Source organism: Myxine glutinosa, chromosome 1 (assembly GCF_964187855.1).
Source record: "Myxine glutinosa chromosome 1, kmMyxGlut1.1, whole genome shotgun sequence".
Lineage (NCBI taxonomy): Eukaryota > Metazoa > Chordata > Myxini > Myxiniformes > Myxinidae > Myxine > Myxine glutinosa.
The window spans coordinates 211,412,457-211,484,545 of NC_136261.1; the positions used below are offsets into that span (position 1 = coordinate 211,412,457).

Here is a 72,089-nt window from a genome sequence, read left to right on the forward strand (position 1 = left end):
AACACAAACAAACATGTGAAACACATGAAGTAAAACACGTGAAAATAAGGATCTTTTATAACAATCGATTGTTATCGTAGTAAATATCATTACTGCAGATATTATTTTGTATGATTGTTCCGTGTCCTTCTAAAGGGGTTATTGTGGCGGACACGAAAGCACTGACGTGGTGATATCACCCCGCACACCAAGTGGGGATGGGCCACGCCAGGGAGAGAGGCGTGGCCTCACGATATACACGGGGCGCACAGCCTTGAGCAGCTTAGTGCTGCAGTTTGAGTACTTTCAATAAAGACTCTTTTATGAACCGCGTTGTCCGCTTGCTCCTTGCGTAAGCATTAGCGCGCGCAGCATCGCGCTTTATATGGTGACCTCGACGTTGGATCTGCCGTAGCGATCCTTCCGAACACGACGCCATTGCAATGGCAAACGACAAGGCAATGGCGATTAAACTTCCCGAATTTTGGGAGGCCCAGGCCGAAGTCTGGTTCGTTCAAGCCGAAGCCCAATTTCAGCTTCGGCGCCTCACCAGCGACGACACGCGCTACTGCCACGTCGTCGCCTCCCTCGGGCCCGGCACGGCCGCTCGAGTTGTGTCCATCCTTCGCCACCCACCGGACGGCCACAAGTACGAGGCGCTCAAGCGGCTACTCCTAGCCACGTTCGGCCTCACGGATGACGCACGGGCCGACCGCCTCCTGGATCTCCCCGAGCTCGGCGACACGCGCCCGTCGGTCCGAATGGACCATATGCTGTCACTGTTGGGCGACGAAGCCCCCGGTTCTCTATTCCGGGCGCTTTTCCGTCGCCAACTTCCAGCGCAGGTTCGCCTTGCGTTGGCCGGGACCGGGCTAACGGAACCCCGAGCATTGGCAGCCGAGGCGGACAGGTACTTCGCGGCTTCGGATACGCGGGCGAGAGTCGGTGCGGCCGTCACGGACCTCGAGGCTGATGCTGCTGATGCTGCTGATGATGCTGATCCACAGCATCAGCTTACACAGCATACGCAGCATGCTGATACGCCCCTCGTGACCGCCGCCACGCCCCGCCCACCGCCGCGGCGAAAACCGCCACCGCGGGGAAAACCGCCAACTCCACCGGCCTGGCGGAGCCAGCCACACTCCTCCAGCTCCACCACCTGGTGCTGGTTCCACGCCAAGCTTGGCCACGAGGCTCGGCAATGCCATCCGCCATGCTCCTTCAACAGGTCGGGAAACGCCCGGGCCGGCGCTCAATAGTGGCGATGAGCGCCGGCCGTTCGAGCAGCCTGCTGTTCATAACGGACACCTTATCCGGGCGCCGTTACCTGTGCGACACGGGAGCGCAGGTGAGTGTCGTTCCCGCCGGTACGTCAGACAAGCACGCCGCGGGCGGGGGCCCCGCGCTGCTTGCCGCGAACGGGACGCCCATCCATACGTACGGAAAATGCTGCCTCTCTCTGCGGTTCGGAGGCAGGTTTTCCGATGGACGTTCGTCACCGCCGACGTGCCCATGGCACTGCTTGGCGCGGACTTCCTGTGCGCTATTGGGCTCCTGGTCGACGTAAAGCGCAGACGTCTTGTCCAGGCCGAGACGTTCAGCTCGCTCGCTTGTGCGCTGCCCAGCTCGTCGAGCGGCTTGCCAAGCGGCTTGCCGAACGGTTCGGTTCCGGCCACGTTGATCTGTACGCTTCCGGCAGCGGACGCATTCACCCGCCTCCTCGCCGGCTTCCCGGCCCTCACGCGGCCCACCTTCTCTGCGGGGGCCGTCAAGCACGGGGTGGCCCATCACATCCCCACCGTCGGGCCACCGGTCTACGCCCGGGCACGCCGCCTCGAGCCGACGAAGCTGGCGGTGGCAAAAGTGGCGTTCGCTACCCTGGAGCGACTCGGCATCGTTCGGCGCTCAGAGAGCGCATGGGCGTCGCCGCTGCACATCGTGCCGAAGCCCGGCGGGGGATGGCGACCGTGCGGGGACTATCGCCGTCTCAATGACGCCACCACTCCCGACCGCTACCTCGTCCCCCACATTCAGGACTTTTCCGCCCATTTGGCGGGCATGTCCTTCTTCTCGAAGGTGGACCTCATACGCGGCTGCCATCAGGTCCCCGTCAGGCCGGAGGACGTCCCGAAGACGGCGGTCATCACGCCATTCGGACTCTTCGAGTTCCTGCGGATGCCCTTCGGTCTGAAGAATGCGGCTCAGGCGTTCCAGTGACTGATGGACAGCATCCTGCGCGACTTGGATTTTGTCTACGTCTACCTGGACGATATCCTCGTCGCCAGCGCATCCCGCGAAGAGCACCTACGCCACCTCCGCACGCTCTTCGAACGCCTGGGCCAGCATGGCCTGATTGTGAACCCCGCAAAGTGCCGGTTCAGTGCCGCCGTAATCGATTTTCTGGGGCACCGTGTCACCAGGCACGGAGCCGTCCCCCTGCCGGCCAAGGTGAGGCGGTGAAGTGGTTTCCGCGCCCCCGCACGATCAGAGGGCTGCAGGAGTTCCTGGGCATGGTGAACTTTTACCATCGGTTCCTGCCCCGTATCGCCCAGCTCCTGCGTCCCCTGCACGAAGCTCTCCGAGGTAAGCCGGGCAAAGGCGACGTTACCTGGACCGAGCAGATGGACACGGCGTTCACGGGCGCGAAGCTCGCCTTGGCTAACGCCACCATGCTCGCGCACCCGGCGCCCGATGCACCGATCGCCCTCACCACCGACGCCTTGGACTATGGGGTGGGCGCGGTGCACGAGCAATGGGTGCTTCGCCAGGCCGAACGCCGTTACAGTACCTTCAACCGCGAGTTGCTCGGGCTTCACTTGGCGGTCAGGCACTTCCGCCATCTGCTCGAGGGCCGTGCGTTCACGGCCTTCGTCGACCACAAGCCGCTGATCTTCGCGATGGGCAAGGTCACCGAGCCGTGGTCGGCCCGGCAGCAGCGTCACCTCTCGGCCGTGTCCGAGTACACGACGGACATCCGGCACATCGCGGGGAAGGACAACCCGGTGGCGGATTGCCTTTCCCGGGCCGTCGCCCACACAGTCCACCTCGGCATCGACTATGCCCGGATGGCAGCGGACCAGGCCGCTGACCCCGACGTCCAGGCCTTGCGGACCGCCGTCACGGGCCTCCGCGTCACCGAGGTGCCGTTCGACGGCGCGGGCGCGGCCCTCTTGTGCGACGTCTCCCTCGGGCGTCCTCGCCCCATCGTGCCCGCGGGCTGGCAGCGCCAGGTGTTTGACGCCATCCACGGCCTGTCCCACCCGGGCGCGAGGGTCTCCCAAAGGTTGATCGCCGACAAGTTCGTCTGGCATGGCCTCCGGAAGGCCGTCCGCGGCTGGGCTAGGACGTGCCTCTCGTGCCAGCCCGCCAAGGTGCACCGGCACACCCAGGCCCCGTTGGCCCCGTTCACGGTGCCGGAACGCCGGTTTGACCACGTCCACGTGGACCTGGTGGGACCTCTGCCCCCCTCGCGGGGTTTCACCCACGTCCTCACCATGGTGGACCGCACCACCCGGTGGCCGGAGGCCGTGCCCTTGGCGTCGACGATGGCGGCGGATGTCGTGCAGGCTTTCATCGCCACCTGGGTCGCCCGGTTCGGCGCCCCCTCAGACATCTCGTCTGACCGCGGCCCCCAGTTCACCTCGGAGCTCTGGGGGCCAGTCGCGCACGGGCTCGGGGTCCGGCTGCACCGAACCACGGCCTACCACCCCCAGGCTAACGGCCTGTGTGAGCGATTTCACCGCTCATTGAAGGCCGCGCTCCGGGCCACCCTCCTCGACGGCGGCTGGGTCGACAGGCTCCCCTGGGTCCTGCTGGGCCTCCGGACGGCGCCCAAGGAGGACCTGCGCGCCGCCGCGGGCATCTGGGCATCCTCCGTCGTGTGAAGTCCTTCCTTGGCACACCTGAGCTCCTCACCACATACAAGGCTTTCATCCGCAGCTCTATGGAATACTGCTCTCCCCTCTGGTCTGGTGCTCCTGCCTGACACCTTTTATTTTATTTTTTTATTTTTTTTTGTATACAAGATCGAGGCTCGTGAAAGAGCGAACATTAATCACACAGAAAGACAAACCGACACATAAAACATATAACATCGGCTGCGGTAGACAAGATGGGGAGAGAGGGGGAAGGACACAAACACAACATTTGAGAGCAGGGACTGAGAGACATGGAGACATCGAGAGAACTGTGGGAGGGAGAGGGCTTTGGGGGGAAGGCATGGGAAGGGGGGGGGGGGGTGGGAGAGGTATAAAACATATGGACCCTGCCAAGACTTCCAGGAAAGAAGTTGGAATTTCAAACAAGGTGGATCTGGGGTGAATTAGTGGGGGTAGAAAAGATCAAGGTTTTGGATGGGGGAAGATAAGAGATGGTGGTGAACAGCTGTTTTAAAGACCTGGAGGGAGGAGTGGGATTGAAGGGAGTGAGGGAGTTTTTTTTTTTTTTTTTTTTTTTTTTTTGTATAAAAGATCGAGGCTCGTGAAAGAGCGAACATTAATCACACAGAAAGACAAACAGACACACAAAACAAATAACATCGGGAGCGTTAGACAAGATGGGGAGAGAGGGGGAAGGACACAAACACAACATTTGAGAGCAGGGACCGAGAGACATGGAGACAGGAGTGGGATTGAAGGGAGTGAGGGAGTTTGTTCCAGAGGCGGGAGAAAAGAGGAATGAAAGAGTGAAGGTGAGCAGCGAGCCGAGATTTCGGCAGTTTAACCATCAGAGGGTTGCTGGCAGATCTTGTGCGACCTGTAGGAATATTTGGGGGACAGAGCACAGAGAGAGCTGGGGGTGCAAGGCCGGAGAGGAGTCGGCAGAAGACAGAAAGACCACCTACCTGCCTGCGGTGAGTGAGTGAAAGGCCCTCAGAGATAGCTTCATCGCGGGAGATTCCAATAATTCTGAAAGCTTTGGTTTCAACAGCGTGAAGCCGAGCTAGGTGTGAGGCAGGAGCACCGGCCCATAGGGGAGAACAGTATTCCATTGAGCTGCGGATGAAAGCCTTGTATGTGGTGAGGAGCTCAGGTGTGCCGAGGAAGGACTTCGCACGACGGAGGATGCCCAGTCGGCGACTGGCTTTGGAGGCCAGCTTGGAAATGTGGTTTTCCCAAGAAAGATCATGGCAGATAGTGAGACCCAAAATCTTGAGCGACAGAACTTCTTGGAGAGGATTGTTGAGAAAGTAGATGGGAGGGTTGTCCAGTCGATCTTTTCGGAGAGACATAGTAAGAGTGTGAGATTTGTCAGGATTGAAAGACGTGTTCCACTTGTTTGACCAGTCTGTGATTTTGTCCAGGTCTTCAGAGAGTGAGGAGGCAGCAGACTGCCGATCTGAGGGAAGAGGAATGGAGCGGCAGAGAGTGGAGTCATCAGCAAAGAGATAGAGAGGATTTTCGAGAGAGTCAGAGAGATCATTGATGAAGACCAGAAAAAGCACGGGGCCCAGAACACTGCCTTGGGGAACTCCAGCCTAAACAGGAAGAGGAGATGAGAGAAACCCATTCAGGGCCACACGTTGACGACGACTAGAGAGGAAGTCCGCCAGCCATGCGTGGAGATTTCCATGGATACCAAAGGAGGAGAGTTTGGTGAGCAGAGCGGGGTGCCAGACCGTGTCGAAGGCACGTGATATGTCGAGGGAGACAGCTCTAATTTCCTGTTTGGCATTGAGGACCTCCATCCATTGTTGAGACAGCAGAAGCAGCATGTCCAGAGTCGAGTGACCTGGTCTGAAACCAAATTGATGATCAGAGATCAAGCCATTGGAGAAGAGGAAAGATTTCATATCCGAAGCAATGATGGATTCCATGACTTTGCTGATAATTGGGAGAAGGCTGATTGGTCTGTAGTTGCTAGGATCTGTTTTTGCACCTTTTTGTGCAAAGCGGTGATGTTGGCTGATTTCCAAGCACATGGCAGTTGACCTTGAGCAAAAGAGAGGGTGAAGAGAACAGAGAGAGGGTGAGATAGAGCAGCAGAGCAGGATTTTAGGACCAGTGGGCTGATGCCGTCGGGTCCAGTTGCAGAATCAGAGTCGAGGGTTGACAGAAACTTTTCCACCTTGTCAGGAGGAAAGGACACGGAGTCCAGGAGCAGCAGGGTACGACTGGGTATGGTGGGTACAGAGAGGGATGGGTTTGGGACACAAGATTTAGAGGCAAACACAGAGTTGAGGCATTCAGCTTTTTCACGTGCGGAGTCAGCTGTGTAGCCGTTTGAGGTAAGGGAGGGGATGGAGGGGGAACAAACACCAGAAACGGATTTGACCAGACGCCACCAGGATTTGGAAGAGGGAGACAGATAAGAGAGTTCGGTCTTGAGAACGGAGAGATATTGTTTCCTGGCTCTCCTGAGGGTGGACACACACTTGTTTCGGGCTTTGTGAAAGGAAATGAGATTTCCTTCCGTTGGATTTGCTTTCCAGGAGACGAAGGCAAGTTGTTTCTGGGCAACAGCCTCACCACAAGATTCCGTGTACCATGGACGGGAGGAAGGGTATGACAACTGAAGACGAGATGGGATAAATCTGTGCATGAGAGAGAGCAATTTACTTTGGAAGAATTCCCAGGATGAGTTGATGTCAGAGGTGGTAGAGATGGGAGACCAGTCCAGATGATTGATGGCTGCTTGAAGACCGTGCCAGTTGGCCTGAGTGAAATGCCAGACTCGTCGACGCTGAGCAGGCTCCCTGAGGATGGTCAGAGAGATGTCCACTTTAACAAGGACATGATCAGATGATCCGATCGGAGCAGAAGAAGAGCAGCAGACATTTTCAGGGAAGTTAGTCATAACCAAGTCCAGAAGAGAAGATGTTCCGTTGACTGAGATCCGGGTCGGGAAATTGACAGATTGTGTCAGTCCCAGTGAGTCGCAGAAGTCCTTTGCTGAAGAGCCATGGCTGGTGAGAGAGGTACCCACACCCAGCCAACTGGCATGGTGACAATTGAAATCACCACATATGAGGAAGAGAGAGTTGGGATGAGTAGATAGAAGTTGGTCCATATCATCAGACAGCGAGATGTAGATGGAGTCATCACTGTTTGGTGGACGGTACAACACACATATGAACAAGAGGTGGGAGCGAAGGGGAAGCCGTAGCCAGAGGTATTCCTGGGGGTGAGGTGGAGAGAGTGCAGTGCAGGGCGAGTGAGGAAGAGAGTTTTTGATAAAGATAGCAACCCCGCCTCCAGGACGAGGCTCAGGTCTATCATACCGGAGGAGGGAGTAGCCCGGGAGAGATACTATGGAATCAGAGACATCATAAAGGAGGAAAGTTTCTGTTAAGCAGATCACGTCTGGTTTGACAGAAGCAACCTGTATGGAGAGATCAGTTAAGTTTGAACGAAGGCCCCGGATGTTTGAGGTCCATACCGTTAATGAAGAGGAAGGGGGAGCATCAGATACAGAACAGGGGGGAGGAGGGGTAGGGTAAGATGTGGAAGAGGTGGAAGAGATAGGGAGAGCTGTTGAAGGTGTGTCAGAGATTTCAGAATAGCTCGGAGAAAGGGAAGGATGGGGCGGACAAAAGGTTTGATGGTGATTGGGTAAGCCACAATGAGGTGTTATTTGAGGAGGGGGAAGAGCGAGGCAGAAGGTTGGGGGAGATGGAGGTGAGAGTTTGAAGGGGGAAGAAGCGGGGAGGACGCTTTGAGGAGGGGGAGTGAGAGGGGGGAAATTGAGAAGCAATGAGGGTGGGGAGATTTGAAGGGGAGGGGTGAGGGGGGAGTTTGGGAGGGAAGGGACAAGGGGAGGGATTTGAAAGGGATGGGATATGGGGGAGATTTGGAGGGGAGGGGTGAGGCAGGAGTCTAGGAGGGGAGGGGCGAGGGGGCGTCTTGGCGGGGAGGGGTGAGGGGGTAGTTTAGGAGGGAGGGGGCAAGGGGGGGAGATTTGAAAGGGATGGGTGATGGGGAAGATTTGGAGGGGAGGGGTGATGGGGAAGATTTGGAGGGGAGGGGTTATGGGGAAGATTTGGAGGGGAGGGGTGAGATTGGATTTTTGAAAGTGTACGATTTATGGGAAACGAACATTTATTGCAAAATGAGTTTCTTGTGACCTTCGAGTTAAAAATACGTTTAAGGACGCTGGATGGAGGATGGAGTGCAGGAGAGTTTAGGGAATGTAGAAAAAAGGCACTATAGGAGATGGATATTTTTTTTGGGATGAATTGATTTGGTGAGCAAGTCGAAAGCAGCCTTTTAAAGAAGAAGAAGAAAAAGGTGTTATAAAATATGACGGAATACATAACTTGAGGGGAAAGTGTAAACATTGAAGGTTAATGAGTGAAAACTATCTGGGGAAATGGGGGAGAAACACGTGGTCGAAGAACGAACGAACGAATAAGAATGAATAAACGAATGAGAACAGAGAAGGAAATGTTTTTTTTTTTTTTTTTTTTTTTTTTTTTTGAGTTGAGATTTACACAAGGAAGTAGGCTATGGGTGAAAAGCCTGGGAATACAGAGAACGAAAGTTATTGGATCACAAATGACGGACCGCTGAGAGAAAAACAAAGCCTCAAGGTTGTACAGTGCACACTGTACAAGGCCTCAAGACACGACACGGCAAACAGACGATCAATTTATGAAAGATAAACACCGAGAAACAACCAAAGTTGCACACAATAACTTCACACACCGAAAGATAAATACAGTTTCGACAAAATACAATTGTGAACAGACTTAACTTCGAAAAACGTGGAGACCGTGTGGAGCTTCGAAAATCCCTCCCACCGTCCACCTAGCTCGTCTTCACGCTGTTGAAACCAAAGCGTTCAGAATCATTTGAATCTCCCGCGATGAAGCTAACTCCAAGGGCCTTTCACTCACTCACCGCAGGCAGGTTGGTGGTCTTTCCGTCTTCGACCGACTCCTCTCGGGCCTTGCCCCCCCCAGCGCTCTCTGGGCTCTGTCCCCCAAATATTCCTACAGGTTGCACAAGATCTGCCTGCAACCCTCTTATGGTTAAACTGCCAAAATCAAGACTTTCTGCTCACCTTCACTCCTTCATGCCTCTTTTCTCCCGCCTCTGGAACAAACTCCCTCACTCTCTTCAATCCCACTCATCCCTCCAGGTCTTTAAAACAGCTGTTCACCACCATCTCTTATCCTCCCCCATCCAAAACCTTGATCTTTTCTACCCCCGCTAATTTCGGTCCCCTTGTGTTTTATACCTCTCTCCCTCCCCCCCCCCCTTCCCACGCCTCCTGCCCCCAAGCCCTCTCCCTCCCACACTTCTCCCTGCTCTCAAATGTTGTGGTTGTGTGCTTCCCCTTCTCTCCCCATCTTGTCTTCCGCTCCCTCTTTTTGTGTGTTTTGTTTGTCTGGTTGATTTGTTTGTGAAATAAATGTTAGCTCTTTCACGAGCCTCGATTCAGTATACAAAAAAAAACAAAAAAGCAAAACCAAAAAAAACCAGAATATGCCATTTAGAGTTCGTCATCGCTGTCCTTTGTGTCGTATCCGACAATATAGTCCGCATCGTTTTCACAGTCCGTTCCACACAAGCAAAGGTCGGTCAAATTGATTGGCAAATCGAATCGGTCGAATGGTCGATCGAATCGAATTCGATGAATCAAATCGAATCGAATCGATCGAATTGGTCGAATGGTCGATCGAAGCGATTGGTCGAATGGTCGAATGGTCGAATTGGTCGAATGGAATTGGTCGATTGGTCGAATTGGTCGAATCGAATTGGTCGAATGGTCGATCGAATCGAATTCGATGAATCGAATCGATCGAATTGGTCGAATGGTCGATCGAAGCGATTGGTCGAATGGTCGCATGGTCGAATTGGTCGAATGGAATTGGTCGATTGGTCGAATTGGTCGAATTGGTCGAATCGAATTGGTCGGAATTGGCAAATGTAAACATTGATTTTCAGATTTTCCATGTAATCACGTTTCCAAAAATGTATAGGTTTGCTAATCTACCATGATTTTGAACGAAAAAACATAGTGAACCTGACTATTCCCTCCGCCACCAAAGGTGGATGGAGGTTATGTTTTCAACCCTGTCTGTTGGCCTGTCCGTTTGTCTGTGAACAAAATATCTCAAAAGGTTGTGGATGGATTCGGACGAAATTTGGTAGAGATGTAGCGTATGTGATGAGGACGAAATGATTCGATTTTGGTGAAGATCCGGATCCGGCTACTAGAAATTTTAAAGTCATTCTTCACCATTAGTACATGAGCTCGGACGCTAACTGCTACCATCCGGAGGGACAAAGCGCCGTAGTGTTTTTTTTGTTCCTTAATATTTCTAGATAGTAAAAAATTATGATGGCCATGCCAGATTGGTAGCTTAGTGGCAGAATGTAGGTCAATCCAAGATGGCGGATCATGATAACATTATTTTCATATAATTACTGATTATAGCTGTCATACTCGTCAATTTCACTGACACTTTATTTTAGAACACAAATTTGAATATTAAATTTGATAGAACGTTTATGTTATTGTTTTTTTGTATCCAGGTCACATGTTGCCAACAAAGATGGCCATGGCAAGGCATCTGGAGAAAGACGTATCTTCAGCTGAGGGAATTCGTCGGCCGTCCACCTGTATCATAGACGGCCTGAGCTTGGTACCGAAAGCACGTGGCGAGAACGTCACTTTTGGACAGCTGTCGAGCACATGACCCCCAATATATATACATATATATATTACTATATGTACATGTATATAGATTACTATATGTAGATTTATATAGATTACCATATGAAGATGTCATATCGATTATATAGATTACTATATGTAGATGTATGTAGATTGCTATATGTAGATGTATGTAGATTACTGTATGTAGCTGTATGTAGATTACTGTATGTAGATGTATGTAGATTACTGTATGTAGTTGTATGTAGATTACTGTATGTACTTATATACAGATTACTATATGTAAATGTATGTAGATGACGATATGTAGATATATGTAGATTGCTATATGTAGATGTATGTAGATTACTATATGTAGATGTATGTAGATTACTATATGTAGCTGTATGTAGATTACTGTATGTAGTTGTATCTAGATTACTGTATGTACTTATATACAGATTACTATATGTAAATGTATGTAGATGACGATATGTAGATATATGTAGATTGCTATATGTAGATGTTTGAAGATTACTCTATGTAGATGTTTGTAGATTACTATATGTAGATGTAGGTAGATTACTGTATTTGATGTATGTTGATTGAAGAACAAAATGTTTTGATGTATTGGTGTATTGATGTATTGAACAAATGTATTGATTGATGTATGTTGATTGAAGCTGAAGGGAAAGGTGTATGCTGCATGTGTGAGAAGTGTTATGATTTATGGGAGCGAGACTTGGGTAATGAACGTAGAGCAGCAACGAAGGCTGGAAAGGGTGGAAATGCGAATGGTTCGATGGATGTGAGGAGTATCGTTGAGAGAGAGGAAGACAAATGATGAATTGCGAAAGATGATGGGAATAGAGCCTGTGACTGATGCTGTGAAGAGGAACAGGTTGAGATGGTTTGGTCATGTGTTGAGGAAGGATGAAAGTGACTGGTTGAGAAGAGTGATGGAAATGAATGTGGAAGGAAGTAGAGGACGGGGAAGACCGAGAAAGACTTGGCTAAAGATGGTGGAAGAAGAAATGCGGGCAAGGGGGTTAACAAGGAGAGATGCAGAAAATAGGGCAAAATTGAGAACATTGTCATGGGGACCGCAAGGCTAACCCCCGCTCTAGCAGGGAAAATGGCCTTAAAATGCATGTTGTTGTTGTTGTTGTTGTTGATGTATGTTGATTACTATATGTAGATATATACAGATTACGATGTCGAGATGTACAAACATTGGAAAGCGATAGCAAGCCGCTTGGTAATGGAACACGCTCCTGTTTATTTGTTTTTGTTCTGGGGTTATTTACAGATTTAATGGTTGAAAAACATTCAGGAATGCAATTCGAATCAATGCACATCTGTTGCCATGGGGATGAACGGACGACGGAATGAATAATTAGCTCCATTCGTTCAATTGAAGGATATACTTTGAAAATTAAAATATTTAAATGACCGTTTATTATTAAAAGTGTTCATCTAGTAAATGTTAATTGTTTTAATTTTGAATTATCTTCTCTTAATGTTTAGTTATTTATCATTAAACTGTTCCGATTTCGTCATCCAATGACGTCATTGTCGCCGTCACAATGGTTCTCGGTGTTGTATAATTGACCCACAAACGCTGTTCCACTCATTGTTCGTGAGAAGAGAAGCATGAAGTGTGTATCTCTGATCATCGTGCTATTTTTGTTTGTACTGTCGACCATTACCATCTCTCACCCCATTTTCCACCATGGACGCGGTGACGTCATCAAAGAGGTAAGTTTTCAACTGAGTTTCTTTATGGAATTCTCCCGACATTTATCGACCGAGTTCTCTGTCCAATGTTGTAGATTAGATTAATATAGTGTTGATGTAACGTCGGCTTGCTGGGCCGAATGACTTCCTCCTCCTCCTGCGTCAAAGTTCCTGTCGTGTCCTTCATGTGTTCAAGTACCGAGAAGGTTCGCTCGTTCGACACGTTCGTGCCCCTTTTCCACAATAATGTCGACCCCGTGCGGTGGGCGTGGGCGTTGTGCGTTTCCGGGATGTTTTCTCTGTCCGCGTTTGCGACGTGTCGACGTCATGCCGTACTTGGCGCCCTTCTGCGGAGGTTTGAACGGACGGTTCGTCTCCTGCTGTGGAACCTTCGAGCAGCTCGCAGTCGGACATCCCGCGTTTTCGTGTTGTGGGGACGTCGTGAGGTGAAGAACAGGTTTATTTATTTCAGTGGATCAGTTGTTCACTGACGGAGTAAACTTATAATAAAATGTTCTTTGAAAGGTTAAATTTAGTGATCCGATCTGACGTAAATTTAAATCCCTTGGTGATTATGTTTTTAATGTTTCCGCCGACAAAGTCTCCGGAGGCATTACGTGTTCGGGTTGTCCGTCCATTCGGGATAAACCGCGTTTTTCTCAGCAACCATATGTCCGATTGAGACAACTTTCAGGGTGGGAGTGACACCCATGCACAATGTCTTCATCATAATTGTGACGTCATAGGTTACGTTGTATGGCAACCATCTTGGATTAAAAGCAAATAATTTAAAAATTATTTATCGGAAACTGCTGAATGGAAAAATTTGAAACGGCACATTGTTACGTACTCCCAATGGAGAACAAAAGCATGACAATGATGACATCATCGGTGAAGTGGTATACCAGCCAAAAATGTTTCAATCGAATTCCTTGTCCTAAAAATCTGAAATTGCATGCACATGATCTATGACCCATTTGTATTGAAATATTAAATTTATGACATCATAGGTCACATGGTTTGACAGCCATATTGGATTGAAGGAAAATATTAAATAATTATATCTCCGAAACCGCTCACCCTATCAATGCGGGATTTTACAAATATCACATAACAGCACTGTTGCATATAGTTTGAAAATGATGATGTTGTAGGTCACGTGCTTGGGCAGCCATCTTGGATAGAAAAACGAACCTTATCCGATCAACACGAATCCTCACAAACGTGATGGTGTGGCAGCCATATTAGCTTTAAAGCCGATATTTAAACAAAATCCCTTCTCTGAAACTGCTTCACCGATCAATGTGAAACCTGTCATGTGATACTTGAGAACAGCTGAAGGGATTGAAATCAAACCTCTATTTTTTGGACAGTGAACCAGGGCATCTACCCCTTGTGGGACTATTGGCGACAGTCGCATTCTTCGAGTTTTTTTTATGGGATATGGCCCACCACAAAGCCTATAGGGCCACTCGAGGTGGGGGCTACACAAAGAAAACAAAAGCAGAACAACCAGCCCCTTGGATTGAAACAAGACAAATGAAGAAAGTTGTCTATGCACAGAACAAAAAGGGCTGGGACGGGTAAACTAGTCTTCTTTGAGACAACAGTGCCTCTACCCCCATTTTTGGAAGACTGCCAACCAAGGCTAACGAGTTCCACCTTCCCGGAGCAACCTTGGTTTTAAGATGCCAAACACCCGCCTTTCACACCTCCACATTTAGTTAAAACAGGGGTCGGCACGAGAAGCCATGCGGTCGGAGTTTGATCAGGAGAGGCTATTTGAGACGCAGACAATATGGGATATTTTATGGATGAGGAGTTGCTCAGTTCTCCACCACCATATTCAGTGAAATATCTTTCATTAATAATCAATTATTGTTTACTTAATAACTGAAATATCGTTCCGACCTGCTGTCTGAAGGTATGATCGCACACACATCACTCCACAAACACACACACTTTGATCCTAGAGGATATAAATGATACCAGGACAGACATGCACACCCACCTGAACATATACATACTTCATAACAAGCCAGATCAACCACCTACACAACAACATAGCAATCCACAAAACCACATATGTAACCACACTCCCACCAGAACAAATCTATGACTGTTGAGGAAACGCTGATCATTTGTGGCCACTTTGGTGAAATATCTTTCGTTAATTCTCAATTTTTGTTTTCCTGTGTCCATCACACAGAAGGTTGTGTCTGTGGAGCCACAAGACATTCCCTGGTCTTTGTGTAAAACCATCCGTAACATCCTTCTACCCTCTTTTCTGAAGGTATGATCGCACACACACATCACTCCAGAAACACACACATGATAATCCTGGAGGACGTAAATGATACCAAGGCAGACATGCACGAGCAACAAAGTGTGTCCACACTTTCAACAGACAAGAGCAACCACATATGTGACCACACTTCCACCTGCATAAATCTATGACTGTTGAGGAAATGAAACGCTTTCAGGCTCTCCAATTCAAAGGAATCGGAGGGGTCCGTTTGAACCATTACTTCTTGACTGCACCACCAATGGCCACTTCGGTTCATTGCACGCTTCCTAAAAGTTTTCAGTGTGCGCATTTGTGACCTGTGGACGTCACGGCGTTATGATGTAACGCACTCAAACTTGGCATTCTATAAATCTCATGGTGGTTCAACAGTCAATTCATCTCCTGCGCTTTGCGTGTTGTGAGGACTCAATCTCCATCCCGAGTTTGGGTGTTGTGAGGACGTTATTTAGGCTAAGAACATATTTATATATCTCACAGGATGAGTTGTTCATTGATGAAGTAAATTTACATCCTGCCAGTCCTCACATGTGGATTATTCCAAAAGAATACCACTCGTCCAATCCTACCCAGAACACCAGGAATCTCATACCAAACGATTATCGACAAAATGCTCCTCTGAGTGCCCCATTACCCTCAACATTTATCACCATTTCAGTGAAATATCTTTGAGTAATTATCAATTCTTCTTCTCTTGTGTCCATCACACAGGAAACTGTTCCATCTGTACCTCAACAGAATAAAGGAGTTTTCAGCTATTTGTACAATGGCATTTATAATATCATTCCGACCTCCTTTCTGAAGGTATGATCACACACACATCACTCCAGAAACGCACACACACTTTAATCCCAGAAGATATAAATGATACCAGGGCAGACACGCACAGCCACCTGAACATGTACACACTTCATAGCAGGCCAGGACAACCACATACACAACAACATAGCAATCCACAAAACCTCATATGCAACCACACTCCCACCAGAACAAATCTTTGACTGTTGAGGAAACAAAACACTTTCCAGGGTCTCCAGTTTAAAGGAATCGGAGGGGTCCGTTTGATCTGTTTCTTCTTGACTGCACCAACAACGGCCACATTTGGCCTGTACAGTGGTCGTTGCACGCTTTCTGGAAGTTTTCATTGTGTGCTTTTGTGACCTGTGGATGTCATTGTGATATGACGTAATACACTCAAACTTGGCACCCTATGTCATGGTGGTTCAACAGTCAATTCATCTCCTGCGGTAGAACCTTCGAGCAGCTCAAGATCTGACATCCCGCGTTTGGTAGTTGTGAGGACGTTTTTAGGCTAAGAACAGGATTATTACCCTGCGCTCGTGAAGCAAAATGCGGGGTTAAGCATTCAAACGCGTACGTGTGTCGTGTGCCGTGTGCTGTACGTGTGTGTGTGCCGTTTTCCATACGTGTGTGTGCCGTGTGCCGTATGTGTGTGCCGTACGTGTGCCGTATGTGTGTGTGCCGTACGTGTCTGCATTAAAAAAAATTCATTTTCTCGGCAACTGTTCCGATTGACACGAAATTTTATCACAGAAGCTCCCCCGCCTGTATAATTTTTTTATTCATGATTATGACGTCATAGGTCACGTGGTACGGACGCCATCTTCGAAAAAGGTTACACTTCGAAATCTCCCAAACCGCTCAATGGAAAAAATTTAAACATGGCTCATTGTCAAGTACTCACCATGGGGAATAAGATATGTTGATGGTGATGTCATCGGTGCCTTAATTATGACGTCGTAATTCGACAAGTACAACGCTTGATCTGATCAAGATGAATAAAACAAAAATTCCTCTGCAACTGTTAGTCCGATGGACACGAAATTTTCAGAATATGTGCGGCGGCTCCTGTAGAATTTTTAAAATGATAATTGTAACGTCATAGGTCACGTGGTACAGACGCCATCTTGGAAAAAATCGAAAAAAGTTACACCTCTATCTCCGAAACCACTCCATGGGAAAAATTGAAACATGGCTCATTGTCAAGCACTGCCCTTGGGGAATAAGATGTGTTAATGATGATGTCATCAGTGCCTTCGATATGATGTCATAATTCGACAAGTACAACACTTATCCAATCATTGTGAATTTTTTTTCGCAGCAACTGTTGGTCTGATGGGCACCAAATTTTCACCACAGCAGCACCTCCTCCTGTAGAATATTATAATGATAATCATGACATCATAGGTCATGTGGTACAGGCGCCATCTTGGAAAAACCGAAAAATGTTGCACCTCTATATCTCCAAAACCACTGCATGGAAAAAATGGAAACATGGCTCATTGTAAAGAACTCCATATGGGAAATAGGTGTTAACGATGACGTCATTGGTACCATAATTATGACATCATAATTCGACAGGGACAACGCTTAGTCTGATCAGTTTGAAATGTATTGAGCGTGATCTATGCAACAATTATATTGGAGAATATAAACTTATGATTTAATCGCTCACATGGTCTGGCAGCCCTATTGGATCAAACAAAAAAAAAATGTTCAAAAACAGAAGAGTTGGCTCGCAACAAGTTGACTGCGCAGGGTAAGTATTCTATGAATACCATCTAGTTTATTTCAGAGGATGAGTTGTTAATTTGTGAAGTAAATTTATAATAAAGTGTCCCACAAAAGGATAAATTTCGCGAACTGTTGTGCCAGAAAGTAAGAGTTCATCAATGGAGATCTTGGTGAAATTCTTTTGATCCAAGACCCTACTCCTCCCTGAACCGAATTGTGATCAGCACTTGTACTCTTTTGGGTCGGACCTGCATTCTCAACCTGACAAATGCATCACAGAAGGGATGATGAGTTTACCTTTCCTGGTGTTGTTGATACATCCTGCAGTGCTCGCGTGTGGGTTATTCCAAAAGAATACCACTCGTCCAATCCTACCCAGAACACCGGGAATCTCAAACCAAACGATTATTGACAAAATGCTCCTCTGAGTGCCTCCTTACCCTAAACATTTATCACCATTTCAGTGAAATATCTTTCATGAATCAATTCTTGTTCTCTTGTGTCCATCACACAGGAAACTGTTCCATCTGTTCCTCAGAAGAATAAAGGAGTTTTCAGCTATTTGTACAATGGCATTTATAACATCGTTCCGACCTCCTTTCTGAAGGTATGATCGCACACACATCACTCCAGAAACACACACACTTTAATCCCAGAGGATAAAAATGATACCAGGGCAGACACCCACAGCCACCTGAACATGTACACACTTCATACCAGGCTAGGACAACCACATACGCATCAACATAGCAATCCAGAAAACCTCATATGCAACCACACTCCCACCAGAACAAATCTATGACTGTTGAGGAAACAAACACTTTCCAGGGTCTCCAGTTTAAAGGAATCGGAGGGGTCCGTTTGATCTGTTTCTTCTTGACTGCACCAACAACGGCCACATTTGGCCTGTACAGTGGTCGTTGCACGCTTTCTGGAAGTTTTCATTGTGCGCTTTTGTGACCTGTGGATGTCACGGTGATATGACGTAACACAATCAAACTTGGTGTGCTATGTCACGGTGTTTCAACAGACAATTCAACTCCTGTAGTAGAACCTTCGAGCAGCTCAAGATCTGACATCCCGCGTTTGGTAGTTGTGAGGACGTTTTTAGGCTAAGAACAGGATTATTACCCTGCGCTCGTGAAGCAAAATGCGGGGTTAAGCATTCAAACGCGTACGTGTGTCGTGTGCCGTGTGCTGTACGTGTGTGTGTGCCGTTTGCCATACGTGTGTGTGCCACACAAATGTTGCACCTCTATATGTTGCACCTCAAATGTTGCACCTCTATATCTCCAAAACCACTGCATGGAAAAAATGGAAACATGGCTCATTGTAAAGCACTCCATATGGGAAATAGGTGTTAACGATGACGTCATTGGTACCATAATTATGACATCATAATTCGACAGGGACAACGCTTAGTCTGATCAGTTTGAAATGTATTGAGCGTGATCTATGCAACAATTATATTGGAGAATATAAACTTATGATTTAATCGCTCACATGGTCTGGCAGCCCTATTGGATCAAACAAAAAAAAATGTTCAAAAACAGAAGAGTTGGCTCGCAACAAGTTGACTGCGCAGGGTAAGTATTCTATGAATACCATCTAGTTTATTTCAGAGGATGAGTTGTTAATTTGTGAAGTAAATTTATAATAAAGTGTCCCACAAAAGGATAAATTTCGTGAACTGTTGTGCCAGAAAGTAAGAGTTCATCAATGGAGATCTTGGTGAAATTCTTTTGATCCAAGACCCTACTCCTCCCTGAACCGAATTGTGATCAGCACTTGTACTCTTTTGGGTCGGACCTGCATTCTCAACCTGACAAATGCATCACAGAAGGGATGATGAGTTTACCTTTCCTGGTGTTGTTGATGCATCCTGCAGTGCTCTCGTGTGGGTTATTCCAAAAGAATACCACTCGTCCAATCCTACCCAGAACACCGGGAATCTCAAACCAAACGATTATTGACAAAATGCTCCTCTGAGTGCCTCCTTACCCTAAACATTTATCACCATTTCAGTGAAATATCTTTCATGAATCAATTCTTGTGCTCTTGTGTCCATCACACAGGAAACTGTTCCATCTGTTCCTCAGAAGAATAAAGGAGTTTTCAGCTATTTGTACAATGGCATTTATAACATCGTTCCGACCTCCTTTCTGAAGGTATGATCGCACACACATCACTCCAGAAACACACACACTTTAATCCCAGAGGATAAAAATGATACCAGGGCAGACACCCACAGCCACCTGAACATGTACACACTTCATACCAGGCTAGGACAACCACATACGCATCAACATAGCAATCCAGAAAACCTCATATGCAACCACACTCCCACCAGAACAAATCTTTGACTGTTGAGGAAACAAAACACTTTCCAGGGTCTCCAGTTTAAAGGAATCGGAGGGGTCCGTTTGATCTGTCACTTCTTGACTGCACCAACAACGGCCACATTTGGCCTGTACAGTGGTCGTTGCACGCTTTCTGGAAGTTTTCATTGTGCGCTTTTGTGACCTGTGGATGTCATTGTGATATGACGTAATACACTCAAACTTGGCACCCTATGTCATGGTGGTTCAACAGTCAATTCATCTCCTGCGGTAGAACCTTCGAGCAGCTCAAGATCTGACATCCCGCGTTTGGTAGTTGTGAGGACGTTTTTAGGCTAAGAACAGGATTATTACCCTGCGCTCGTGAAGCAAAATGCGGGGTTAAGCATTCATACGCGTACGTGTGTCGTGTGCCGTGTGCTGTACGTGTGTGTGTGCCGTTTTCCATACGTGTGTGTGCCGTGTGCCGTATGTGTGTGCCGTACGTGTGCCGTATGTGTGTGTGCCGTACGTGTCTGCATTAAAAAAAATTCATTTTCTCGGCAACTGTTCCGATTGACACGAAATTTTATCACAGAAGCTCCCCCGCCTGTATAATTTTTTTATTCATGATTATGACGTCATAGGTCACGTGGTACGGACGCCATCTTCGAAAAAGGTTACACTTCGAAATCTCCCAAACCGCTCAATGGAAAAAATTTAAACATGGCTCATTGTCAAGTACTCACCATGGGGAATAAGATATGTTGATGGTGATGTCATCGGTGCCTTAATTATGACGTCGTAATTCGACAAGTACAACGCTTGATCTGATCAAGATGAATAAAACAAAAATTCCTCTGCAACTGTTAGTCCGATGGACACGAAATTTTCAGAATATGTGCGGCGGCTCCTGTAGAATTTTTAAAATGATAATTGTAACGTCATAGGTCACGTGGTACAGACGCCATCTTGGAAAAAATCGAAAAAAGTTACACCTCTATCTCCGAAACCACTCCATGGGAAAAATTGAAACATGGCTCATTGTCAAGCACTGCCCTTGGGGAATAAGATGTGTTAATGATGATGTCATCAGTGCCTTCGATATGATGTCATAATTCGACAAGTACAACACTTATCCAATCATTGTGAATTTTTTTTCGCAGCAACTGTTGGTCTGATGGGCACCAAATTTTCACCACAGCAGCACCTCCTCCTGTAGAATATTATAATGATAATCATGACATCATAGGTCATGTGGTACAGGCGCCATCTTGGAAAAACCGAAAAATGTTGCACCTCTATATCTCCAAAACCACTGCATGGAAAAAATGGAAACATGGCTCATTGTAAAGAACTCCATATGGGAAATAGGTGTTAACGATGACGTCATTGGTACCATAATTATGACATCATAATTCGACAGGGACAACGCTTAGTCTGATCAGTTTGAAATGTATTGAGCGTGATCTATGCAACAATTATATTGGAGAATATAAACTTATGATTTAATCGCTCACATGGTCTGGCAGCCCTATTGGATCAAACAAAAAAAAAATGTTCAAAAACAGAAGAGTTGGCTCGCAACAAGTTGACTGCGCAGGGTAAGTATTCTATGAATACCATCTAGTTTATTTCAGAGGATGAGTTGTTAATTTGTGAAGTAAATTTATAATAAAGTGTCCCACAAAAGGATAAATTTCGCGAACTGTTGTGCCAGAAAGTAAGAGTTCATCAATGGAGATCTTGGTGAAATTCTTTTGATCCAAGACCCTACTCCTCCCTGAACCGAATTGTGATCAGCACTTGTACTCTTTTGGGTCGGACCTGCATTCTCAACCTGACAAATGCATCACAGAAGGGATGATGAGTTTACCTTTCCTGGTGTTGTTGATACATCCTGCAGTGCTCGCGTGTGGGTTATTCCAAAAGAATACCACTCGTCCAATCCTACCCAGAACACCGGGAATCTCAAACCAAACGATTATTGACAAAATGCTCCTCTGAGTGCCTCCTTACCCTAAACATTTATCACCATTTCAGTGAAATATCTTTCATGAATCAATTCTTGTTCTCTTGTGTCCATCACACAGGAAACTGTTCCATCTGTTCCTCAGAAGAATAAAGGAGTTTTCAGCTATTTGTACAATGGCATTTATAACATCGTTCCGACCTCCTTTCTGAAGGTATGATCGCACACACATCACTCCAGAAACACACACACTTTAATCCCAGAGGATAAAAATGATACCAGGGCAGACACCCACAGCCACCTGAACATGTACACACTTCATACCAGGCTAGGACAACCACATACGCATCAACATAGCAATCCAGAAAACCTCATATGCAACCACACTCCCACCAGAACAAATCTATGACTGTTGAGGAAACAAACACTTTCCAGGGTCTCCAGTTTAAAGGAATCGGAGGGGTCCGTTTGATCTGTTTCTTCTTGACTGCACCAACAACGGCCACATTTGGCCTGTACAGTGGTCGTTGCACGCTTTCTGGAAGTTTTCATTGTGCGCTTTTGTGACCTGTGGATGTCACGGTGATATGACGTAACACAATCAAACTTGGTGTGCTATGTCACGGTGTTTCAACAGACAATTCAACTCCTGTAGTAGAACCTTCGAGCAGCTCAAGATCTGACATCCCGCGTTTGGTAGTTGTGAGGACGTTTTTAGGCTAAGAACAGGATTATTACCCTGCGCTCGTGAAGCAAAATGCGGGGTTAAGCATTCAAACGCGTACGTGTGTCGTGTGCCGTGTGCTGTACGTGTGTGTGTGCCGTTTGCCATACGTGTGTGTGCCACACAAATGTTGCACCTCTATATGTTGCACCTCAAATGTTGCACCTCTATATCTCCAAAACCACTGCATGGAAAAAATGGAAACATGGCTCATTGTAAAGCACTCCATATGGGAAATAGGTGTTAACGATGACGTCATTGGTACCATAATTATGACATCATAATTCGACAGGGACAACGCTTAGTCTGATCAGTTTGAAATGTATTGAGCGTGATCTATGCAACAATTATATTGGAGAATATAAACTTATGATTTAATCGCTCACATGGTCTGGCAGCCCTATTGGATCAAACAAAAAAAAATGTTCAAAAACAGAAGAGTTGGCTCGCAACAAGTTGACTGCGCAGGGTAAGTATTCTATGAATACCATCTAGTTTATTTCAGAGGATGAGTTGTTAATTTGTGAAGTAAATTTATAATAAAGTGTCCCACAAAAGGATAAATTTCGTGAACTGTTGTGCCAGAAAGTAAGAGTTCATCAATGGAGATCTTGGTGAAATTCTTTTGATCCAAGACCCTACTCCTCCCTGAACCGAATTGTGATCAGCACTTGTACTCTTTTGGGTCGGACCTGCATTCTCAACCTGACAAATGCATCACAGAAGGGATGATGAGTTTACCTTTCCTGGTGTTGTTGATGCATCCTGCAGTGCTCTCGTGTGGGTTATTCCAAAAGAATACCACTCGTCCAATCCTACCCAGAACACCGGGAATCTCAAACCAAACGATTATTGACAAAATGCTCCTCTGAGTGCCTCCTTACCCTAAACATTTATCACCATTTCAGTGAAATATCTTTCATGAATCAATTCTTGTGCTCTTGTGTCCATCACACAGGAAACTGTTCCATCTGTTCCTCAGAAGAATAAAGGAGTTTTCAGCTATTTGTACAATGGCATTTATAACATCGTTCCGACCTCCTTTCTGAAGGTATGATCGCACACACATCACTCCAGAAACACACACACTTTAATCCCAGAGGATAAAAATGATACCAGGGCAGACACCCACAGCCACCTGAACATGTACACACTTCATACCAGGCTAGGACAACCACATACGCATCAACATAGCAATCCAGAAAACCTCATATGCAACCACACTCCCACCAGAACAAATCTTTGACTGTTGAGGAAACAAAACACTTTCCAGGGTCTCCAGTTTAAAGGAATCGGAGGGGTCCGTTTGATCTGTCACTTCTTGACTGCACCAACAACGGCCACATTTGGCCTGTACAGTGGTCGTTGCACGCTTTCTGGAAGTTTTCATTGTGCGCTTTTGTGACCTGTGGATGTCATTGTGATATGACGTAATACACTCAAACTTGGCACCCTATGTCATGGTGGTTCAACAGTCAATTCATCTCCTGCGGTAGAACCTTCGAGCAGCTCAAGATCTGACATCCCGCGTTTGGTAGTTGTGAGGACGTTTTTAGGCTAAGAACAGGATTATTACCCTGCGCTCGTGAAGCAAAATGCGGGGTTAAGCATTCATACGCGTACGTGTGTCGTGTGCCGTGTGCTGTACGTGTGTGTGTGCCGTTTTCCATACGTGTGTGTGCCGTGTGCCGTATGTGTGTGCCGTACGTGTGCCGTATGTGTGTGTGCCGTACGTGTCTGCATTAAAAAAAATTCATTTTCTCGGCAACTGTTCCGATTGACACGAAATTTTATCACAGAAGCTCCCCCGCCTGTATAATTTTTTTATTCATGATTATGACGTCATAGGTCACGTGGTACGGACGCCATCTTCGAAAAAGGTTACACTTCGAAATCTCCCAAACCGCTCAATGGAAAAAATTTAAACATGGCTCATTGTCAAGTACTCACCATGGGGAATAAGATATGTTGATGGTGATGTCATCGGTGCCTTAATTATGACGTCGTAATTCGACAAGTACAACGCTTGATCTGATCAAGATGAATAAAACAAAAATTCCTCTGCAACTGTTAGTCCGATGGACACGAAATTTTCAGAATATGTGCGGCGGCTCCTGTAGAATTTTTAAAATGATAATTGTAACGTCATAGGTCACGTGGTACAGACGCCATCTTGGAAAAAATCGAAAAAAGTTACACCTCTATCTCCGAAACCACTCCATGGGAAAAATTGAAACATGGCTCATTGTCAAGCACTGCCCTTGGGGAATAAGATGTGTTAATGATGATGTCATCAGTGCCTTCGATATGATGTCATAATTCGACAAGTACAACACTTATCCAATCATTGTGAATTTTTTTTCGCAGCAACTGTTGGTCTGATGGGCACCAAATTTTCACCACAGCAGCACCTCCTCCTGTAGAATATTATAATGATAATCATGACATCATAGGTCATGTGGTACAGGCGCCATCTTGGAAAAACCGAAAAATGTTGCACCTCTATATCTCCAAAACCACTGCATGGAAAAAATGGAAACATGGCTCATTGTAAAGAACTCCATATGGGAAATAGGTGTTAACGATGACGTCATTGGTACCATAATTATGACATCATAATTCGACAGGGACAACGCTTAGTCTGATCAGTTTGAAATGTATTGAGCGTGATCTATGCAACAATTATATTGGAGAATATAAACTTATGATTTAATCGCTCACATGGTCTGGCAGCCCTATTGGATCAAACAAAAAAAAATGTTCAAAAACAGAAGAGTTGGCTCGCAACAAGTTGACTGCGCAGGGTAAGTATTCTATGAATACCATCTAGTTTATTTCAGAGGATGAGTTGTTAATTTGTGAAGTAAATTTATAATAAAGTGTCCCACAAAAGGATAAATTTCGCGAACTGTTGTGCCAGAAAGTAAGAGTTCATCAATGGAGATCTTGGTGAAATTCTTTTGATCCAAGACCCTACTCCTCCCTGAACCGAATTGTGATCAGCACTTGTACTCTTTTGGGTCGGACCTGCATTCTCAACCTGACAAATGCATCACAGAAGGGATGATGAGTTTACCTTTCCTGGTGTTGTTGATACATCCTGCAGTGCTCGCGTGTGGGTTATTCCAAAAGAATACCACTCGTCCAATCCTACCCAGAACACCGGGAATCTCAAACCAAACGATTATTGACAAAATGCTCCTCTGAGTGCCTCCTTACCCTAAACATTTATCACCATTTCAGTGAAATATCTTTCATTAATCAATTCTTGTTCTCTTGTGTCCATCACACAGGAAACTGTTCCATCTGTTCCTCAGAAGAATAAAGGAGTTTTCAGCTATTTGTACAATGGCATTTATAACATCGTTCCGACCTCCTTTCTGAAGGTATGATCGCACACACATCACTCCAGAAACACACACACTTTAATCCCAGAGGATAAAAATGATACCAGGGCAGACACCCACAGCCACCTGAACATGTACACACTTCATACCAGGCTAGGACAACCACATACGCATCAACATAGCAATCCAGAAAACCTCATATGCAACCACACTCCCACCAGAACAAATCTATGACTGTTGAGGAAACAAACACTTTCCAGGGTCTCCAGTTTAAAGGAATCGGAGGGGTCCGTTTGATCTGTTTCTTCTTGACTGCACCAACAACGGCCACATTTGGCCTGTACAGTGGTCGTTGCACGCTTTCTGGAAGTTTTCATTGTGCGCTTTTGTGACCTGTGGATGTCACGGTGATATGACGTAACACACTCAAACTTGGTGTGCTATGTCACGGTGTTTCAACAGACAATTCAACTCCTGTAGTAGAACCTTCGAGCAGCTCAAGGTCTGACTCAAGGTCCCCTTGACATTTGTACACAGTCTGACATCCCGCGTTTGGATGTTTTGAGGATGTTTTTCGGCAGAACAGATAGATTGTCATTTTCCCCAGATAGATTGTCAAATTTCAACTCGTTATTTTATCGTCCATGCGTTATTGTTTTGATTATAGTTACTTTTGGTTTGAATTTCCTGTAACTTGTAATTATTTAATCGTGTTCTGCTCCTCGTGTGTGGCCTTGTAGTTGTACCCCCGTCGGTGTTTGTTATCTTAATCGTGTTTTGCTTGGCTCTTAGTTTTTTTCCCTTCTACCCCGAACATAATACTCTGTCTAACGTTCTAAATCCCCACCTCCCCCCCCCCCCCCCACCCCCAAAAACCAAACAAACAAAAAAAAAACCAAAAACATTTATTTTCCTTTCTCCACGTGTACTGTTGACTCATCCTGTATTTTCTGTCCAGGTGTGCTGTTCGCCCCGCCCCCATTAACTCCTTGCCATCCACCGTTTGCCCTTCACGTGACTCGTGGTGGTCCCTCTCGGCTCTCCCCCCGTTGGTATTTTTGTGCACATAAGATTGTTCACGGTTCTGTTTAAATATTATTTAAATATGTATAACCTTTCCCCTTCAGTGTTTTACTCAGTGGTATTTTACAACACGCTGTTTTTCTTCCTATTTAAAAGGCTTTTCTCAATTTCCTCTCCAACTCATTCCACCTCAAAAAAAAGAAATTCAATATCTTATACGTCTCCCTCACTACATGGTCTAAATTCACATTCATTCCATCCCTCCTCCATCATTCTGAACCGGATTGCTAACTTGAAAATCACAACAAACCCAATTTGTTTTCAATGTTCGTCTTTCATTAATCATCCACTTTCTAAACTCCCCTCTTGCCCCTCCCATCCAAATCCCTCCCCTTGCACCTACACTCCTAAACTCCCCCCTTGCCCCGCCACTCTTAAACTCCCCCCCCTACCCCTCCACTCCTGAACTCCCCCCTTGCCCTTCCACTCCTGAACTCCCCCCTTGCCCTTCCCCTCCTAAACTCCCCCCTCACTCCTCCCCTTCAAAACTCCCCCCCAACCCCTCCCATTCAAATCTCCCCCCATACCATTCCTCTCCAATTCTCCCTCCTCCTCAAAGCTGCCTCCTCCCCACTTCGTCTCCCTTCTATCTCATACCTCCACCCCCCCCCCCAACCTTCTTCTTTCCTCTGCCCCCCCTCAAACAACACCTCACTGTGCCTCATCCCTTCACCTTCAAACCTTTCATCCTCCTCATCCTTCCCTTTCTTGGAACTCTTCTGCAATCGCTGACACACTAACAACTGCTCTCCCTACCTCCCCCTCTCATCCTTCATCTTACCCTACTCCTCCCCTCCCCTGTCCTGTACCCGATGCTCCCCCTCTCTCTTCATTAACGGTATGGACCTCAAACATCCGGGGCCTTCGCTCAAACCTGACTGATCTCTCCATACAGGTTGCTTCTGACAATCCAGACTTGATCTGCTTAACAGAGACTTTCCTCCTTCAAGATGTCTCTGATTCCTTAATATCTCTTCCTGGTTACTCCCTCCTCCGGTATGATAGACCTGAGCCTCGGCCTGGTGGTGGGGTGGCTATCTTTATCAAAAACTCTCTTCCTCACTCTCCTTGCACTGCCCTCTCTCCTCCTCACCCCCAGGAGTACCTCTGGCTACGGCTTCCTCTCCGCTCCCACCTTTTGTTCATATGTGTTCTGTACCGTCCCCCAAACAGTGATGACTCCATCTACATTTCACTGTCTGACAACATGGACCAACTTCTATCCACTCATCCCAACTCTCTCTTCCTCATATGTGGTGACTTCAATTGTCATCATGCCACCTGGTTGGGTGTGGGTTCCTCTCTCACCAGTCTAGGCCCCTCAGCAAAGGACTTCTGTGACTCACTGGGATTGACACAATCTGTCAATTTCCCGACCCGGATCTCAGCCAATGGAGTATCTTCTCTTCTAGACTTGGTTATGACTAACTTCCCTGCTAATGTCTGCTGCTCTTCTTCTGCTCCAATCGGTTCTTCTGATCATGTGCTTGTCAAAGTGGACATCTCTCTGGCCATTCTCAGAGAGCCTCCTCAGCGTCGACGAGTCTGGCATTTCACTCAGGCCGACTGGGACGGTCTTCAAGCAGCCATCAATTGTCTGGATTGGTCTCCCATCTCCACTGCCTCTGACATCAATTCTTCCTGGGAATTCTTCCAGGGCAAACTGATCTCTCTCATGCACAGATTTATCCCATCTCGCCTTCAGTTGTCTTACCCTTCCTCCCGTCCATGGTACACTGAATCTTGTGGTGAGGCAGTTGCCCTGAAACAACTTGCCTTTGCCTCTTGGAAGGCTAATCCAACTGAAGGAAATCTCAGTTCCTTCCACCAAGCTCGGAACAAGTGTGTGTCTACCCTCAGGAGTGCCAGGAAGCACTATCTCTCCTCACTCAAGAATGAACTCTCAAACCTGTCTCCTTCCTCCAAATCCTGGTGGCGTCTGGTCAAATCCGTTTCTGGTGTTTGTTCCCCCTCCATCCCCTCCCTTACCTCAAATGGCCACACAGTTGACATCGCACGTGACAAAGCCGAATGCCTCAACTCTGTGTTTGCCTCAAAATCCTTAGTCCCAAACCCAACTCTCTCTGTTCCCACCTTTCCCAGTCGAACCAAACTGCTCCTGGACTCTGTGACCTTCTCTCCTGACAAGGTGGAGGAGTTTTTGTCAAACCTCGACTCTGATTCTGCAACTGGACCAGATGGCATCAGCCCACGGGTCCTAAAATCCTGCTCTGCCGCTCTATCTCACCCTCTCTCTGTTCTTTTCACCCTATCTTTTGCTCAAGGTCATCTGCCAGCATCCTGGAAATCAGCAAACATTACTTGCTTTACACAAAAAAGGTGCAAAAACAGATCCTTGCAACTACAGACCAATCAGCCTGCTCCCAATTATCAGCAAAGTCATGGAATCCATCATTGCTTCGGATATGAAATCTTTCCTCTTCTCCAATGGCTTGATCTCTGATCATCAATTTGGTTTCAGACCAGGTCACTCTACTCTGGACATGCTGCTTCTGCTGTCTCAACAATGGATGGAGGTCCTCAATGCCAAACAGGAAATCAGAGCTGTCTCCCTTGACATATCACGTGCCTTCGATACGGTCTGGCACCCAGCTCTGCTCACCAAACTCTCCTCCTATGGTATCCATGGAAATCTCCATGCATGGCTTGCGGACTTCCTCTCTGGTCGTAGTCAACGTGTGGCCCTGAATGGATTTCTCTCATCTCCCCTTCCCGTTCAGGCTGGAGTTCCCCAAGGCAGTGTGCTGGGCCCTGTGCTTTTTCTGGTCTTTGTCAATGATCTCTCCGACTCTCTGGAAAATCCTCTGTATCTCTTTGCTGATGACTCCACTCTCTGCCGCTCCATTCCTCTTCCCTCAGATCGGCAGTCTGCAGCCTCCTCACTCTCTGAAGACCTGGACAAAATCACAGACTGGTCAAACATGTGGAACATGTCTTTCAATCCTGACAAATCTCACACTCTTACTATGTCTCTCCGAAAAGATCGACTGGACAACCCTCCCATCTACTTTCTCAACAATCCTCTCCAAGAAGTTCTGTCGCTCAAGCTTTTGGGTCTCACCATCTGCCATGATCTTTCTTGGGAAAACCACATTTCCAAGCTGGCCTCCAAAGCCAGTCGCCGACTGGGCATCCTCCGTCGTGCGAAGTCCTTCCTAGGCACACCTGAGCTCCTCACCACACACAAGGCTTTCATCCGCAGCTCAATGGAATACTGTTCTCCCCTATGGGCCGGTGCTCCTGCCTCACACCTGGCTCGGCTTCACGCTGTTGAATCCAAAGCTTTCAGAATCATTGGAATCTCCCGCGATGAAGCTATCTCTGAGGGCCTTTCACTCACTCACCGCAGGCAGGTAGGTGGTCTTTCTGTCTTCTACCGACTCCTCTCCGGCCTTGCTCCCCCAGCTCTCTCTGTGCTCTGTCCCCCAAATATTCCTACAGGTCGCACAAGATCTGCCAGCCACCCTCTGATGGTTAAACTGCCGAAATCTCGGCTCTCTGCTCACCTTCACTCTTTCATTCCTCTTTTCTCCCGCCTCTGGAACAAACTCCCACACTCACTTCAATCACACTCCTCCCTCCAGGTCTTCAAAACAGCTGTTCACCACCATCTCTTATCTTCCCCCATCCAAAACCTTGATCTTTTCTACCCCCACTAATTCACCCCAGATCCACCTTGTTTGAAATTCCAACTTCTTTCCTGGAAGTCTTGGCAGGGTCCATATGTTTTATACCTCTCCCACCCCCCCCCCCCTTCCCATGCCTTCCCCCCAAAGCCCTCTCCCTCCCACAGTTCTCTCGATGTCTCCATGTCTCTCAGTCCCTGCTCTCAAATGTTGTGTTTGTGTCCTTCCCCCTCTCTCCCCATCTTGTCTACCGCTCCCGATGTTACTTGTTTTGTGTGTCTGTTTGTCTTTCTGTGTGATTAATGTTCGCTCTTTCACGAGCCTCGATCTTGTATACAAAAAAATAAATAAATAAATAAATAAATAAATAAAAATAATAATAATAATAACAGAATTATTTATTTCAAAGGATGAGTTGTTCATTTGTGAAGTAAATGTATCATGAAGTATTCCACGAAAGGATAAATTTCACGAACTGTTCTGCCAGAAAGTTGAAGTTCATCACTGGAGATCTTGGTGATAATCTTTCGATCCGAGACCCTACTCCTCCCTGAACCGGACTGTGATCAGCACTTGTACTCTTTTGGGTCGGACCTGCATTCTCAACCTGACAAATACATCACAGAAGGGATTATGAGTTTACCTTTCCTGGTGTTGTTGATACATCCTGCCAGTGCTCACGTGTGGACGATTCCAAAAGAATCCAACCACTCGTCCAATCCTACCAACAACACCAGGAATCTCATACCAAACGATTATCGATAAAATGTTCCTCTGAGTGACCCTTACCCTCAAATTTATCACCATTTCAGTGAAATATCTTTCACGAATCGTCAGTTCTTCTTCTCTTGCATCCATCACACAGGAAGCTGTTCCATCTGTTCCTCAGAAGAATGAAGGAGTTTTCAGCTATTTGTACAAAGGAATTCAGAACATCGTTTCAACCTCCTTTCTGAAGGTATGATCGCACACGCACATCACTCCACAAACACACACACGATAATCCTGGAGGACATAAATGATACCACGACCAGTTGGTCATGCATGTCTGTCCATGATACCAGGGCAGACATGCACGACCAACAAAGGGGTCCACACTTTCCAACAGACGAGGGCAACCACATATGTAACCATGCTTCCACCCGCACAAATCTATGACTGTTGAGGAAACGAAACACTTTTCAGGCTCTCCAGTTTAAAGGAACCGGTGGGGTGCATTTGATCCGTTACTTCCTTGTTGCACCACCAATGGCCACTTAGATCCTGTGCGGTGGTCGTTGCATACTTGCTGAAAGTTTTCATTTTGCGCATTTGCGACCTGTGGATGTCACTGCGTTATGACGTAACACACCCAAACTTGGCGCCCGATCTCATGGTGGTGCAACAAACAATTAATCTCCTGCAGTAGAACCTTTGAGCAGCTCAATGTCTGACATTCCACGTATGGGTGTTATGAGGACGTTTTTAGGCTAAGAACAGGATTATTTATTTCAGAGGATGAGTTGTTCATTTGTGAAGTAAATTTAAAATAAAGTGTTCCAGGAAAGGATAAATTTAGCGAACTGATCTGCCAGAAAGTTAAAGTTCATCAATGGACATCTTGGTGATATTCTTTCGATCCAACACCCTACTCCTCCCTGAATCAGACTGTGATCAGCACTTGCACCCTTTTGCGTCACACCTGCATTCTCAACCTGACAAATGCATCACAGAAGGGATTATGAGTTCACCTTTCCTGGTGTAGTTGATACATCCTGCCAGTCCTCATGTGTGGATGATTCCACTTGAATACCACTCGTCCGATCCTACCCAGAACACCAGGAATCTCATACCAAACGGTTATTGATAAAATGCTCCTCTGAGTGCCCCCTCACCCTCAACAACATTTATCACCATTTCAGTAAAATATCTTTCATTAATTCTCAATTCTTGTTCTCTTGTGTCCATCACACAGGAAACTGTTCCAGCTGTTCCTCAGAAGATTATATGGGATTTCAGGTATTTGTACAATGGAATTCATCACATCGTTCCAACCTCCTTTCTGAAGGTATGATCACACACACACATCATTCCAGAAACATGCACACTTTAATGCCACAGGATATAATTTATACCAGGACAGACACGCACACCCACCTGAGCATGTAGACACTTCATAACAGGCCAGGACAACCACATATGCAACAACATAGCAACTCGCAGAATCACATATGTACTGTTGTGGCCAAAAATATTGGCACCCGTGCACTTCTTTCAAACAATGCACCATTTCTTTCAGAAAATTGTTGAAATTCAAAAAAAATTGGTTTCTACAAATGTACGTCTTTGGTTTGCAATGGAACAAAACAAAAAAAAGCTGAAGATATTCCGAAATCTTAGCTTATTCCACACAAAAATCCTAAAATGGCCTGGACAATATTATTGGCACGTTTTAGAAGTTGTGAGAAATATTTGGATTTCGAGCAGGTGATTCTCCTTTACTTTGGAATTGAACTCACCTTTGGTGAGTTGCAGGTGCCTGCAATGTAAGAATCATGCATTCAACCAGTTTGAATGGAGAAAAGAAAGAAAACCAGAGAATTGTCTGAGGAGGTCAGACACAATATTGTAGCCAAGCATGGACAATCTCAAGGCTACAAGTCCATCTCCAGAGACCTTGATGTTCCTGTGTCCACCGTACGCAATGTTATCAGGAAGTTTGAGGCCATGGCACTGCAGTCAACCTCTCTGGACGTGGCCACAAGAGAAAACTTGATCGAAGATTACAGCGAACGATTGATCGAATTATGGAGAAAGCATCTCAATCAACTGCCAAACAGATTCAAGCTGACCTTCAGACACAGAGGATATAAATTTCAACACAGTGAGTCAATTAAATCACAACACAGTATGACAATTTCAACTCGCACCATCCGTCGCCAACTTAATGAAATGGGGTTCTATGGTCGGAGACCCTTGAGGACTTCACTGCTGAGAGAGAGACAGAAGAAAGCATGACTGGAGTTTGGCAAAACACACCTGAACAAGCCAAAATCCTTCTGGGTGAATGTCCTATGGACAGATGAGACCAAATAAGAGCTTTTTGGTAAAGCACGTCATCTCTATGTTTACAGAAAACAAAATGAAGCATTCAAATAAAGGAACACCTTCCCTACAGTCAAACATGGAGGAGGTTCAGTGATGTTTTGGGGTTGCTGTGCTGCCTCTGGCACTGGGTGACTTGAATGTGTGCATGGCATCATGAAATCAAGAGATTACCAAGGCATTTTGGAGCGCAATGTTCAACCCAGTGTCAGAAATCTGGGTCTCCGTCGAAGGTCATTGGTCTTCCAGCAGGACAATGACCCCAAACACACTTCAAAAAGCACCCTGGAATGGTTCAAGACAAAATGCTGGACAGTTCTGAAGTGGCCAGCAATGAGTCCAGATCTAAATCCCATTGAACACCTGTGGGGAGATCTGAAAACAGCAGTTGGGAGAAGGCATCTTTCAAATCTGGCAAAACCGGAGCAGTTTGCACAAGAAGAGTGGGTCAAACTGCCAGTAGCGAGGTGTAGAAACTCATTAATGGCTATAGGAAGCGCTTGACTGCAGTTATTTTGTCCAAAGGCTGTGCTACCAAATATTAAGGATAGGGTGTCAATAATTTTATCAACAGCATTTCTTTTTATTTTATGACTTCAAAGGATATATTAAGTTCTGAATGAAAAACAATGGTTCTGTAAAATTAACAGTGAAATAGAGAATTGTGGAGGCCAAATACTTTTGTCCATTTGAACTTGGTTTTTGAGAAAATTGTGAGTTATTTGAAAAAGGTGTGAGGGTGCCAAAATTTTTGGCTTCGGCTGTAACCTCACACCATCCAGAACATATCCCTGATTGTTGAGGGATCACTGATCATTTGTGGCCACTTTGGTGAAATATCTTTCGTTAATTCTCATTTCTTCTTCTCTTGTGTCCATCACACAGGAAACTGTTCCATCTGTTCCTCAGAAGATTATAGGGGTTTTCAGGTATTTGTACAATGGAATTCATAACATCGTTCCAACCTCCTTTCTGAAGGTATGATCACACACACATCATTCCAGAAACATGCACACTTTAATGCCACAGGATATAATTTATACCAGGACAGACATGCACATCCACCTGAGCATGTAGACACTTCATAAAAGGCCAGGACAACCACATACGCAACAACATAGCAACTCGCAGAATCACATATGTACTGTTGTGGCCAAAAATATTGGCACCCTTGCACTGCTTTCAAACAATGCACCATTTCTTTCAGAAAATTGTTGAAATTAAAAAAAATTTGGTTTCCACAAATGTATGTCTTTGGTTTGCAGTGGAACAAAACAAAAAAAAGCTGAAGATATTCCGAAATCTTAGCTTATTCCACACAAAAATCCTAAAATGGCCTGGACAATATTTTTGGCATGTTTTAGAAGTTGTTAGAAATAATTGGATTTCAAGCAGGTGATTCTCCTTTACTTTGGAATTGAACTCACCTTTGGTGAGTTGCAGGTGCCTGCAATGTAAGAATCACGCATTCAACCAGTTTGACTGGAGAAAAGAAAGAAAACCAGAGAATTGTCTGAGGAGGTCAGACACAATATTGTAGCCAAGCATGGACAATCTCAAGGCTACAAGTCCATCTCCAGAGACCTTGATGTTCCTGTGTCCACCGTACGCAATGTTATCAGGAAGTTTGAGGCCCATGGCACTGCAGCCAACCTCTCTGGACGTGGCCACAAGAGAAAACTTGATCGAAGATTACAGCGAACGATTGATCGAATTATGGAGAAAGCATCTCAATCAACTGCCAAACAGATTCAAGCTGACCTTCAGACACAGAGGATATAAATTTCAACACAGTGAGTCAATTAAATCACAACACAGTATGACAATTTCAACTCGCACCATCCGTCGCCAACTTAATGAAATGGGGTTCTATGGTCGGAGACCCTTGAGGACTTCACTGCTGAGAGAGAGACAGAAGAAAGCATGACTGGAGTTTGGCAAAACACACCTGAACAAGCCAAAATCCTTCTGGGTGAATGTCCTATGGACAGATGAGACCAAATAAGAGCTTTTTGGTAAAGCACGTCATCTCTATGTTTACAGAAAACAAAATGAAGCATTCAAATAAAGGAACACCTTCCCTACAGTCAAACATGGAGGAGGTTCAGTGATGTTTTGGGGTTGCTGTGCTGCCTCTGGCACTGGGTGACTTGAATGTGTGCATGGCATCATGAAATCAAGAGATTACCAAGGCATTTTGGAGCGCAATGTTCAACCCAGTGTCAGAAATCTGGGTCTCCGTCGAAGGTCATTGGTCTTCCAGCAGGACAATGACCCCAAACACACTTCAAAAAGCACCCTGGAATGGTTCAAGACAAAATGCTGGACTGTTCTGAAGTGGCCAGCAATGAGTCCAGATCTAAATCCCATTGAACACTTGTGGGGAGATCTGAAAACAGCAGTTGGGAGAAGGCACCTTTCAAATCTGGCAAAACAGGAGCAGTTTGCACAAGAAGAGTGGGCCAAACTACCAGTAGAGAGGTGTAGGAAGCTCATTCATGGATATAGGAAGTGCTTGACTGCAGTTATTTTGTCCAAAGGCTGTGCTACCAAATATTAAGTAGAGGGTGTCAATAATTTTATCAACAGCATTTCTTTTTATTTTATGATTTCAAAGGATATATTAAGTTCTGAATGAAAAACAATGGTTTTGTAAAATTAACAGTGAAATAGAGAATTGTGGAGGCCAAATACTTTTGTCCATTTGAACTTAGTTTTCGAGAAAATTGTGAGTTCTTTGAAAAAAAAGTGCAAGGGTGCCAATATTTTTGGCTTCGGCTGTAACCTCACACCATCCAGAACCTATCACTGATCATTTGTGGCCACTTTGGTGAAATATCTTTCGTTAATTCTCAATTATTGTTTTCTTCTGTCCATCACACAGAAGGTTGTGTCTGTGGAGCCCCAAGACATTTCCAGGTCTTTGTGTGAAACAATCTGTAACATCGTTCCGTCCTCCTTTCTGAAGGTATGTTCGCATATATGTCACTCCAGAAACACACGTTTTAATGCCGGGGAATATAACTTATACCAGGGCAGACATGCTCGTCCAACAAAGTGTTTCCACGCTTTCCAAAAGACGAGGGCAGCCACATATGTAACCACGCTTCCACCCGCACAAATCTATGACTGTTGAGGAAATGAAACACTTTCAGGCTTTTCAGTTTAAAGGAATCGGAGGGGCCGTTTGATCCGTTACTTCTTGACTGCGCCACCAATGGCCACTTCGATCTTGTGCGGTGTTCATTGCACACTTCCTAAAAGTTTTCACTGTGCGCATTTGTTACCTGTGGACATCACGGCGTTTTGATGTCACACACTTAAATTTGGCATTCTATTTATCTCAAGGTGGTTCAATAGTCAATAATTAATCTCCTGCGATTTGGGTGTTGCGAGGACTCCATCTCCATCCCGAGTTTGGGTGTTGTGAAGACGTTATTCGGCTAAGAACATATTTATATATCTCAGAGGATGAGTTGTTCATTTATGAAGTAAATTTACAATAAAATGTTCAAATAAAGGTTACATTTAGTGATCCGATCTGCCAGGAACTTAATTTTCACGAATTGAGATTTTGGTGATGATTTTTCGATCCAAAACCCCACTCCCTGAACCAGACTTATCAGCACTTGTAGCCTTTTGGGTCGGACCTGCATTCTCAACCTGACAAATGCATCACAGAAGGGATTATGAATTTACCTTTCCTGGTGTTGTTGATACATCCTGTCAGTGCTCACGTGTGGATGATTCCAATAAGCATATCACTCGTCCAATCCGACCCAGAACACCACTAATCTCATACCAAACGAATATCGACAAAATGCTCCTCTGAGTGCCCCCTCACCCTCAACACTGATCACGATTTCAGTGAAATATCTTTGATTAATTCTCAATTCTTCTTCTCTTGTGTCCATCACACAGGAAACTGTTCCATCTGTTCCTCGGAAGATTATAGGGGTTTTCAAGTATTTGTACAATGGAATTCATAACATCGTTCCGACCTCCTTTCTGAAGGTATGGTCACACACTTTAATCCCAGAGGATATAAATACCACCATGACATACATGCAGAGCCAACTGAACATGTACACACTTCATAACAGGCCAGGACAACCACATACGCAGTGACATAGCCACTCGCAAAACCACATCTGTAACCACACACACCATGCAGAATATATCCCTGACTGTTGAGAGATAACTGATCATCTGTGGCCACTTTGTTGAAATATTTCATTAATTCTCAATTATTGTTTTCTTCTGTCCATCACACATTTTTTCATGTCCCTTTTCATGTCTCTCAGAAGTCCGAAGTTAACATCCTTCCGACCTCCTTTCTGAAGGTATGATCGCAAACACATCACTCAAACACACGCTTTAATCCCAGAGGGGTCCTGACTTAACACACTCAAACATGGCGTCCTAGCTCAAGAGGGTTGAACGCACGGTTAGTTTCCTGCAGTAGAACCACCAAGCAACTCATGGGCCGAAATTACATGTGTGGGTTTTGCGAGATTGTGTGATGTCTAGAACAGGTTTACTTATTTCAGTGGATGAGTTGTTCATTTATTAAGTAAATTAAAATTAAAATGTTCCTCCAGAGGTTAAATTTAGCGATCTGATCTGCCCGAAATTTATGGAGATCTTGGTGATGATTATTAGATCCAAGACCAGACTCGTCACCGGGGTGGTCCCTCATCATCACTTGTACCATTTAGAGTCAAACCTGCATTCTCAACCTCTTATAACGAAACAGAAGTAAAGCAGCAGAGGTTGTGAGTGCAGAGGACAATGTAAAAGATACAGGTGATGTGATGAAGATGGCTAATGGACATCAAAAGGCAAATTCGGAAAAGTATCACCGCTCAAAAAGAGCTTGAGCGAATGTAGAAAAATAAATGTTTTCCCGGTGTTACCAGTGTTGCTTCGTTTGGGTTGAAGTCGTGTGAACGGAAATGGACAGTTTGTGTCAATCACTTTGACGAGTATGGGTTAGTTTGGGTTGAAATGACGATTACGAGTATTGGTTAGTTTGGGTTAAAATCACTTTGACAGGTGTTATTAATTATAATAACTAGAACTGCCACTTTGTAACTGTTGGCAGTGATGGTCCGGTGCAAAGACGTCCCACTTTGATCAGACACGTGACCAATGAAATCCTCTTAAAAAAAAAAAAAAACTCGATTCAGAATTTGATTTAAAAAATGAAATTTAAAGGAATTCAAACAATACTCAGATTCAAAATAATTTTTAATAATGGCTGCCAGAAATGCAACCGCCGATGTTTAAATTACCAAACTGTATTCCAAAATACTCGTTAATAATGTGTGTGAAGTTTCACATCATTCTTTTAAGCCGTACTGGAGTGTGAAAATAATTATTCTTCTTCATCATAAAGGTTTCTTCTTCTTCACATATATATAATATTCTGGCTGCCAGACCATGTGATCTATCACATTTAAATTTTGTAAAGTTTGACTTCAACAGCATAAGCCGTTTCATGGAAAGTTATTTATTTATTTTACTTTGATCCAATATGGCTGCCCAACCACATGGCCTTTGAGATAAAAAAAAATGTCCGCCGCCTAGCATTGGGAAGGAGTTCATGTGTGTGATGTTTTGTGTTGATCGGATAAGGTTCGTTTTTTTTATCCAATATGGCTGACAAACAATGTGACCTATGACTTGATCGTTTTCAACATATATTTCCCAAGGCTGTTAGATCATATGTGTGGCGTTTCACATCGATCTAGTGAGCCGTTTTGGAGAAAGTTTGTATTTTCAAGCCAATATGGCTGCCGAATCATGCGACCAATGACATCATCAATACGAGAACGGCACTCAGTGGAGAGCATACCTCCGCCTGGTTGGCCATATCAATCAATGGTGAAGAATCCCTTAAAAAATTCTGCAAGCTGGATCGGATCTGGATCTTCACCAAAATTGAATCGATTCTTCTTTGTCTCACACAAACAACCTGTTCAACAAGTTTCGTCCAAATCCATCCATAAACTTTTGAGATATCCTGCTATGCATCGTTTTTGGCCCTATCTCCCAATGGTGAAGAATCACTTGAAAAAAATAAATAATTATATCCGAATCCATATTCAGATCTTCACCAAAATCCAATTGAATCGATCTTGTCAGACACCCAACCAATCCACAAAGTTTCGTCCAAATCCGTCCATAACTTTTTGAGATATCCAACTAAGGAATTGTTTAGGGCCCTATCTCCCAAAGGTGAAGAATCACTTAAAAATTCTAATAGCCGGATCCAAATCCGGATCTTCACCAAAATCTAATCATTTCGTCCTTGTCACATACGCTACATCTCTGACATATTTCGTCCGAATCCGTCCACAACTTTTCGAGATATTTTGTTCACAGACAAAAGGACAGACAAACAGACAGGGGTGAAAACATAACCTCCATCCACCTTTGGTGGCGGGGGTAATAATTCTCCCATACAATTTTTGCCTAGATTACGCTCAATACATTTCAAACTGATTGGATTAAGCATTGTACTTATGACCGGATTAAGTGTTGTATATGAAGGCACCGATGTCATGATCAACATATATTTTACTCCTCATGGGGAGTTCTTGACGATGTGTCAATTTTCAATTTTTTTCATGGAGCGTTTTCAGAGATACAGAGGTGCAAAGTTATTTTTTTATTTTTTTTTTCCAAAATGGCACCCGCACCTCGTGACCTATTATATCATTCTTATCATTTAAAAAAAATCTACTGCATTAGGTGCTCCTTTGGTGAAAATTCCGTGGCAATCGCTCAAGCGGGTTGCAGAGAAAATGAATTTAAAAGAAAATAAACGTGCAAAAACGGGAGAATAAAAAATATTAATAAACTTGACGAAAACAATTAGGTTCCAGTGTTCTGTCATTGTGTTAATTGAAACTGTCATTCTGGTGTTTCACAGGCAGGTTGTTTCATCAATGTATGTGTCGTCCTTCGGATGTCGGTAAACCTGGTCATCCCGTTTGTCGGCATTATATATACAGATATATATATAGATATATACAGATATATATAGATATATAGATATATAGATGTGTGTAAATGTGCATGTATTTGTATCATGTATAAGGGTAAGTGGGATCCATAGCTATAATGTATGAAGGATTTAATAATGCTTTGTCTAAATGCGTTGTGGGACTAAAACATTTTTCCTAAACTCAGTTTTCTGACTTCTTTTTTTTGTAGATCGAACCTGACACCTGCCCATGGGAGCCCTCCATATGGAGCTCCCCAAAGTGCGCTCCAACACATTGGTTGACCCCAGCAACTGAGATCCCTGGAAATGAAACCACATGTCTGGATGATATGGATGTTCACCGTAAGTTGATTTTGATGCTGAATGTAAAATATGTTGAGAGAACAAGAAAATAGTAGTGATTCGTAAGTTGGGTGGACTGTTTCATTGCATTACCTTTTGTAATAATTTCTTCATTGCAGATATAACAACAGGTTGAGAATTACTTGTATAACTGTGATTTTTGTGATTTTAAATGATATTTGGCCTCGTTTTATTTTCACACTGAAATGTTGGAATCATAATTGATTATGATTTATTGATTAGGAACGGCTGATCTGCGTTTGTTTTGCTTAATTTGATTTCAAAGTCATCCAAGTAAAATTTTCTCTTTCTTTTGCTCATTGCAAACCCAAACCCTTCAGAATGTCTGGACTTCATTTCAAGGGAAGATCAGGAAGAAGAGATGGTGGAGATGAACATCTACGAAATCATCTTTCAAGTTGTGTACAATTCTTTGGCAATTCGCTGGATTCTTTTCTGTTTTACAAAGTGGATAAAGAGGCTGAAAAAGATGTACACCAATAAAATGCACCACAAAAAGAGGAAGAGGTGATGCACTTGCAAGCTTGAAAGCAAAGGACCAACCCTATGGCCAAGTTCCTGGGGTAAGGTGCTGCAGGATATGTGGGCAAGAAGCTGACCCAATCATGGAGCGTTACCATGATGCTCCCCTACAACGAGCAATCCTACAACGACAACGACACCCACACCCTACAACAATGACATGATGCTCCCCTACAACGAGCTGACCCAGTCATGGTGCTTTACCTCAATCTTGAGAGGGGTTGGATGACGTGATGCTTCCCTACAACGAGCTGCACAGAAACTTGCGGCAATGTTCCAGGCAGCCATGGTAGCCAATCCGCAAATGTAATAATACAAATGTAACTAATACATACAAATGTAACTAATACATACAAATGTAACTAATACACACAAATGTAACAGTAATACATACAAATGTAACTGTAATACATACAAATGTCACAGTCATTAAATTTGGCCCACATACCAAGTATGACCCGGGGATTGTCCGAAGGGTATTTTAAGTGCTCCAATGGAACGGTTGATAAGGAACAGCTGGCTTCGCAAGTGACAAGTAATTCGGACTTGTGAAGATCAGGCATTCGAAGATGAGCACTTGGAGTTCACTCGTCCTGTCGTTGCTTTAATCATTGTAATCCTCCACAATCGTAATCCACAATCATTGAAATTGTAATCTATTGTAAATAACCCTGTATGTTTAAGGACTTTTAATAAACTGTAATCACTGTCCTTCAATAAACATTGTAAACAGTACCTGGTGTCATCGTTTTTTAATATTATTTAAGCATATTTTATGAAACTGTAACCATGTGCATTCATGGTCGCAGACATTTTTTTTTAACTTTAAAAATTTTCCCCTATGCATCAGGAAATGCCGGGAACAAATCCCTCTCTTCCTCATTGAAACAATGCCCTGACATTTGCGGTGTCGACATTCGTGGGATTTTCCCCTATGAATCAGGAAATGCCAGGAACAAATCCCTCTCTTCCTCATTGAAACAATGCCCTGACATTTGCGGTGTCGACATTCGTGGGATTTTCCCCTATGAATCAGGAAATGCCAGGAACAAATCCCTGTCTTCCTCATTGAAACAATGCCCTGACATTTGCGGTGTCGACATTCGTGGGATTTTCCCCTATGAATCAGGAAATGCCAGGAACAAATCCCTCTCTTCCTCATTGAAACAATGCCCTGACATTTGCGGTGTCGACATTCGTGGGATTTTCCCCTATGAATCAGGAAATGCCAGGAACAAATCCCTGTCTTCCTCATTGAAACAATGCCCTGACATTTGCGGTGTCGACATTCGTGGGATTTTCCCCTATGCATCAGGAAATGCCGGGAACAAATCCCTCTCTTCCTCATTGAAACAATGCCCTGACATTTGCGGTGTCGACATTCGTGGGATTTTCCCCTATGAATCGGGAAATGCCAGGAACAAATCCCTCTCTTCCTCATTGAAACAATGCCCTGACATTTGCGGTGTCGACATTCGTGGGATTTTCCCCTATGAATCGGGAACCGCAGTTACCTATCCCTCGTTCCCCCCATTAAAAGAATGCCCCGACATTTGCGGTGTCGACATTCATGGGATTTTCTGCGAATCAGGATCTGCAGAGAACCTGTGACCCACCCCCCTTTTCCCACTGAAACAATGCCCCCACATTTGTGAATTCGACATTTGCAGCATTTTCCAGGAACGTATCCACCACTAATGTCGGGGCCTGACTTTATATAAACTACAACGGCACTTGGAAGAGCACATACCTCTACCAGGCGGAACAGTTTATACTTTGTATGCCATTGACAGGCCGCATCTGGATCCCGATCTGAACCAAAATCCAATCACCTTTTTCTTGTCACCTAACCAACTCATCCAATAAGTTATCATAATCTGTCCATATATTTTTGAAAAATCCTGCTGTATATCGTTTTTGGCCCCATCTCTCAATGGTGAATAATCAAATAAAAATGAAAAAGCTCTTGTGGCCGGATTCGGATCTTTATGGGAGATAGGGCCAAAAACGATACATAGCAGGATATCTCAAAAAGTTATGGACGGATTTGGACGAAACGTGGTTAACAGGTTGGGTGTGTGACAAAGACCGAAGGAGAAATCAAAAGGATCTGAATCAAATTCAAATTCAAAGGATCTGAATTTAGATTCGGATACGAGAATTATTTAAAACTAGCCGAAACCCGTGGAACATCCACGGAAGGGAGGATGTGGTGTATGGATAGAGTGTACCACTATGGATGGCATAGGGGATTTGCTTGTCCGAGTAAGAGTTAGGAAGAAAGATGAGAATGAAGAGTGCGTATATGAACAACGTATTTATTGCAATCTACTTAAATGACAACGCTACGATATACTTTTGAAAAATGAATGGATTCGTAATAGGAATCCGCATAGCACTGGCGCAGTGGTATGTGTCAATGGAAAGGAACAGCAGTAGAACCATAGACTTTTAAAAAATGAACGGATTAGTAAATCGACTGGAACAGATTTTTCGAGTATGGCTGTACGTGATAAACAAAGAGCGCGGTTGGAAGAAATTATGGTAAACCCACCTGATGAGGTTAGCGTACACCACGATCGATGACACCGGCACAAATGCATGCTCAGGATTGTCCACTCAGTGGACGGCTTGCTGTCGCCTTCGACTGTGCAATCAGCGGACGGCTTGCTTCGCCTTTACCCAGCAGACGCCAATAAGATGGCGTCGTATCGGCAGTTAATCGGATGCTTTTGGGCCCCAACGTCGGCTAATTCAGATTTTTCGAGTATGGCTGTACGTGATAAACAAAGAGCGCGGTTCGTAGATCGTAAATCCATTAGTGCCGTGGGCATCGGGTCACTGGGTGCGGCGTAAAAGGGATTACAAAGTCGAGTCCTTACGCTATTATTATATAGATTGTAAGTGATTCTTCACCATTGAGAGATCGGGTGAAAAGCGACAAACAACGTGATATTTGAAAAAGTTATGGACGAGTTATGACTAAACTTGGGATGAGTTGATTCGGTGACAAAAAAGCCGATTCGATTTTGGTTCAGGTCCGAATCCAAATCCGGCCTTTCAGTGGGATACAAAACGTACCTGGCGGAGGAATGCTCTCTACTGAGTGCCGTTCTAGTTATTACTTTTCTTGATGGTGCATCACAAACTTGGAAATGTCTTCTGAATTATCTTTGTGTCATGATCGTAGAATATCTAAGGAGAAATACTGCTCAACCACAAATGTCCAATTTGCCATTCCTGTGGTTTCATTGGTTGTTTGTTTTTAATCTGCAGTTCATCTGATACAACCTGAAAGAAAACAATAATTACCTTGCATTATCATGGAATTATTCCACCCTGAAATCTGTCCCATATTTTTTTTACCACACCCTGTATAAGGAAAAGGTCATCAACTGCATCATGCACGTATTACTTGATTGGACCAATACCCTTGATGACCACAAGTACTAAAACGAAGAATAGACAAAAGAGTAGGGACACAAATCTAAAAAGACTACTACATGTCATGCCGCAAAGAGGTTTTAAAAAGGGAAACGTATGACCAGGTGTATATATGGATGAGGTGGCATTGGGATAAAAAGGACACATTTGTATCACCAGCAGCAGCTTCATAGACTGGATTATCTACACAGGATATATGGACCACTGTACAAAATGGGGGTTCAATACAATGATCACGTGATGCAAATGGCGTTCAGTGCTTGATGTGATCTTTAACACAACTGAATCCTTCCATCATTTGCTAACAGTCAGCATTTAAAAAAGGGCAGAGCCTGGACAAGCATAAAAAAACCATTGCGCAGCCTTGATGAAGGAATATTTTTTTATATACAAAGTCAAGGCTCATAGAAAAGATAATGCACTGAACAGACCAGGACGTAACCGGACGAAAGTACAGTAGAGAGAGGGGGAAAGCGGGGGACGACACCAACTGCGGAGTTGAAGGACAAGATAGAGGGAGACTTGGACAAACAATCGGTGTGGGAAGGAATGGGGGACAGGAAAGGATGCATGGGGTGGACAAGATGAACACAGAAGGAAACTCTCAGGAAGGAATGGATCCATGGGTGGACAAGATGAATACAGAAACTGTAAGTTTGTAAGAAAGAAGGCTTGGGGGTGAGGGGAGAGGATAGAGGAGTTAATGAGGATAGAAAAGATCATGGTTTTGGATTGGGGATGATCAGACATTGGTGAACAGCTGTTTTGAAGACCTGGAGGGAGGAGTGGGATAGAAAAAAGTTTGGGAGTTTGTTCCAGAGACGGGAGAAAAGAGGAATGAAAGAGTGAAGGTGAGCAGAGAGCCTAGATTTTGGTCGTTTCAACAGAAGAGGGTTGCTGGCAGATCTTGTGTGTCCTGCAGGAATATTTGGGGGACAGAGCACAGAGAGAGCTGGGGGAGCAAGGCCAGAGAGGAGCAAGGTCGGTAGAAGACAGTGAGAACGCCAATTTAGGTGAGAAATGATCCTGGATTTAGGGAGTTTCACCAGAAAGGGGTTGATGGTGGACCGTGTGTGCCCTGCAGAAACCTGAGGGGGAAGGACAAAGCACAGAAAGAGCAGAGGGTGCAAGACCAGAAAGAAGATGGTAGAAGACAGAGAGACCACAGATCTGTCTGTGAAGGTGAAACGCTCATCTCTTCGACTCAGCTTCATCGTGTGAGATTCCATTGATCTTGAAGGTATTAGTTTCCACTGTGTCAAGCTGAACAAAGTGTGAGGCAAGGGACCAGCCCATAGCGAAGAGCAGTACTCCATCAAGCTGTGGATGAAGGCCTTGTTGGTGGATAGGAATTCAGGTGTACCAAAGAAGGACTTTGTACGACGGAGGATGCCCAGTCCGGCGACGAGCTTTAGAGGCCAACTTTTAAATGTGGTTTGCCTAAGAAAAATTGTGGCTGATAGTGAGAACAAAGGAGGTTGAATGACTGAACTTCCTCAAGAGGATTGTTAAGAAAGTAGATAGGAGGGTTTCACTCACGGTCCTTTTAGAGCGAGAGAATGAGAGTGGCATTTGTCTGGATTGAAAGACATATTCCATGTGTGATCAGCTTGTGAATTTGTCATGGCTGCTGCCTGCCTATTTGAAGGATGTGGAGTGGCAGATGGTGGAGTTATCGACAAATAGATAAAAGGGATTTTCCAGAAAGTGAGAGAGATCATTAATGAAGATTTGTAATAAGACTGTGCCCAGAACACTCCCCTGGGGCACTCCAGCCTTGACAGGGAGAGAAGATGAAAGGATTCTGTTGAGAGCTACATATTGGTTATGAGTAGAGGAAGTCAGTAAGCCCTGATTGTGTGGAGTTGGCCTTGGATGCCATTGTTTGAGAGTTTGGAGAGGAAGGCAGGATGCCAGACTGTATCAAGAGATATGTCTTGACAGAAAGCCCAGATCTCATGTTTCACATTGAGGGCCTCCATCCATTATTGGGTGAGGGTGAATAGCCACAGAATGTCCAAGGTAGACCTGGTCTGAATACAAATTGGTGATCTGAGATGAAGCCGTCAGAGAAAAGGAAGGATTTCATATCAACTGCCATGATGGATTTCATGACTTTGCTGATGATTGGAAGTACGCTGATAGGGCTGCCATAAAGGGGGTCCGTTTTGCACCCTGTTATCCAGTGCATGTGAATCGAAAAGGGGGGTTAAGCAATTGTTTCACTTCTGTCTGTCTGTCTACAAACATCAGTTTATGATTGAGGAACTTGATTTCAAATGAATGTTATATTTTGTCATAGAATGTTCAGGTGATGAGGTGGAGGAGCCGGGGTGAAGAAAATGGGCGATTGAAAGGTGTTTCGCTGAGTGCTGCAGGTTTCTATGCAGCAAAACATCATCCAACCCCCTCTTGAACGGGAGGTACTGCTCCATCACTGGGTCGGCATCTTGCAACTTGTCAGCGACTGACTTCATATCCTGCAACACCTCAGCTAGGAACTTGATGGTCAAGTTGGGCCTTGCAACCTCTTCTCTCTCTTCACTGCCCTCCTCCTCATCGTCCACCTCCTCGGAAGCCTTGGTGATGGCCTCCAACTCCTCCTTATTCAGCTCCTCACCATGCGAGGCTATGCACTCCTCCAATTCCTCAGGCTCCATGTTGTCGAAACCTTCCTCTCCCACTTGTCGTGCCAACCCGGCAATTTGCCACCTGTCTTCCATGCTGTCTGGAAAGCCACTAAAGTATTTCACTGCCTGTGGCCATAGATTTTGCCAGCAAGCATTGATGGTGGAGGCATTGACTTCGTCGATAGAGTCCTTGATGGCACTGATACAGTGCGCTATGTCGAAGTTCTTCCAACATTTCCCGACGGTAAGTTCAGGGGCAAACACAACAGCATCCAATATGTGATGGAAGGTGTGGCAGGTGTAATGTTTTAAACATTGAAATCACCCCTTGGTCTCGTGATTAGATCAGGGAGGTGGTGTTGGGTGGCAGGACGATGGCCTTGACATTGGCATGGGCCACCCTCGGTGACTCAGGAGAATCTTGAAGGAGAGGTTCTTGTCTGCCATGTGCCTATCCACTTGAAAGACAAAACAGTTGTGGAACCAATCCACAAAAATGGTAGCTATTACCCACACCTTTCTGTTGGCCATCCAAAATATGGGCAGAGTTTGCTTGTTTTTTTCCCTTGAAAACACGTGGGTTGGGTTCAAGGTACGGTACACCATCAATGGCTTAATCATGCAGTCCCCTTTGACATTGGGGCATAGGAGAAGAGATACCCAATCATTAGCATCCTTGAAGCCTGATGCTGTCCTCTGTCACTTCGAGATGAAAGTCGTCGTGGGCATTTTCTAGCAGAACAGGCTCTTCTCATCTGCAATGAAGACCTGCTCCAGTACATACCCCTTCTCCTCGATTAGCTGTGCAAGTTGAGCAGGGAAAGTTGCAGCTACGTCGTGGTCATATTTTGCACATACCTGCAGGCTCAATCTGTCAGTATGTTCTTCCAACCAAATTGTTGATAGCTCACGGCTTACCGAGCGTCCACTTCCCAAGCGTGCCATAAAGATTGTTGTACCATCTTCAGAGAGTGTAAGTGAGGTCTAGAAGGCCTCAATGATCCACTATAGATCTTAGTTTTGCATTGATTTATTTTACATCAGTCTGTTGATATTGTTGCGGATATGGAATTTGGCCTCCATCCATATCCGCTTGTAAATATTCCCCTATTTCCCCAATACTCCCCAACTATCCCCAATCCCCCATTCCCTAGTCCCATTGTCTGTAAACAACACTCTGTAGAACCGACCTTCCCCTTTTTTCCCCCATTAAATGTCGTGCCCAGGTTCACCGCATCTCACGTAGACAACTATAGGACATCTTGCTAGTTATTCTTAGTCTATGTCAGTTAAGGACTCGTTTCCATTAATTCTGACTCTTCGTTGCACCAGAATGTGATTGTATGGCACCAGTAGTGAGTTTAGGACCTCCCCATACCTCCTCCCATCTTCCTCATGAAACTACAACAACAACAACAACAACTACAACAACAGCGCGCGGGGAGTGTGCGTCCTCACTCCGGCTTGGTCAGCCGCCATTGCCCATGTGCTCCGACGGGGTTACCACGAAGGGGCTGACTGTCAGCTCCTCGTCAAGGGCGGAGCCCGGTAACCCCCCCGCACCCAATAAGAAGCGGCGGGCCGATTCCATCTGGGGCGGAGCTAACGAGCCGAGGGCGTGTCACTCCCCGCTGGATATACGCAGCGACTTACCGGAGGTGACGTCAGATGCGCCCCCAGCTTGAGGAGAAACAGACGCCACCTCCAGCGCGCCGATACCTCCCTGCATCTTTTGGACCGCGCTATCCTGTCCCTGAGCCAAGGTGCACCTTGTGCTGTCCATCGACTACCTGCCCTTCCTTGCCATCAATCCCTGTGTGAGTCAGTCTTGTCCCGTTTATCTGTGGTCTGTCGGGAATAAGATAAGTGTGTCTAAGTGCCTACCTTCCTATGCTGTACCTCTTGTCCTTGTAATCTAAACGTTCCGCATACAAATATTATAACCTCCTCCGGAGGTCTTGAGAACTGTACCCCTGGTGTCGTGTCATCTAACCCAGCCGTTGTGTCCTTTCCTTAATTGATTTAGCATAGCGCGATTTGGCCAACGTTCGAGTGGAATCGGGTAAACTGTGCAGACGCGGTCATACCAAACCACTCGGTAAACTAACATCCAAAACCGCGTCTGTAACAATTGGTGTCGGGAAGTGGGATTCGATCCGGAGCGCGTTTCACGCGCTCGAAATTGTAACAACGAAATTTAATTGTGTTTTACAAAAAAAATAAAAACCCGAATTTTCAAAGTCGCGCTATGGCAGACCAAGACGGCTGGGTTCCGGTAGAAGAGAGTGAGGCAGGGTCGATCCAGGTCCAAATTGAGGGACAAGAGGAGAGCGAAGCAGTGAGGGTAGCAGATTCGCAAAATAGCGTCGTCGCGCACGAGGTTACGGGCGCGCGAAATGGCGCCTCGCACATGGCCACGGCGCCCACGCCCGCGACCGTAGTAGCGCCGCTGGTAGATTTGGACCTTTTTTTTCATACAAATGAAGGCCCTTATGGCCCAGAATAGCGAGAAAATGAGGGAGGAAATGAGGGCTCAGAGTGAGCAATTAGGGGTAATGGGAAACCAAATGGGGGTAATGGGAAGCCAAATGGGGGTAATGGGGAACCGGATGGATGCTCAGGGTGAGCGATTGGAGGGCCAAATGGGGGTAATGGGGAACCGGATGGATGCTCAGGGTGAGCGATTGGAGGGCCAAATGGGGTCCAATAGCGAGAAATTGAGGGATGACATGGGGGCCCAGATCGGGGGGTTAGGGAGTAGAATAGAGGGATTAGACAATAGATTAGGGGAAATACAGGAGGGGTTAATGGGGGTAGAAAACAGAATGGCCGTTCAGGAGAATCAAATGGAAGGGATGAAAAAGGGGTTAGAGGGGTTAGAAAACAGTATGGAAGGCAAATTGAGGGACATGAGGGACCAAGCGGAAAGGGAAGTTAAACAAATGGGGCAGCAGATAGAGGAGGTCAGAATGGGGGTAGAAACCAAACTGGATGCTCACAGGGAGGAAATGGAGCAGATGAGGGTGGCATCTGGGCAGGAGATGCAAGTGATGGGAGAAGAGATCAGAAGAGGTGTGAGTGAGGAGGTCGGAGGAGTGCGCGAGGAGGTGAGGCACTGTAAGGAGCGCATGGAGAAGGAGGTGAGAAAGGGGACTGTAAAATTGCAAGGTGGTATAGAGGAGTTGACGCTGGGAGTAGAACAACTGACAGTGGGACAAAAGGAGTTGGGGGACCAGGTAAAGAAGAACACAGCGGTAATAGAGGGTTTAAAATCGACACAGAAGGAGATGAAAAAGGACGTAGGGGTAATTAAAAAAGAGTGTCAGACGGTACATGAGGACCTGACGAGGAAAATGAACAAAGTGGTAGAGGTGATGGAGGTTAAAGAGCGGGAGGTGCGGGAGCACATAGAAAAAAATAAAGTGGAGTTAGAGGAAGAACTTAAAGGGGCGCACGAGGAGATGAAGGAGGTGAAGCAGAAATTAGAAGAAGTGGAAGAAGGGGTGAGCGAAATTAAAAAGCGACGGAGAGAGGATAAGAAAGAGATAAAAGAGGAGGTAAAAGAATTGGTCCAAAGTCTGTGTTTGGATCGTGATGATGTGCTCATTAACCGGATGAGGGATTCGCAGGTGATGGAGGAGAAGCGAAGAGAAAGAGGACCCGGTGTAAGTGGTGACCAATATGGTCGTGCGTATGATGCGCCAGGTGATTTAATAAGCTTGGGGGTCGAGATAGACCCGGATGTTCGTGAGAGGCCAAGAGTGAGGTGTATGGCTGGTCCGGAGGGTATGGAACGAGAGGTGCAAGGTGTGGGTGAGCAAGGTTGTGGTGGTATGGAATGGGTAGCGGGTTGCGGAGGTGTGACCCATGCATCGACACCAACAGGGGTAGTTGTTGGAGGGACCGGGGAGGCACGAGAGCCCCTTGGGGGTAATGTACTGTGGGGGCCCGGCCGGTTCGGCCCCGCGCTGACCCCGCAAGGGGCGACGCACGGGGTCCGGCAGGCGGGCAACGACTCGCATACGAGGTGGTCCCACAAGGTCCCACTCGCGCCGTATGACGGCAAGAGTGATCTACGCGCGTACCTGGCGCAGTTTGACTGTGTGTGTAAGGGCAACGGTTGGGGTGAGGACGAAGGTGGAGTACACCTGGTGGCCGCATTGTGCGGCGCGGCGGCGGAGGTGCTGACGGCATTACCAGCGGGTGCTCTCACCCTGCCAGCCCTCCGCGACGCCCTAATTAATCGATTCGGCATTGAACAGCAGAGCGAGCTTGTTAAAGTTCAGCTCGCGCTGCAAAAACGCAAGCCCCAGGAAGCCATCGGGGAACTTGCCCACGACATTCGCCGTGCAGTGGGGATCGCACATGCTAGCATGGCAGCGGATTCCCGGGAAAGCCTGGCGCTGGACCATTTTATCCAGGCCCTCCCGGATATTGAGCTCCGGCAACAGCTCGCCATGTGGCGCCCGCAGACTCTGAGCCAGGCGGCTGACGCTGCGGCCCGTTGGGAAGCAGCGAGGCCCCTGGCCCGGGGGGGCGAGCGTCTCGCAATGGCGGTCCGCCAGGTGGGACCCCTGATGGAGGGCGGACCCCTTAGGGGGCCCGCCCCCGACGTGGGTCCTGACCTGGCGGGCATGGTCCGGAGGCTGTTGGACCAGCGCCTGGCGGGACCTGGACCATGGCAGGCGGCCCCGGAGGTGGCCCGCGGTGGACCACGAGCGGGTAATCCAATTCGGACGTACAGGGGGGGAAATTTGGAATTCCGGAGGCAAGCACCTTATCAGGTGAGGTGCTATACTTGCAACCGTCTGGGTCACCTGGCGCGGCACTGTCGAGCCACGCGCCGGGATGATCCCCGGCGGTTGAGGTCCTCAACTCCGCCCAGGGGGGAGCGGGTTAGCCAACCCCAGACACCCCCCCCCCCCCCCCCCCGCCAGACCCCGGGAAACTAGAAGGTGTCGGGCACGTAGGGCGGTGTTCGGCAGAAGAGGATGGAGGAGAGCCCTCATTGACGCGACAGGTCATTTATTGTGGCCAAATTGGAACCGGTAGCCTGACAATTAGATGCAAAATTGCCGGCGTGGGGGTAGACGCCATAGTGGACACAGGAGCTAGCGCCACGATCATCAGCCCTGTGGTCCTTGATTCGAGCGCAGGTGGCTGGGATAAGATCCAGCGCCTGCAAAATTATAGTTTGCAACTTGCTACCGGGGTAACGGCCCCGATCATAGGGCGTGGTTCTGTGACCCTCAAGTTAGGGTCGGTAAGGAGGGAGATAGATGTTTGGGTGGCGGAGGTGTGCGACCCATGTTTAATAGGGTTGGATTTGTTGACTGCCAGCGGTTGTAAAATCGACTTGTGCCGGGGGATCCTGCAGGTGGGAGTAGAAGAGCTGCCGTTAGGGGGAGTGAGCATGCCCGAGAGAGCGGAGCTGGAGGCTTCCGAGGCCGTGACCATCCCCCCAAGGGCCGAGGCGATAGTGCCGGCCCGGTGGGCAGCTCGCCCAACGTGGCAGGAGTCCTGCGGCCTGGTCGAACCGGTGGCAGCGCAGTCCATACCGGGTTTAATCGTGGGCCGCACCCTTGTAAAAACGGACGGACCAGTAGTGGCCGTCCGAGTAATAAATATGAGTACAGAACCACGCACTATAGTAAGGGGCACGAGGGTAGCTGGCTGCACCCCAGTTGAGGAAGTCGCGACAGTGAGGGGCGAGAACGTCCAGCCGAGCCGACCCCGGGGGGAGCCTTCAATAAGAAGTAGGAATTGGCCCGATCCCATTTGCGAGATGGTAAATCGTAGTAGCGTAGAGTTGGGAGGTACCCAGAGGGAGGCCTTACACAAACTGGTTGGGTCCCATTTGGACCTCTTCTCCCTGTCCACCGAGGATATTGGACGTACGGGTCTGGTGAAACATCAGATCCACACCGGTGAGGCCCGGCCTATTCGTCAGGCCGCCCGACGGCTCCCTTGGAGCAAGAGGGCGGAAGCTGACGAGCCGGTTGAAAAAATGCTCGACGCAGGCGTGATCGAGCCCTCGGGAAGTCCTTGGATGTCACCTGTTGTGCTGGTCAAAAAGAAGGATGGGACCACGCGGTTCTGCGTGGACTATCGCCAGCTAAACAACGTGACACTCAAGGACTCATATCCCCTGCCAAGGATTGATGACACCCTCGATGCCGTTGCGGGCTCAAATTGGTTCTCGACTTTGGACCTCAAGAGTGGGTATTGGCAGGTGGAAATGGATAGGGCAGGGAAGGAGAAAACGGCATTCTCCACAGGTAAGGGACTGTATCAGTTTACTGTGATGCCGTTTGGTTTGTGTAACGCCCCCGCCACCTTTGAAAGATTGATGGAGCATGTACTAGGCGGCATGCCATGGCAATCATGCCTGGTGTACCTGGATGACGTCCTAGTACATGCCCAAACGTTCCCCCAGGCAGTAGCTAATTTGGACCAGGTGTTCGGGTGCCTCAGACAGGCAGGGTTGAAGCTGAACCCGTGTAAGTGCACCTTGTTTGCCAAGGAGGTGGCCTATTTAGGCCACGTCATCGGTTGCGAGGGGGTAAAAACGGACCCAGACAAAATTAAAGCGGTAGAGGAGTGGCCCGCACCACGTACCATCAAAGAGGTGCGGGGATTTTTGGGACTCTGCTCCTACTACCGGCGCTTTGTGGCGAAATTTGCGGAGTTGGCCCGTCCCCTCCACCGGCTTACGGAGAAGGGGACGCGATTTAATTGGACACGGGAGTGCCACGAGGCCTTCCAAAAATTGAAGGGGTGTCTAACATCCGCACCCCTTCTAGCTTACCCCACTAGTGACGGGACATTTACCCTGGACACGGATGCGAGCCAGGAAGGATTGGGCGCAGTTTTGTCTCAGACACAGGAGGGCGTGGAGAGAGTGATTGGTTACTATAGTCGGGCCTTAAGTAGGCCCGAGCGAAATTATTGCGTCACTCGCAAAGAGTTATTGGCTATGCTGGCTGCCATGAACCATTTCCACCCGTACTTGTACGGGCGGAAATTTTTGGTTAGAACTGACCATTCCTCCTTGCAATGGCTCCTTCGGTTCAAGGAACCAGAGGGCCAAATTGCAAGGTGGTTGGAAAAGTTGCAGCAGTACGATTTTGATGTGGCCCATAGGGCCGGGAAGGCCCATGGTAATGCGGACGCACTCTCTCGGCGTCCTTGTCTGGGGGAAAACTGCAAATTTTGTGCGAGACACGAGGAGAGGGAACAATTGGGCGATTCGGACCCGACCCTCGTTGTCCGGGCAACACGGGTGAGAGGGCCAATTTTGCCACTAACCGCAGATGAGGAATTCGGAACTTTGGCATGGAGCACGGCCCAGCAGGAGGATCCTGTCCTGGGGCCAGTGTTCAATTGGGTCAAATTGGGGCAAAGACCAAAGGGGGAAGAGGTCACCCCCCTCGGGGCGCAAACAAAGGCATATTGGGCTCAGTGGCAGACCCTGGAATTGAAGGATAACATCTTGTATCGCAAGTGGGTGGAGGTTCCCTCTGATAAAACTTCCTGGCTGGTGATAGTCCCTGACAAATTCAAGAACGTCATATTGCAACAGGTGCATGGTACCCGCTCCGGCGGCCATTTGGGCAGGACAAAGACAATATCTCGGGTCCGCCGGAGGTTCTATTGGGTGAATATGGGGCGCGACATACAGGACTGGTGTCGGAGATGCGACGCCTGTTCTGCCAAAAAGGGACCAGCACGGAGGATGAGGGCCCCCCTTCAATTACATCAGGTGGGGGCCCCCCTTGAGCGGGTGGCTATGGATATTCTAGGACCGCTGCCCCGCACCCGCCAAGGTAATAAGTATATCCTCGTTGTAATGGACTATTTCACCAAGTGGCCGGAGGCCTACGCCCTCCCCAACCAAGAAGCAGGGGTGGTAGCGCAGGCCTTCGTGGAAGGATTTGTGTGCCGGCATGGGATTCCACAGGAGTTGCACACCGACCAGGGACGAAATTTTGAGAGCAAATTGCTAAAAGATGTGTGCAGTCTCCTGTCAATTCGGAAAACCAGAACAACGCCTTTAAGACCTCAATCTGACGGGATGGTGGAAAGATTCAACCGAACTTTAATCCAACAACTGGCACTGTTCACCGCCACCCGTCAGGATGACTGGGACGAACATCTCCCTTATTTGCTCATGGCCTACCGAACCAGCCAGCACGGGGCCACCGCATGCAGTCCAGCGTTGCTTATGTATGGGCGGGAGTTACGGGCTCCCGCCGACTTGCTATGCGGTCCCGTGCCAGACACAGTGGTTAACCCGCCGAGGGAGGGGTACGCACGTCACCTAGAGGAAGGCATGGAGCTAGTCCATGCCTTCGCCCGCCGCCAACTCCATCTGGCGGGGGAAAAGATGAAGCGCAGGTACGACGACCGGAGCCAGGGGAGTCAATACGCTCCGGGGAGGAAGATTTGGTTCTTTAATCCCCGGAGGCGGAAGGGAAGGTGCCCAAAACTCACCTCCCCCTGGCAAGGCCCAGGAGTCGTCCTGTCGCAAATCTGTGACGTGGTCATTAAGATCAAAATGGGGCCACGAGCCCTCCCTCGGATCGTCCACGCCGACCGGATAAGGCCTTACACCGGCGAGCAGGCGCCCCCGTGGATTGCCTCGGCTGTAGATGCCGAGGCGGGACCCAGTACCTCTGAATAAGGGGGGCTTATTAGTGCCAGAGGACTGGGGGATTGATGAGCGATGGGCCCAGTGGGTAAGGGTGGCATCCCTGCCACCCTTCCCATGTGGGGCAAAGGAGCAATAGATTATGGGGTGTATGGCAGTGAAAACTAGCCCGGGTGGGTTAGGTTATATTGACAGGGATCTAGCGAAGATGACATTAGGTGACGATAAGGTTAGGTAGTGACTGATACCTGTAGTGGGGACGCAGGTAGATTAGAGGGGATGATAATGACGTGGGAGCGCAATAGTTTAAAGGGACGACTGGGAAGCGCAAGTTTCAGAGGGGAGTAGTTAGATGAGATGATGCTGTGTGAGAACTGGACAGGTGTGTGGAGCAGTGTGGAGCAGTGTATGAGTAGTGAGTGTTGTGGATCAGCGCGAATGCGCTTGGGGAGAGAAGGGTGCAGGTGGCACCAGGTGTGAGAGCACAGGTGTGCAAGTGCAGGTGTGTGGAATATATGGAGCAGAGAATGAGTGGTGTGGAGAGAGTTGGAGTAAGTGGTACGGAGTGGTGTGCATGGTGCGAAGGTGTGGATGGGGGAAGAGTGGACCCCTTTCACGAGTACCCGGGGCGGGTAGTGTAAGTGTTAGGTAGAGGGTATAGGTAAATTATGGTTGGATATTGGCATTTGTGGTGCGGTTGCAGAATGGTATAGTGGATGGGTGCATTAGTGTTGTGGAAATGGCTGGGCGTGTAGCCTGTTAGTGTGTGTAGTTGGTTGGGCACTCCACCACTGTGAAGATGTCGGCCAGGTGAGGCCGCAGGTGGGCTCTGGGAGCCGGTAGAGTGGTGGATGGGGCCCGAGGATCCGGAGGACGGACCCGGGTAGCCCAGTGCCAGAGAGGGCACCGAGTGGGGAGAGCACCAGAGGGCCTTCCCCAGGTAGATAGGTTAGGGTAAGGAGCAGGTAAGCTCGGAGGCAACTGCAGTGGTGGAGGTGTGCAGGTGGGTAGACCGGCTAGGAGAGCTACACGTCGCAGCCCAGAAATTGTGCGAGGGCACCGAGAGATGAATCGGGGGAGTGAGACCCCAAATTGAGGGGCACCACATTTTGGTCAATGGGAATTGGTTTTTAGAACCCATAGTGTAAGTTGGCCAATGGATTGGCAGGGAAAGACCCCGGGTAATGTAAAGTTGTTAAAGTCATTTAGGAAATAGTTAGGATTGATGAACCTGTCGCACCATACGCAGCCACTTACCTGAGGTGGTGATGATGACTCCACACCTGTGTTTCTTTGTTCTGTGTGCAGGAAATGAGAATTGCTGTGTGGATTGGTGAGACGCATCACGACGTGGATGAGACGTTGGGGTGATTCCATCTCTCCCTCCTTAGGAGGGACTGATGATGAATTGGTGATGGCAAATTATGATGTTGAGTTGGAGATGGCAAATTTTGATGAGAGTTGAAAATGGCAAATTTGATTGGTTAGGAGGGAGAGAAGACGAATTTGGTTTATGGGAGGAACGGGGAAGACAGTAGGGACGTTTGTTGATTTGTAAAGTAGATGTTTATGGGTAGTGTTGTGTGTTGTGGATACAGTAAGGGGTAAGGGGGGGGGGGCAATGTAGGTTACCTGGTGGGGGGGGGGGGCATACGGTAGGAACGTACCTGTCTCACCTGGTTCCCATGTGCCCCTAGTGTGCATTACCTAATGTTGCGTGCACTTTTGCGCCCTTACCACCTTACTCACTTGTCTTCTTCTTTTGTCTCCCACCTCCGAGGATCTGGCTTTGGGGCAGAGAGAGAGGAGAGAGAGGCGCTGGCTCCGCAGTTGTGGGCCTGCACTTTCGCTGCTTGCTGCCGGGATCGATACACCAAATGGACCGCAATGTTTGTGGCCGCCCACCATGGACCGCAGTTCTTTTGCGGGCAAGCACCACCCGTTGATGGACCTATGGGTCAACGTGGCACCTATGCCATACAGGTGAACCACTTTTAGTTGGCCCCCTGACGGCCACAATAAAGAAATGGATGCGGTTGGCGCCTTTCTTTATTTTTGAAAGAAGCCAGAAGGCCAAGTGCACCACATGAAGGCAAGACCAGCGGCAGAACATCGGCCGGCTGCGACACCACCGGTGATTTATGAACACTTTATTGGTGCACCGGATGGTGCTGACTGTACATGATGGGGTGGTGCTTTTGGTGCTTGGAAGGGGTGCTCTGCACATTATTAAAGGCCGTAAGGCCACAGAGCACTCGTGGGTTGGTGTATCGATGCTGGCATGCGTGCTCTCTCTATGCATAACATCTGCATGTGTTCCTCCAAAAACAGGTCCTGGATCGTAGTGTAAATATCAGCGTAGTCTTGTGTAAATAATGCTCCCTACCGGCTGTATGTTTAGTTTGAGAATTCTTTCCGCGATTCGGTTATCCTGTGGGTGTGTTTCTGTGAGGAGAAGGGTGCAACGTCGCAGGGGGACATATTTACTCATTTGTGAACATCTGTAAAACTGTCGCACTCAGGGTAGAGTTAATAGTAGAGGGAACTACATCTGAGTGCCACACTAACGAAGGTAAAAATTTATCGGGTCGGGACGCCCCGAGGGTAGAGAAGGGTGCAATGTTGTGGATATGGGATTTGGCCTCCATCCATATCCGCTTGTAAATATTCCCCTATTTCCCCAATACTCCCCAACTATCCCCAATCCCCCATTCCCTAGTCCCATTGTCTGTAAACAACACTCTGTAGAACCGACCTTCCCCTTTTTCCCCCATTAAATGTCGTGCCCAGGTTCACCGCATCTCACGTAGACAACTATAGGACATCTTGCTAGTTATTCTTAGTCTATGTCAGTTAAGGACTCGTTTCCATTAATTCTGACTCTTCGTTGCACCAGAATGTGATTGTATGGCACCAGTAGTGAGTTTAGGACCTCCCCATACCTCCTCCCATCTTCCTCATGAAACTACAACAACAACAACAACTACAACAACAGCGCGCGGGGAGTGTGCGTCCTCACTCCGGCTTAGTTAGCCGCCATTGCCCATGTGCTCCGACGGGGTTACCACGAAGGGGCTGACTGTCAGCTCCTCGTCAAGGGCGGAGCCCGGTAACCCCCCCGCACCCAATAAGAAGCGGCGGGCCGATTCCATCTGGGGCGGAGCTAACGAGCCGAGGGCGTGTCACTCCCCGCTGGATATACGCAGCGACTTACCGGAGGTGACGTCAGATGCGCCCCCAGCTTGAGGAGAAACAGACGCCACCTCCAGCGCGCCGATACCTCCCTGCATCTTTTGGACCGCGCTATCCTGTCCCTGAGCCAAGGTGCACCTTGTGCTGTCCATCGACTACCTGCCCTTCCTTGCCATCAATCCCTGTGTGAGTCAGTCTTGTCCCGTTTATCTGTGGTCTGTCGGGAATAAGATAAGTGTGTCTAAGTGCCTACCTTCCTATGCGGTACCTCTTGTCCTTGTAATCTAAACGTTCCGCATACAAATATTATAACCTCCTCCGGAGGTCTTGAGAACTGTACCCCTGGTGTCGTGTCATCTAACCCAGCCGTTGTGTCCTTTCCTTAATTGATTTAGCATAGCGCGATTTGGCCAACGTTCGAGTGGAATCGGGTAAACTGTGCAGACGCGGTCATACCAAACCGCTCGGTAAACTAACATCCAAAACCGCGTCTGTAACAATATCAATGTTATCATATCAGATTTGTTAGTCAGCTAACATGGAGCATTGCCTTGCAGATATGTCCATATGTAGAATTGAAGAAGGCAAACGTTAATGTCATATGAGGGTGAAATAGTCAAACAGATTGTTGTACTAAATAGTCTCCAGCAGACAGTCTGGAACTTATCTGAACCAGAACAAATCCAAGGTAAAACCAAAGTCTGTGTCCCCAATAGCAAGGGGCAAAGCTTAATGCTCATCATTATTCTATCAAAATAGTGTCCCAATTCCAACCCAACTCTGAACCTGAGCCGAAACACTGAAGCTGAACCAGGTCAAGCGAGATGATGAGGCTACCCAGACCAGCTTGGTTCACATTTAAGTAGTGAGTGCCTGTCCTTGCTGTCTTCGCACTGATGATGGCAAATGGCCAGAAACGTGTATCTGTAAATGGTGCTCCCTTCCGCTGTACTGGTATAAAATTGAGGATTTAAAATCCTCAGTTAGTGCGGTAGATCACCCAGCGAGAGAAGTTAATTTTGTTCCTGGCTGTGGATCGGAAGCTTTTCTCTGCCAGTATCATCAACACTTCATCGGCAAAGGAGTGTAAATGAACACTCAAACACATACACACAACACAGGACTTGCAGGATGGCCTAGGCCCTAGACCTAGAGGTATGCACACTCCCCTGTGAGCTGTCTCGCCTGTGTTTGAATCCAGACCCAACTATAAACTGTCATCCTGGTGTTTCACATGTCGGGAGATTCATCAGGGTGTGTGCCGCCGCTCGGATGGGATGGATGTTAAACTCGACATCCTAACTGCCAGCATTAGTTGTGGATGTTAAATATCCCACGGTGTCCTTCACGAAGAGTAGGCGAGTTATCCTGAACAGACGGCACCTGAATAAGTAACAAATTCCTGCTCTAACCTACAGGGGGAACTGCAGCAGCAGCACAGGAATCTTCACCACTCCCCCAGAAAATGATGTTATACGCAGGCATGAGCTGTATAAGAAAGAAGGCAAACACTCATGATCAACCAAAAAGTTCTGATACCCTACTACAACTTTTAAAATTAAAAAAACTTCACAATCACAATACAGATTACATTTAGTCTCATTATTTCCTGATAATTGTGGGAGGTACCAAGTTTCTCGCACTATTTGTTTGGGTTCATGATTTAATTGCATCGAGGACATAAAGGATGTGGCTGTGGCAGTAAGTTTCATGAAAGAATATACCTGAGCTCTTGAAGTTGTTCTATAAACCCATGGTGATGTGGAAGAAACACACAAGATGAAAAACACTGAGAAATGTTTGCAATTCTTCCCAAAATTTCTCCACTCAACGGAACCGTTTACCTATGAAACAGGCCTTCCACCAGACGATGTGAGGACAATGTCTCTTTTATTGACGAACTCTTGCTTCAAGATCAGCATATCATGATTCACAACTTAAAGGCAGACTCGGGAATACCATGTCAACAGTGCATCACGTTGTCACTGAAGATCGAGGAGAGAGAAAGGTGATGGCAAAATGACTGCCACATGTTCGCACGGATGAACAGAAACTCAGCAGGCTTGCTCTGCATGTCTTTAGCATTTTCCTTGGGATATATGAAACTTTCTTGGAACAAATCATTACTGAAAACAAAAAGTGGTGTCGCAACTGTGGGCCAAAACCAACGTCTTGTTCGTCAGACTAAGGGCTGACCTCTATGCGTCCAAAAACATACCAAACATGCACCAACCAGGGAGAATAGAGGTGCTTCACATCTTTTACAACGACATTGGAATTTTGCTAACTTGAATGGTGGATCAGGACTACTCCACCTTGGATTTTTAATGAATGAAATAATCATCCCAGGTTTTAAGTTGACACTGAAAGTCATTATTGGCTAACTTACTGAGAATGTCAACAAGCTCTCAGAACGAGGTATAATAGTCCATGAAACGCCACAAAGGATTTTCATATTTAAATACTGTATATCACTATTAAGGAAGTTGTTCTCTTGTAACTTATCAGGAAGTTGATATAGACTTCCTATGTAAGGATGGCATGGACACTCCATTGGTTCAATGCAATACAAATCCTCAAAAAAAAAAATCTACCAATATACTTTAGTGAGGACACTTCATTTGAGTGCGTAATATGTTTTATTAACACTCCAAGTAAGCAAATCAAGAAAAAAACACTGCGAGAGCATCCTTCATGTCTGACCATGCACAAAACCTCTCGAGAGTCTCAGTCCCTTTCTCCCCCTCCTATTGGTTAGAGGGTAACCCCTGGCCTGTGATAATATGGCCTGCTTATTGAAGCTTTCAGGCACCGACCTTGAGCAAAAGCAGAGTGGACGAGAAGATGCGGCTTGATAGCTCTCCCCTGACAAAAACAACCCCAATGTTATTCTTTACATCCTGTCTTTGAAGTTAGTTTCATTATTTCCTGTCGAGTAAAAAGACCCTAGCCTGATGTGTTTGACGAGAAGCTGTCATTACTTTGAAAATGGCAGCTTTCCCATGTACATGTTGAGACCCTAATAAATTCTCCTGTAACTGTCTAAGATGTCTCAGATTCATCCCTTGCGGGGTTGGGGGGGGGGGGGGGATAAATCCCTAACAAACTTGGCGTTCGTTCGATTCGTCCTAAATCATTCGATTCAAATTGCTGCCCCCTACCTGTGATGATGGCAGGTGGTGTGCCATACTTTGAAATCCAATGATGTACCAATACTCCAACGACTATGTCTACTATAATGTCATGTGGAGGAATGGCATCAGACCACTGGTATAGCAATCAATACAGGTGAGCATGTAACTGTACCCACTTGATGGAGGTAGTGGTTCTCTGAGATCGATATGGATGTGCTCAAATCTCGCATCTGACGTAGTAATGGTACTTAAAGGGGATTTGACATGGCGATGGACCTTAGTTTTCTGACATGGAATGCAATTCATTGCCCACTCACGAGTTATCCTTGTTAACATCTGGCCAAAGGAAACGTGCTGATGTCAACTTCTGAGTGGATCTGATGCCAGGGTGTGACAAACAGTGGAGTGCATTGAAGATTCCATGACAGTGTTTTTTTTAGGCCAAAAAGGTCATTCGTGGCTTGTTGAGACATCACATCAGATGTATCCACCTGAAGCAGGGAGTGGTACTTTCCGAAACGACAGTGAGGAAGATGAATCTTGTAGCTCGCAGAGCTCATCATTCTCCTGATTAGCTGCTATCTGGCTGTAATCGATGGAGGAAGAGCGAAAGCGCAGCAATGTGCGAATGTGAGTGTGCATCCGCTAGCACATTATCGAGTTCCTTAACATGTCTGATGTCTGGTGTGGACTGGGATATGTAGTCGAGATCTCCCTTGGGGAGTGACGATCAGGCTTTGAGTCTAAGGCCTACACCAAAGGTTTGTGGTTGGTGTAGATGATGAAAGTGCTTCCTTCCAATAGATATCTTCATTTTTAAATTCATTTTTTTCCCTCATCAATCTACACTCAATACCCCATAATGACAAAGAGAAAACAGGATTTTAGAAAGTTTTGCAAATTTATTAAAAAGAAAAAACTGAAATATTACATTGACATAAGTATTCAGACCCTTAACTCAGTACTTAGTTGAAGCACCTTTGGCAGCGATTACAGCCTCGAGTCTTCTTGGTTATGACGCGACACGCTTTGCACACCTGGATTTGGGAATTTTCTGCCATTCTTCTCTGCAGATCCTCTCAAGCTCTGTCAGGTTGGATGGGGACCGTTGGTGGACAGCCATTTTCAGGTCTCTCCAGAGATGTTCGATTGGGTTCAAGTCAGGGCTCTGGCTGGGCCACTCAAGGACCTTCACAGAGTTGTCCCTAAGCCGCTCCTGCGTTGTCTTGGCTGTATAGCCAAGCAACCTGTAGTTGTTTTTTGTTTTTTTGCATCCCTGACACCCACAAAAGATCTTCAACGATCGTGTGCTTTGTGGTTGAATTTCATGGGTCAGGGATGCAAAAAAACGACTTGTGTGTTCTGTGGGCAGATTTATCGACGATTCGAACAGTTAAAAGTTTGGCACATCAGCCTCATAATGCTAGAATAACTTGGGAGGAAAAGCAAAAGTATGCGTCCATCAATGAGTTGTGCACCTGTGAGAAGTAGCTCATTTGCATTGTAGAAGTGATAATAGTCCGATTTTAAAGGACGACTATCCGGCCCATTTTTCTCCCAATTTTTTTTTATCCTAACGGGTCAGGAATATGATCCTCTAAAACATATATCTTCAAAAAAATGATGATTGTGGCCCTTTAAGAGACACCAACCGTTCACATAGGACTACCTTTTGCCATGGTGACAAAATGGTCCTGAGATATATAACTGGAAGAACTATAAAATGGCATCTTGTCAAAAAGCATTTCGTGTCTAATTGATGTATTATTGAACAATGAATAATCGAAACGGTGAATAACAATCATCAATGAACAAATACACAGTACACAAATGGTTCTTGCTTTGTGTCTATTATTATTTTACAATTGCAATGCTCTTATACAATTGGATACATGTTCAGATTCACCATAATGTGTGACAAATGTAAGTTTACAAACTCTCACAGTTGGATCACCATTGAAGACCGCCTGACCCATAAAGTCAGTGTAGAAGACCACCATGGTGATAAGGGAAACCCAAGTGCACAAGTGGCACAGGCAGAGGCGGAAGAGCGCCGGCGGCATCCTCCACATAGAGAGCCACAGGAGGCGCACAGACATCTCGACATCATCCTCAGAAGATTCATTACTTTTACTCTCTGCGCTGCATTCACTTGTAAAGTGCTGCCTGTATCGTGCCACGGTGGTAAAGCAGGGGCAGATGGACACAAGCAGACATGCAGCATCCTCGTTATAATATGAGAGGCACGATTCATTCAAGATCATACAAGCTAACATTGTGGGAGCGGGTGGAGAAATGAAGTAAACTTTGAATTTATGCTTCCAAGGTGTAATTGCCTTGACCGCCATGACAGGATCTTCACAATTAATGAAGACAGTTATGTCTAACCATCTTGCACAACCTTCAGTGGTACGTCTTTGATTACGGAACGGGGTCGGCATGAGACTTGAGAGGTAGCATATTCACCTTTGGGTTGTCTCGTTTAGGCTGCATTCTGGGGTGGCCTATAAACTGTCAACCTATTGTTTTGCAGACACATTGATGCATCAACAAGGAGACCATCCCAAGTATGGATGTTAAGCCTTCAATTTCAGGACCATCGCAAGCATTAGCTGGTAGCTACAATGTAACATCTACATCACATGGTCCCCCAAGAAAAGGGGCCACCCATTAGCCATATCTGGCTCTCCGCCATTAACAACCAGACACCTAGAATCACAACTATAAATACACCGAGGACAATGCACCATGATGAGAAAGACCACACTGGCCAAACGGCAATACTCAATGACCAGCCAATCAGAAACCCACAATAACCAGCCAATGGGAGTTGTGGAGTTCTTATAAATTCTGCATCCCATTCGTTCCATTTACTTCCTCCTGTCGATGGGTGGAGCATGCTGCGCAAAACGCAGATTTTTCGCAGTGTGCCGCCCTGTGGCGAAGCAAAGAACTGCATGCAAATCGGACCTGGCAGGAGTAATTCCCTGCCGGTGGATTAAGGGGTCTCACTCCTATTAAGAGGAGTGGTCCCACCTGTATGCCCATACATTGTGGCCCTTCGGGGGCATGATGCATGCGTTTGAATGACCATGCGCTTCCCCCTTGGGGTTGAGGCGCATGTGTATTGTTATGGGGACAGCCTTGTTGACGATGTGCCTTGACCATGGGGTCAAGGTGCACGTCCAAGGCTGTTCAAATGTTTGACTTTTTACCTTTTTTCTTTGTAAAAAAGGCAGGCCTTCTTGGTGGGCCCTAAACGGCAAAACGTCGAGGCCCACTTTTCTTATTTTTCTTTAGAGGTATTTTAAAATTCTTCTTCTTCTTCACCTCCCATTGTACCAATGTCCAATGGTACCAATCTCCTGCCCTGCCTTGACCACGATCTTCCTCACTCCGGTTTGTCCATAGCTAACTCTCTGCACTATCCAACCACCCACACCTTACTGATATCCCTCTTCACACAATCCTCCCATCTCACCCATGGTCTACATATTTTCTCCCTACCTTGTTCCCACAACCTATCCGCTCTTTGCCATTCTCTCTTCCCCCCATCCACACCAAGTATCCAGCCCATCTCAGCTGGCATTTCACCAATCTCCCCGTCAAGCTCATCTGTACATCAATCTCTTACCTCAGCTCATCCATTCTCCTTCTATCCACCCTCATTACTCCCACAATGCTCCTGACCAGCTGTTTTTGCAAACCTGCAGCCTCTGTTGTTGTCTCTATGTCAGTGCCACCACATCCAGACTGTAAAGGTTGGCTTTTGCGTTACACACACCAGAACCTTTCCTTTCAATCTCCTTTAAATATTTCTGTCTACCATTACTCACTCCACGCTCCTCCACACATTCGCACACACATTAATCCTCTTCCGCACCTCTACTTCTGACTTATCATCCTTGGACACTGTTCCCCTCAGATACTCAAACCTATTTCCTTGTCTGATCTCCTTCCCCTTTAATCTGATATTTTTAAAGTATAAAGAATATAACAGCTCTTTTAAGAGCCATCACATGTTGTAAACTGCAAAGCCTTTACTTTATTATTATTCCGCAAAGAAAACTTTCAAACAGCACTAAAATTACAAAAGAGTGTTCAAAGAGGAAAGCCTGCGCTTACCGTGGGTGGCGCATCATTCGGTGCCGTTTCTGCAATTCATTCAGATCATTGAGACTTCGTGACGAGAACCACAACAACGGAAGTGATGAATCCATAACAATATGGCAAAAAAATGATTTTTCGGTAATGGTGGCACTAATTGGCCTACTGGTATGCCACGGACACATGTGGTCACTTCAAGAATAGTTTTATTATAATCTTTGACCCTCAAAACATGGGTCTAGACACCTTATTTGTTCAGTTATCTGCAGTAATGGCTGAGATATAGGTAATGGCGGCCTAATTTGCATAAAAATGATACGTGGCCCATTTTTACAATTTGTTACCATAGCTCATCGTTTTCTACGCATTTTTTTCTGATCTAGGGACGTCGATTAGAAGTTGATTTCCGGGGGTTGCACGATACCCCTTTCTTCCCACGAAACTAGCATGTCTCGACAAATCCAAACAATGGAGGGGAGTGGTGCTGAAAATTCCACCGTTCTGTGAAATAAATACTGGAATTGAATGATTCCTTGCTTCACAAACATAATTTTTACGGCCCATCGGGCAAAGCCGTCTCGAACAGTGTTTGTCTGTCCGTATGTATGTATGTATGTATGTATGTATGTATGTATGTATATATGTATATATGTCCGCGCAAACGTACACCAATCAGAGCTGAGGATCTGGTTCCATGACAGGAGTGATGTGACGTCATTACAGCGGTACGACGGCTGACTCCACACACCGCCATTTTGATTCCGATGCCGTTCAGGCCGGACATATCGTTGAACCTGTCATGTATCACAATCTGCATGCTATACCTTACGTTTTTCATTCAGTGTGAAACACAAACAAACATGTGAAACACATGAAGTAAAACACGTGAAAATAAGGATCTTTTATAACAATCGATTGTTATCGTAGTAAATATCATTACTGCAGATATTATTTTGTATGATTGTTCCGTGTCCTTCTAAAGGGGTTATTGTGGCGGACACGAAAGCACTGACGTGGTGATATCACCCCGCACACCAAGTGGGGATGGGCCACGCCAGGGAGAGAGGCGTGGCCTCACGATATACACGGGGCGCACAGCCCTGAGCAGCTTAGTGCTGCAGTTTGAGTACTTTCAATTAAGACTCTTTTATGAACCGCGTTGTCCGCTTGCTCCTTGCGTAAGCATTAGCGCGCGCAGCATCGCGCTTTATATGGTGACCTCGACGTTGGATCTGCCGTAGCGATCCTTCCGAACACGACGCCATTGCAATGGCAAACGACAAGGCAATGGCGATTAAACTTCCCGAATTTTGGGAGGCCCAGGCCGAAGTCTGGTTCGTTCAAGCCGAAGCCCAATTTCAGCTTCGGCGCCTCACCGGCGACGACACGCGCTACTGCCACGTCGTCGCCTCCCTCGGGCCCGGCACGGCCGCTCGAGTTGTGTCCATCCTTCGCCACCCACCGGACGGCCACAAGTACGAGGCGCTCAAGCGGCTACTCCTAGCCACGTTCGGCCTCACGGACGACGCACGGGCCGACCGCCTCCTGGATCTCCCCGAGCTCGGCGACACGCGCCCGTCGGTCCGAATGGACCATATGCTGTCACTGTTGGGCGACGAAGCCCCCGGTTCTCTATTCCGGGCGCTTTTCCGTCGCCAACTTCCAGCGCAGGTTCGCCTCGCGTTGGCCGGGACCGGGCTAACGGAACCCCGAGCATTGGCAGCCGAGGCGGACAGGTACTTCGCGGCTTCGGATACGCGGGCGAGAGTCGGTGCGGCCGTCACAGACCTCGAAGCTGATGCTGCTGATGCTGCTGATGATGCTGATCCACAGCATCAGCTTACACAGCATACGCAGCATGCTGATACGCCCCTCGTGACTGCCGCCACGCCCCGCCCACCGCCGCGGCGAAAACCGCCACCGCGGGGAAAACCGCCAACTCCACCGGCCTGGCGGAGCCAGCCACACTCCTCCAGCTCCACCACCTGGTGCTGGTTCCATGCCAAGCTTGGCCACGAGGCTCGGCAATGTCATCCGCCATGCTCCTTCAACAGGTCGGGAAACGCCCGGGCCGGCGCTCAATAGTGGCGATGAGCGCCGGCCGTTCGAGCAGCCTGCTGTTCATAACGGACACCTTATCCGGGCGCCGTTACCTGTGCGACACGGGAGCGCAGGTGAGTGTCGATCCCGCCGGTACGTCAGACAAGCACGCCGCGGGCGGGGACCCCGCGCTGCTTGCCGCGAACGGGACGCCCATCCATACGTACGGAAAATGCTGCCTCTCTCTGCGGTTCGGAGGCAGGTTTTCCGATGGACGTTCGTCACCGCCGACGTGCCCATGGCACTGCTTGGCGCGGACTTCCTGTGCGCTATTGGGCTCCTGGTCGACGTAAAGCGCAGACGTCTTGTCCAGGCCGAGACGTTCAGCTCGCTCGCTTGTGCGCTGCCCAGCTCGTTGAGCGGCTTGCCAAGCGGCTTGCCGAACGGTTCGGTTCCGGCCACGTTGATCTGTACGCTTCCGGCAGCGGACGCATTCACCCGCCTCCTCGCCGGCTTCCCGGCCCTCACGCGGCCCACCTTCTCTGCGGGGGCCGTCAAGCACGGGGTGGCCCATCACATCCCCACCGTCGGGCCACCGGTCTACGCCCAGGCACGCCGCCTCGAGCCGACGAAGCTGGCGGTGGCAAAAGTGGCGTTCGCTACCCTGGAGCGACTCGGCATCGTTCGGCGCTCAGAGAGCGCATGGGCGTCGCCGCTGCACATCGTGCCGAAGCCCGGCGGGGGATGGCGACCGTGCGGGGACTATCGCCGTCTCAATGACGCCACCACTCCCGACCGCTACCCCGTCCCCCACATTCAGGACTTTTCCGCCCGTTTGGCGGGCATGTCCTTCTTCTCGAAGGTGGACCTCATACGCGGCTGCCATCAGGTCCCCGTCAGGCCGGAGGACGTCCCGAAGACGGCGGTCATCACGCCATTCGGACTCTTCGAGTTCCTGCGGATGCCCTTCGGTCTGAAGAATGCGGCTCAGGCGTTCCAGCGACTGATGGACAGCATCCTGCGCGACTTGGATTTTGTCTACGTCTACCTGGACGATATCCTCGTCGCCAGCGCGTCCCGCGAAGAGCACCTACGCCACCTCCGCACGCTCTTCGAACGCCTGGGCCAGCATGGCCTGATTGTGAACCCCGCAAAATGCCGGTTCGGCACCGCCGTAATCGATTTTCTGGGGCACCGTGTCACCAGGCACGGAGCCGTCCCCCTGCCGGCCAAGGTGAGGCGGTGAAGTGGTTTCCGCGCCCCCGCACGATCAGAGGGCTGCAGGAGTTCCTGGGCATGGTGAACTTTTACCATCGGTTCCGGCCCCGTATCGCCCAGCTCCTGCGTCCCCTGCACGAAGCTCTCCGAGGTAAGCCGGGCAAAGGCGACGTTACCTGGACCGAGCAGATGGACACGGCGTTCACGGGCGCGAAGCTCGCCTTGGCTAACGCCACCATGCTCGCGCACCTGGCGCCCGATGCACCGATCGCCCTCACCACCGACGCCTTGGACTACGCGGTGGGCGCGGTGCACGAGCAATGGGTGCGTGGAGCTTGGCAACCGCTGGCGTTCTTTAGCCGGCAGCTTCGCCAGCCCGAACGCCGTTACAGTACCTTCAACCGCGAGTTGCTCGGGCTTCACTTGGCGGTCAGGCACTTCCGCCATCTGCTCGAGGGCCGTGCGTTCACGGCCTTCGTCGACCACAAGCCGCTGATCTTCGCGATGGGCAAGGTCACCGAGCCGTGGTCGGCCCGGCAGCAGCGTCACCTCTCGGCCGTGTCCGAGTACACGACGGACATCCGGCACATCGCGGGGAAGGACAACCCGGTGGCGGATTGCCTTTCCCGGGCCGTCGCCCACACAGTCCACCTCGGCATCGACTATGCCCGGATGGCAGCGGACCAGGCCGCTGACCCCGACGTCCAGGCCTTGCGGACCGCCGTCACGGGCCTCCGCGTCACCGAGGTGCCGTTCGACGGCGCGGGCGCGGCCCTCTTGTGCGACGTCTCCCTCGGGCGTCCTCGCCCCATCGTGCCCGCGGGCTGGCAGCGCCAGGTGTTTGACGCCATCCACGGCCTGTCCCACCCGGGCGCGAGGGTCTCCCAAAGGTTGATCGCCGACAAGTTCGTCTGGCATGGCCTCCGGAAGGCCATCCGCGGCTGGGCTAGGACGTGCCTCTCGTGCCAGCCCGCCAAGGTGCACCGGCACACCCAGGCCCCGTTGGCCCCGTTCACGGTGCCGGAACGCCGGTTTGACCACGTCCACGTGGACCTGGTGGGACCTCTGCCCCCCTCGCGGGGTTTCACCCACGTCCTCACCATGGTGGACCGCACCACCCGGTGGCCGGAGGCCGTGCCCTTGGCGTCGACGATGGCGGCGGATGTCGTGCAGGCTTTCATCGCCACCTGGGTCGCCCGGTTCGGCGCCCCCTCAGACATCTCGTCTGACCGCGGCCCCCAGTTCACCTCGGAGCTCTGGGGGCCAGTCGCGCACGGGCTCAGGGTCCGGCTGCACCGAACCACGGCCTACCACCCCCAGGCTAACGGCCTGTGTGAGCGATTTCACCGCTCATTGAAGGCCGCGCTCCGGGCCACCCTCCTCGACGGCGGCTGGGTCGACAGGCTCCCCTGGGTCCTGCTAGGCCTCCGGACGGCGCCCAAGGAGGACCTGCGCGCCGCCGCGGCGGAGTTGGTCTTCGGGTAACCGCTGCGGGTGCCGGGCGAGTTCCTCCCCGACTCCACGGCACCATGGTCCGCGGCACAGCAGCGCTCCGCTCTGCAAGAGACCACCCATAGGTTCGCCCCGGTGCCAACGGCATGCCACGGGCACCCACCGACGCACGTCGCCCCGGAGCTTCGCACGGCGGAGTACGTCTTCGTCCGCCACGATGCCCACCGGACACCACTGCGGCCCCCGTACGACGGGCCTTTCCGCGTGCTGGAGACCGGGGCGAAGCACTTCACCCTGGACATCGGCGGTACTCCTGACCGCGTTTCTGTAGACCGCCTCAAGCCGGCCCACCTCGACGTGGCCCATCCACCGCCAGTGGCCCGACCCCCGCGTCGGGGCCGCCCCCCTGCGGGCGGACCTCCGGCACCGCCCAGCCCCGCCGCCACGCCGCCCCCCGGTCCTGCAGCCGGAGGCATCCCAGATGGCATCCCTGCATCCCAGACGCCGCCAGTCGCCAGGGGGCGCTTCGGCCGGGTCATCCGTTTGCCCCGCAAACTGACCCTTCAGGTGCTCGGGGATTCTGGGGGGGCGCGTGTGGCGGACACGAAAGCACTGACGTGGTGACATCACCCCGCACACCAAGTGGGGATGGGCCACGCCAGGGAGAGAGGCGTGGCCTCACGATATACACGGGGCGCGCAGCCCTGAGCAGCTTCGTGCTGCAGTTTGAGTACTTTCAATAAAGACTCTTTTATGAACCGCGTTGTCCGCTTGCTCCTTGCGTAAGCATTAGCGCGCGCAGCATCGCGCTTTATTATACTGCCGTAGAATAAGAAATGTTTCCGTTCAAACTGCTGTGTGAATAAACCATGCATTAGCGCTTCTTCCTCTTCTTTAAACCCGCAAAGAGGCTTTCAAAACTGGCAAATTCGTGATTAAACAAACGATTATTTCGTCCGGCGCAGATGTTTGTTTCCTGTGTTTACAGCGTTTGT

The 72,089-nt window shown here is 47.8% G+C and overlaps 1 protein-coding gene across 1 annotated transcript; it reads left to right on the plus strand.

Moving 5' to 3' along the window:
- The first annotated feature begins 31,570 nt into the window (after positions 1-31,570).
- Positions 31,571-41,962, plus strand: LOC144891003 (uncharacterized). Its single transcript, XM_078772999.1, has 7 exons — positions 31,571-31,580; positions 32,148-32,293; positions 34,216-34,308; positions 36,215-36,298; positions 37,252-37,344; positions 37,635-37,673; positions 40,552-41,962. Exons 1-7 carry the CDS (start codon positions 31,571-31,573, stop codon positions 40,735-40,737), a joined length of 651 nt encoding a protein of 216 aa, XP_078629125.1. The 3' UTR covers positions 40,738-41,962.
- The last annotated feature ends 30,127 nt before the right edge of the window (positions 41,963-72,089 follow it).

Excerpts from the sequence above, each read along its gene's own strand:
- LOC144891003 (XM_078772999.1), top strand. Across the intron at positions 34,309-36,214 it reads TTCCAACCTCCTTTCTGAAG|AAGGTTGTGTCTGTGGAGCC; the intron begins GTATGATCACAC and ends TCCATCACACAG. Across the intron at positions 36,299-37,251 it reads TTCCGTCCTCCTTTCTGAAG|GAAACTGTTCCATCTGTTCC; the intron begins GTATGTTCGCAT and ends TCCATCACACAG.